At 44.8% G+C, this 72,089-nt stretch overlaps 1 long non-coding RNA gene across 1 annotated transcript; it reads right to left on the minus strand.

Moving 5' to 3' along the window:
- Positions 1 to 7,350: 7,350 nt before the first annotated feature.
- On the minus strand, positions 7,351 to 38,755 carry LOC126519203 (uncharacterized). Its single transcript, XR_011890556.1, has 3 exons — positions 38,649 to 38,755; positions 33,799 to 33,867; positions 7,351 to 7,386 (listed from the first exon to the last, which is right to left on the minus strand). It is a non-coding gene; the product is annotated as an uncharacterized lncRNA (long non-coding RNA).
- Between the last annotated feature and the right edge of the window lie 33,334 nt (positions 38,756 to 72,089).

Here is a 72,089-nt window from a genome sequence, read left to right on the forward strand (position 1 = left end):
CTTGGATCTAGCCAACGATAGGTGTAGGTAAAATTACGATGGTCTTAAACGGTCTTTCAACACGAAAGTCTTTTATGCCCGGCACCACCAAAATTTTTCTCGTGTACGTATTTCACGGAAATGACGTGACAAAAAGAGCACGCTTCTTCTTGTATGCCCGGGCAAGAGATGACGCCGCTTAGCCATTCTCTGAGTTTGTTTTCAACGGGCCTCCGTTAGCGGTGCAGTTTCACCGCATGGACTGTCTTCAGCGTCGGATTATCACACGGCGCCGGTTGCCTTGGGAGTGCATATTAATCGCGCAGCAGCACTGCTTGCACGGCGTCTGCTGCTTCGCTCGCAATGCTTAACCATGCTGGTGCGTTAAGTGCCGCAGAGAGGCAGCGATCTCTACTGGGGAATCTCATGAAGCTGAGCACGTTTGATCAGCCAGAGACTCGCTAGCGGGGAAGCACAAGAAATTCACGCTTTCCGGGCGCGAATTACGTACTGTTTCTCTCGCACTCAAGTAGCAGCGCTTCGCAGTTACCGTGCTGCCTAAGACACCTCAGAGCCGGACCGAAATTCTCCTACCTTCTGTGAAGCCACTCTGCGATAGAAGGCCGCGCGCCAAGCGAAGGCACAGAAAGCTGCAGACCCGGGAATCCGCAGCCTGGCGATCCGCTGCCTCGCGATCGTGAAACCATCGCGAGTTCGTGAAATGATTGACGGACAACCCCTTCAGCTTCGCAGTAGGGTTTGCGAATGCCTGTGGTTTCTGGCGGGTTTGCACTGTGCTCCACTATGTGCAATGGAGTGTCTCCAGGGAAAATTTCCCGGTCGCGAGTCGTTCCAGAACTTGAGCTTGTCTGCCAATTACTGCGTATCCCTGTGCCCTAGTACGGTGCGTGTGATGTCTACTTGCAACGTCTTCCATGCCCCGAACATCCAATTCATCTCCCGTCTCTCTATTGTGTCGCTTAACGTACATGAAAGATGCAACTACTTGTATGAAGAAACTTCCGTGTTATGACCTATGAAAGAGGGATACAACAATGTTGACAGCGAAGCTGTTAGCCTCTAGTTGGTCGGGATTTTTCGTGTCCGCGTGCGAGCGTTTGGTCAGAAATAAAAAGGCGGCTGGGAGAATTTGTGTATGAGTTTTAGTGTAACAGAAATATGCTTTCTCATTTATTCGGATCCCCGTCCGATGGTATCACGTCTGCAGGTTGTGTCTAAATTGTACTTGGGAAATGTCGTAACGCATTTTACTTTGATAAAATGCATTAGTACAATAGACAGTTTTAGTATAGCGTAAAGCAGCAAACGCAAAGAGTTAGCGTTAGCGTTAGCGTTGCGTGCACCACACTGCGCATGCGCTATACGTAAACGCTGCTGGAGCTCTTACGTACGTGCGCTATTTTCAGGATTTAGCGTTGAACGCTAACGCACGCAAGGGGATCCTTACGTACGGCAAGATGGCAACGCCAGTCGAAGTGAGAGCAGCCCGCTTCGGATCTATCGAGTCGTCTGCCTGCACTGCTAGGCTCTATCCTTCCCCACTAATGCTCGTGTTCGCCTTAGATTTGTGTGATGATGCTTCGGCAGCGGCGCACAGGTGACAAATGGGCGTTGTTTGCGATATACGTCCTCGATTAGCCGGACAGTAGGCTTAACTAGAGGGTTTGCTAATGTTTGCTCATGTTTGCTGTATCCGCCTCGAGATGGCGACCAAGTGTATTTCGCTCGTTCGCTTCGTGCAAAGCCGCATGTGAAGCCGATGCATGTCATGTTTTCCGCGGCAAAACACAGTAGTGTGGTCGGTGCTGTGGTCACAATGCGTGTGCGTTTTACCAACGACGACCATATGAACCTCGTGAAGGAGGTTTTCGCCTTGAACCCATTCGTATGGACGTCAAGGTGGGCGTCCGTTGCAAAAAATTGGAAAGAAGTGGGAAATCCGCTTTCTGGAAGTGAAATTGCCGGCGAAACGTCCCCTCCGGTATACCTTCGACGTTGAGTGGATCTTGAGGACACGTATAACCTGCGCGGTCGCTCTCATTCCCGAAGCATGAAGGCGTCTATGTCATCCCAACTTAAAAAGGACACGTAATATGCGTCCCACAGAACACTTGATCGCGGCATGCCAAGATGAATCGGTGTGTTTCGCGACTCTCGACAAAACAACGGTCAAACCAAACACCTACATGCGTAATTAACGCAGCGATTGTGGCTTTCGATAAGCTTGACTTAGGGACACACTTGCGGATTCGGCATTGGATAAGCTCGACATTTCGTGTGGATTTGGCTTTCCAGTACTTTGTGTTTTTACGTCTAGATGACGCTGTATTTGTTTGCGTTAACGTTAACGCTTTTCTCCGTTCCGCTATTCTAAAACACTACCTTGTGCCGCGCAGTGCAGTCTTTCTTTGCGTTAGCGTTGCGTCGCACGCTAATGCTAACGCAAGGATTTTACGCTATACTAAAACTCTCTATCACCCACTTGCACCAGACGGAGGACCTGGTAGGATGAACATGTATGCTGCAGTTACGCACACCTGCTTGCGCCCGTGTGCACACGATGCATCTGTCCTTCATTCGTGAGCACTCTGCTCGTTGCGTCTGCATAGCGCAGCGTCTGCTGCGCTATGCCCTTGTGAAACTGTTCAAAAACTTACTGTGATGTTTCACCTAAGGAGCGCGACCTACGCGCAAGCGTATGGACACCGCGAACATGCACAGCAGCGTCCAAGCACAAACGTAAAGGGTGCGAACGCGGTCATGGGCACTACAATAATCTCGATGGTGCGATGCCTCGTGGGTCTTAGGGAAAGCGCATAGTAACATGATAGCGTTTAAGGCCCCGGGTCGCAGAAAATCCGGCGTCGGCGTGTGGCGTGTACCGCTGTTTCGGCAATAAATATTCCCAACCACGCATAGCCAACCACTCACAGCAAACCACGCAGGCACTCCGTGTAGCGCAAGGAAGTTACTGAAATAATCGAATTTCTCAAAGTAACATGCCTTGCAAGAATTGTGTAGTGCGACTTACACACAACCTACATATATGACAGCGTCGTATAGTAATTTGAATATATGAGAGAACATAATTCTGTTACGCGGATACTGAAACACACACCCCTTTTAACGCTCTAGTTTTTTCCAGCTGCCGCTTGAGGTCTCTCTTAGTAGGAGCGGCACGGCCCCCTGGATTCCTTGGATACCATCAAAAAAAAAAAAAAAAGAACCACAACCTTTATGCATAGCATCCGGCGCTAGCGTTTTCCCGTAAACATTACGGTTACATAATCTGCAGTTTCCACGAAGCATGAGAAGTACTGAGGAATCTTTGAATTATATCGCGTTACACTTTTAAAGCGAAGCTTTCTTTGCATCTTCGTCCAACTTTCCTCCTACTGACCCTGCTGCTATGGCTGCTACTGTTCGGCATACTCTGTCGGGGGGTGGTTCAAGGCGCGTGTATACATGAAAGGAGCGCGGAAGAGAGGAAAGGCGACGCGAGGAACTCGTTTGAAGCGTAACGCCTCCAATGTGCACAATACCCTTAGGAGCTCCCTGGGAACCGTCACATAAGCCTATTGACCGCTCTAATTATCCGGGACCACCCTCAAAAACATTGCCGAATCTGCAGCCCTTGCCTTTCTACAACGTGCGAGTCCACAGGGGACGTAGATAGAACTGTAGAGAGGGGGGACAAGTGGCAGTTCCCATACAAGGGGATGGGGGAGGTGACGTGAGAAAGCATGGAATCTTTATAATTCTACGAGAGAGGTTGCGGGGAAACTGGATACGCTTAAGTTCAAAGTAGGGCACAGTACGCTGCTGCCATTTCTGAAAAATGAACACCATGCAAATATGTCAAGCGGACAAATTACGCAGGGCTGCAGATGCAAAGCCGCATTAAAGAAAACGAACCGCAGAGTCCAGGGAACACCAGGGAAGCGGTCGGCCGTGAAATCAACACTTCTGTATAGTTATCTTGTCCTGGCCGGGTGCCGTTCCTCGTTTTATTTTAGCCAGGGCCGCCTTCAGGTTCTGCAGCTGGAACGGCTGAACCAGTTCCGCGTTTTTTGAATCTACATACGAGTATGCGGGCCCTCGTGGGACCTGTTGAGTGCAAGGATACTGTTCGCATAGTTTTCACGTTAATTTTGAGGTATCCCCATTGGAGCTATGAATAGCTCGTTCGACATGCTTTTGTGTCTCAGCGCGTGCATGAGTCGGGTCAATTACGGCGCGGAGGAGGCGCCACGTGCTCCGACTAGACATTTGTCTGGTCGCTGTGTTACAGCGGTCCGCCCAATTCGAGTCGGCGAGTTGGACCGCGAACTCTGCCGCTCACTGGATTAGCTCGCCGATATGAATTTGGAGTTTTTTCTTATGTTTTTGGCACCACCATCTGTAGACGAGGCTGCTCCGGGCCTCTCAGATGTGCAGAAAGTGGGTGTCCCTCTCCGGCGTTGCCTACGAGTGCTAAATTTGGGTTTCCGTCGAACTAAGGTGACAAACCAATTCTCGTGGCCACGCGTGGTACCCTTGTTCGTGGATAGAGGCCGAGTTGATGTAGCTTTGCCGGAACTTATTCGAGTAGGGAAACAGAACTTGTGCGTGGGGTCTTCCCAATATTTTAGTACTTACGGTGTATTGATAAGACAGTGGTTACTACCAAGGGTTTCCTCAGTGTGGGCCTACTCTGCCTGTCCAATGTTATTGGTAAATTTGAGATCCGGACACGTATCCCGGGTCACGAAATTACCCACCCGCGTTGGTTATGCACGGTCGCTGTGAAGAGTCAGGCCCAGCGTCTAACCACTGCTTTTAATGACCACAGTTCATTACAAATGACTTAAAATGGTTACTAGTGAGCAGCAATGACTAAACGAAAGAAGAGAAAGAGAAGAGGCAAAGTGAAAAAGGCGAATGATAAGAAGGAACAGTAGGCTTTCGCCGTTCCTCTTTTAAGACAGATCTTAAGAGACCCTGTAGATTTTTCACTAGAGTTTACCCGTTCCTGCATTGCAACATATTAAAGTAGCTCGCTGTTAACAGCAGGGTTTGAATAGAGAACGCGAGGGATGGAGCGCAATTTCTCTGATGAGTCGTATTTGCAGCTCATTTTGCGTTCGGTCGAAAGACAATTTTATCCTGAATTAATTTGAGAGCTGTTAGCCAGCTGGACTTCCAGGGGGAGCAGAAAGACATTTTTTGGCTTTAAATTATTCTTTTGATTCAATTCACGGCGATATTGTATAAGGATGAGCCTGCTCACCTATGTTAATATAGCATAGTAAGTACACTTACCAAGCTTTAACTTTCTTGTTTAATCTGTTCAGCAGCGAAAAAGTCAGTTGCTCCATTTCGCAATGTTGAAATAACATAAGCCCGGGTAGCTCATTAGTTCTTGTGCAATAAAGTACAGCTACAGTTTATTTCACACTAAGGTGTATGTTTAGAAGGCATGCAAGTAATTTCTGGTATCGATACCTACACTAACACCTGGCAGGTCTGCAATACCTGGGTCAGCCTCATTCATGTAGATGCACGTTCTGAGAAATATCACTGGCAGCACAACCGCCTTCAGGCGCAATTCTATAGCGGCAGCACATTTTTCAATAATGCCTCTTCATCTCTTCTCTTTAGTATTTCCTAAAGGTGTTGTCCTATATCTGTGAAGTAAGGTGAATTAATATACGCATCTTCTACAGTTCTGCCGCTTTATTCTCTACTTGCTAACTTGATACTAACTTGTTCGCGCGTGTTCGAAAACGCCAAGAGTGGCTCCCTGTTTTCAAATATTAAGAAATCGAAAATCACGTCCACACATTATTATTTTTTATAGCTCTCAGGAACATCAACATGATAAAGTCAATGTTTCGATATAACAAACAATGCTGACAAAAGCTGGTCTTTAGTATAAGACTCTTACATTTTTATATACAAGGTATTTCGGACTTGTGTACATAGCTGCTCTGAAAACGTAACAAATATATTCTCGAACGGTTCTGACAAAGCAAGAATAGCATTATTGGAGCAAATACGTAAGTTCGTGCACAATGGCAGCAGACGAGATACAGTGTTCTTCATGTTGGCCTATCAGACAAAAATTTGCATTTCTTCCTGAAAGAGGTAGCTTGATCTATTCAGGCTTATATTGACCTGCGGAAAAAATTCCGAGTGAGTATGCGTCTACAAGGAATTACTTACAGGACTGTTTACGCCACAATGCGCATAACCTAATCGAACCTAGATAATAGCATTTGTGTATCGAAAAATGAAACTTCACTTGCCAAAGCAAACTATACCTAATTTTTCTTTATTTATTTATAAAGGCTATTGTCAAGAGCTTCTTTTAGAGACATATATTCTATACCAGGCACGTATGACACAACATCATGCCTGAATTTACTTGTCATAGGAGGCCTTGCGCTGTCCTTGCCGGGGTTGGTATCAGTTATGCTTGTGCCGCTGTCCAATCACGCAAAAAATAAAAAAAAAACTCAGAAGGAGAACCAGAGATGTACACTAAACTCTCGAAGGTGACAGCCATCATTTACCGACACCATGATATAGGGCATGTTGCATTTAGGCGCGTATTATCCGCGCCTTGCCAGAGTGATGTGCGGAGCGATGAACATGATCAGGTGCCAGCAACTACCTCAGTCATTTCAGTCGCCATATTACAGGAAGAGCTTTCATATTTTTGCTGGAAATCACACACATTTATCATACATTTCGTTATCACTTGAATGTAAGTAGGGGCTAGAGTGAAACTGAAAGAAAAGTAGTGCTCCGTAGGTTTTCTTACAGTAGTTTAGGACAGCACAGCTGTATTAAAAGGGGGTGTCTGTTTATGATAATTTAGTTTCTCCTTTCAGAGAACAGTACCTCCTTTGCACGCAGATTTGGTGTGACGTACCTTATAAATACATTTATATGTTTATTTCCCCCAAATATATTAGATATCTAACGAATGCATATGTAAAAAGCACATACTGCTTTAAATATGCTTCACCCTGGAAACGTTCACTTTCACTGACGCTCTTTTAGTAGTACTCTTTAACAAGAGCTCCTTCGAAAATCTCATTCAATTCAGTTCTTTTTCGCACTTTGTATGACATTGCCTTGCACTCGTCGAAAAATATAGCACAGTCTGCAATGATACAAAATATCTTACTATCACGGCAGCATTGGCGCTCTTTGGCCAAACCTGGCCCTTGCGCCATTAAACACCACATATCATCATATCACAGCAGCATCTTCTTATGGTTGTCTCTTTGCAATGTCAAGACAAAGAAGGTTCATTCTGATATTTCAAGCAACAGCGTAACAAAAAACAAAGGTTTAACTTACCTCGTTACGCACTCCGGAAAGAAAACATTGCACTAACTGAAAAGAATATATATTAAGGAAAATGATTATAATTATTTTTTTCGTGTAGTACTACTTCTAAAAACATTTTAGCAAGGTCGAAATAGTACTCGCCCTATAACCGGGCCCACGTCCTCGTGACAAATTTATGGTATTCATTCTGCAGACACAACGATCGCGCATTTATCTACACCATTCACAGGCGTCTACTGATCCTACTTTTATATGAGATAAATGTCAATTAGATTTTTGTACACAATGGCGGACAGGGCGCCATTGCAATATGAACCTGGCAAAGTTTAAGGCTAGAACGTTATCTAGTGAGGCGAGTCTAGTAGTGCTATTGGAGGAATTAGAGGGAAGTAAATGGGATATAATAGGACTCACTGAAGTTAGGAGGCCAAAAGAAGCATATACAGTGCTAAAAAGCGGGCAAGTCCTGTGCTACCGGGGCTTAGCAGAGAGACGAGAACTAGGAGTCGGATTCCTGATTAATAAGAACATAGCTGGTAACATACAGGAATTCTATAGCATTAACGAGAGGGTGGCATGTCTTGTTGTGAAACTTAATAAGAGGTACAAAATGAAGGTTGTACAGGTCTACGCCCCTACATCTAGTCATGATGACCAGGAAGTCGAAAGCTTCTATGAAGCCCTGGAATCGGCGATGGGTAAAGCCAAAACAAAATACAGTATACTGATGGGTAATTTCAATGCCAGCGTAGGCAAGAAGCAGGCCGGAGACAAGTCAGTGGGGGAATATGGCATAGGCTCTAGGAATAGCAGAGGAGAGTTATTAGTAGAGTTTGCAGAACAGAATAATATGCGGATAATGAATACCTTTTTCCGCAAGCGGGTTGGCCGAAAGTGGACGTGGAGGAGCCCGAATGGTGAGACTAGAACTGAAATCGACTTCATACTCTGCGCGAACCCTGGCATCATACAAGATGTAGACGTGCTCGGCAAGGTGCGTTGCAGTGACCATAGGATGGTAAGAACTCGAATTAGACTTGAATGGAGGAGGGAACGGAAGAAACTGGTAAATAAGAAGCCAATCAATGAGTTAGCGGTAAGAGAGAAACTAGAGGAATTCCGGATCAAGCTACACAACAGGTATTCGGCTTTAACCCAGGAAGAGGACCATAGTGTTGAAGCAATGAACGACAATCTTATGGGCATCATTAAGCAGTGCGCAATAGAAGTCGGTGGTAACGCCGTTAAACAGGAAACCAGTAAGCTATCGCAGGAGACGAAAGATCTGATCAAGAAACGCCAATGTATGAAAGCCTCTAACCCTACAGCTAGAATAGAGCTGGCAGAACTTTCTAAGTTAATTAACAAGCGTAAGACAGCGGACATAAGGAACTATAATATGGATAGAATTGAACAGGCTCTCAGGAACGGAGGAAGCCTAAAAGCAGTGAAGAAGAAACTATGGATAGGCAAGAATCAGATGTATGCGTTAAGAGACAAAGCCGGCAATATCGTTACTAATATGGATGAGATAGTTCAAGTGGCTGAAGAGTTTTATAGAGATTTATACAGTACCAGTAACACCCACGACGATAAGGTGAGAGAGAATAGGCTAGAGGAACTTGAAATCCCACAAGTAACACCGGAAGAGGTAAAGAACGCCTAGGGAGCTATGCAAAGGGGGAAGGCAGCTGGGGAGGATCAGGTAACAGCAGATTTGTTGAAGGATGGTGGGAACACTGTCCTAGAAAGATTGGCCGCCCTATATACACAATGCCTCATGACCTCGAACGTACCGGAATCTTGGAAGAACGCTAACATAATCCTAATCCATAAGAAAGGGGACGCCAAAAACTTGAAAAATTGTAGACCGTTCAGCTTACTGTCCGTTGCCTACAAAGTATTTAGTAAGGTAATCACAAATTTGATCAGGAATACCTTAGATTTCTGTCAACCAAAGGACCAGGCAGGATTCCGTAAAGGCTACTCAACAATAGACCATATTCACACTATCATGCAGGTGATAGAGAAATGTGCGGAATATAACCAACCCTGATATATAGCCTTCATTGATTACGAAAAAGCATTTGATTCAGTCGAAACCTCAGCAGTCATGAAGGCACTACGGAATCAGGGTGTAGATGAGCCATATGTAAAGATACTGGAAGATATCTATAGCGGTTCCACAGCCACCGTAATCCTCCACAAAGAAAGCAACAAAATCCCATTAAAGAAAGGCGTCAGACAGGGAGATACGATATCTCCAATGCTATTCACAGCATGTTTACAGGAGGTATTCAGAGACCTGGAGTGGGAAGAATTGCAGATAAAAGTTGATGGAGAATACCTTAGCAATTGCGATTCGCTGATGATATTGCCTCACTTAGTGACTCAGGAGACCAATTGCAATGCATGCTTACTGACCTGGAGAGGCAACGCAGAAGGGTGGGTAGGAAAATTAATATACAGAAAACTAAAGTAATGTTTAACAGTCTCGGAAGAGAACAGCAGTTTACGATAGGTAGCGAGGCACTGGAAGTGGTAAGGGAATACATCTACTTGGGGCAGGTAGTGACCACGGATGAGACTGAAATAACCAGAAGAATAAGAATGGGCTGGGGTGCTTTTGGCAGGCATTCTCAAATCATGAACAGCAGGTTGCCACTATCCCTCAAGAGGAAAGTGTATAACAGCTGTGTCTTACCAGTACTCACCTGCGGGGCAGAAACCTGGAGGCTTACGAAAAGGGTTCTGCTGAAATTGAGGACGACGCAACGAGCTATGGAAAGAAGAATGATAGGTGTAACATTAAGGGATAAGAAAAGAGCAGATTGGGCTAGGGAACAAACGCGGGTAAATGACATCTTAGTTGAAATCAAGAAAAAGAAATGGGCATGGGCAGGACATGTAATGAGGAGGGAAGATAACCGATGGTCATTAAGGGTTACGGACTGGATTCCAAGGGAAGGGAAGCGTAGTAGGGGGCGGCTGAAAGTTAGGTGGGCGGATGACATTAAGACGTTTGCAGGGACAACATGGCCACAATTAGTACATGACCGGGGTAGTTGGAGAAGTATGGGAGAGGCCTTTGCCCTGCAGTGGGCGTAACTAGGCTGATTATGATGATGAAGGAGACCCACGCACACAAAGACAAACTACCTTTATAAGTTTTATATATATAACAGCTGCAGGCAAGCAACGTGCAAGCAAGCAATGAACTCGTAGAGAAAATAAATTATTTGTATTCTTGGAAGTCGTACAGGCTTCCTCTGCACTACATTAGTATGATGCAAGAAGCAACATTCATAAGCAATAAAACAGTAGTTCGGGCACGTTCCAAGTAGATTCGGCGTTACATCAACTGAGTGCATCCCTGGAACTTCTGTCCTGTGATTGCACGTCCGTTCTTAAGCGCATGATCTGCAACCCGGGTCGCGGCGGTTGGCACTATCTCTGATGGCTCTTTGCTCTGTGTACTCTAGCAGCTAATTGTGCAAGACAGCACTAAGCAGACATCCAGGATGACAGTGGTATAACGACAACAGCGCGATAATGACGGTGTGACGACTACCGCATGACGACACTCGTACGACGACGATGTCATGGCAATAATGAGATGATGACGCTTGAATGTCGACTACAAGTTGACGAAGACGGCGTCTCACTGAAAGTGTGATGACCACGCATGCGCAGCCTCACAAGGGCCTTCCTCGTCCTCAGCTGGTTACGCCGGTGAGGTAAGCGAGGGCGGAATTTGTGCGGTGAGGGTGAATGAGGGTGCGGTGACGCTGTGGGGTTGAATAATGGAAAAAAATTCGATTTATAATGAAGTACAGTAAGGTCACTCAGATCGTGTGTGGTGGGTGTAAAGTCTGAAGCTTTCAAGTGCATGGGTAGGAAGTCTCGCTATGCACGTCGAAGCCCATTTATAAACGACTAAACTCACAAATGGCTATACCGATCGGATCGGAAAACATTTATTGGGCTCTAGAAATGAGATCTTCGCGGCTTCAGACGGCCTCTTCCATCTTCTGATGGATTCTTCTGTCTGCAATCACAGGGTTGGTGCCCTAGTCCAAGGCTCCACTGAGTATGGCCAACCCGCGAGCTCGCTCTACTAGGCGCTTCTGGCCGTTCAAGCTTACGCCGGAAAGCATACTCTCCCACTATTGCGCACTCGGGTTTTTAATTTTATAGATAGTTGGGGACTCAATATTTTGACAGGCCCATGATATGTGGTATAGATCTGGTTTCTCTCCGCACCATGGGCACTTAGCCTCATACTGTGTAGGGAAAATTTCACTCAGAAGGTTTAGATTCGGGAAAGTACCCGTCTGCAAATGTCGCCATGCAACAGCATCCTCTATGCTTGGATCCTTATCTGGGGGTGGGTACTTCAGTCTGACCCCTTTATAATTTAGGATATCTGAGTAGCCCATGGGTACTGACTCGGGTTCCTCAAGGCTGGATGTGTCGGACGCCCGGTTGGTATGCCCTCGAGCTATCCTATCCGCCTCTTGGTTCCCTGTTATGCCAGTGTGCTCTGGTACCCAGCTTATGGTATGCAGAACTTTGTTTCCCGGGTCGCATGAGCGGAGTATGTGGCGTGCTCTGCGCCCAATTCTGCCGTTTGTGTAATTACGGCATGCTGCTTGAGAGTCTGTTATTATTGTTAGGGACCTGCCAGATCGATAGCCTTCCAGTTCTGCCAGAGCCACAGCTGCCTCTTCGGCCTCGACTACCGTGCAGTCCTGTAGTGATGCGCTGGTGATCTCCTTGAAGTCCGAATTAACCACCGACGCCACTGCTCTGCTGTTTTGTCTTCCGTCTTTGACGAACGTTGCCGCGTCCGTATGCTTTGTGTTGTCCTTGTTCGCCAAGGTTCTCTGCACGTACTCCGCTCTTGCTTCTCTACGCGCCTTATGCAGGTTCCGGTCCATATTCTTGGGTATCGGTGCGACTCGCAGTGTACTGCGATACTTGTCCGGAATGACCTCGGTACGTTCGATCTCTTGGATCACGTTGCCGCCACCGTATCTTCGCAGGAGCACCCTTCCCGTGGGGGCCTGCATCAACCTACGTGCCTGAGAGCATAGTACTGCTTCTCTTAGTTCACTGAAGGTATTGTGCAGTCCCAGGGCCAGCAGTTTCTCGGTCGATGTGCACTGCGGCAGGTGAGGCGCAGTTTTGTACGCCTTTCGCACTATGGCGTCCGCTTGTTCTTTTTGCTTGATGCATTTGTGGTAGGGAAGGCTATACACCACTCCGCTAACCACGAGGCTCCTGACTAGCCTGAGTGTGTCGCTCTCCTTCATACCGTGTCTCTTGCTAGATACTCTGTTGATCATACGGGCTACCTGCATGGTGGTAGTCTTCAGCAGTGTCAGAGTATGATTCCACCGTTGATTGGACTGAAGCCACATCCACAGGATCCGAATGGTGGTCTTCTCCGGAATGCGTTGTCCCGCGAGGTATACGTTGAGGCTGAGCTCATCGCTTGTAGGGACCGTTCAATTTTGTTTGCCTCGCCACACCCTTAATAGCTCGGACTTCTCCGTCGAGCAGGCGAGGCCCCTGGCCCTAACGTAGGTTTCTACGCAGGTGGCCGCTTTTCGCAGGCACTCTTCTTTTTCGCTGAGCGATGCCCGGTTCACCCATACCGTGATGTCGTCAGCGTACATGGCGTGCCGTATGCCTTCAAGTTGTTCGAGTTGTCTTGCTAGCCCAATCATTGCGAACAGGCACGTACCCAGGATGTTTTTTCGGGGGGGGGGGGGCCCACCACCTCCATCATCATCATCATCAGCATCATCATCAGCAGCAGCAGCAGCCTGTTTTATGTCCACTGCAGGACGAAGGCCTCTCCCTGCGATCTCCAATTACCCCTGTCCTGCGCCAATCGATTCCAACTAGCGCCCGCGAATTTCCTAATTTCATCGCTCTACTTAGTCTTCTGTCGTCCTCGACTGCGTTTCCCCGACCCATTCTGTAACCCTAATGGTCCAACGGTTATCTAACCGGCGCATTACATGACCTGCCCAGCTACATTTTTTCCTCTTGATGTCAACTACAATATCGTCTATACCCGTTCGCTCTCTGATCCAAACCGCTCTCTTTTTATGCCTAGCAATCTTCGTTCGATCGCTCTTTGCGCGGTCCTTAACTTGCTCTCAAGTCTCTGCCCCATATGTCAGCACTGGCAAAATTCACTGATTGCACACCTTACTTTTCAATAATAATGGTAAGCTTCCAGTCAGGAGCTGGCAATGTCTGCCGTATGCGATCCAACCTATTTTTATTCTTCTGTGAATTTCCTTCTCATGATCAGGGTTCCCTGTGATTAATTGACCTAGGTAAACGTACTCCTTCACAGTCCCTAGTGGCCAACTGGCGATCCTGATCTCTTGTTCCTTTGTCCGGCTATTTATCATTATCTTCATCTTCTGCATATTAATATTCAACCCCACTCTTACACTCTCTCTGTTAAGGTCTCCAATAATTTGTTTTAATTCGTCTGCATTGTTGTTGAATAGAACAATGTCATCCGCAAACTGAAGGTTGCTGAGATATTTGCCATCGATCTTTGCTCCTAAGCCTTCCTAGTTTAATAGCTTGAATTCTTCTAAGCACGCAGTGAATAGCTTTGGAGAAATTGTGTCTCCCTGTCTGACCCCTTTCTCTATAGGTATCTCCCTGCTTTTCTTGTGTAGAATTAAGGTAGCTGTAGAACCTCTGTAGATATTCTTACGCGAAGGACGAGTCAGTAAGACGAGAAACTATTTACAGATTATATTTACAACAACGGTTGCAGCGCTGACCGGTTAGATTCACAGCGCGAGCCCAGTTCGTTCTTCCTCCTCTTTTCTGGAGTGATGGCGCCCACGCGCCTCATTCAAACAAACAAATACCACACGCATGTAGCAATATTTTCCAAGCTTTTTACGTAAGCGTTCTGTACTCCTTGATTACTTAGTGCCTCTATGACTGCTGGTATCTCTACTGAATCAAATGCATTTTCGTAATCTATGTAAGCCACATGGAGATGCTTATTGTACTCTGCAGATTTCGCGATAACCTGATTGATGACATGGATGTGATCCATTGTAATGTATCTCTTCCTGAAGCCAGCCTGTTCCCTTGGTTGACAAAATCCAGTGTTGCCCTTATTCTATTGGAGATTATTTTGGTAAATATGTTATATAATACTGGGAGCAAGCTAATGGTCCTATAATTTTTCTATTATTTAACGTCTCCTTTTTTGTGGATTAGTATAATGTCTGCATTCTTCCAGTTTTCTGGGGCCCTTGCAGTCGATAGACACTTCGTATAAAGAGCCGCCACTTTTCCAAGCATTATGTCTCCTCCATCTTTGATTAAATCGACTGTTATTCCACCTTCTCCTCCCGCTCTTCATCGTTTCATGTCTTGCAGGGCCCTTCTGACCTCATCGCTAGTTATAGGAGAGTTTCTGTATCCTTTTCATTACTGTTTCTAAGTGAGGTATCGTGACTCCTCTGGGTACTGTATACAGGTCAGCTTAGAATTTTTCCGCTGCTTTTACTATATCTTCGGGATTGCTGATGATATTATCCTTCTTATCCTTTAGTGCATACATCACGGTTTGTCCTATGCCAGGTTTCCTTTTTACTGATTTCAGGCTGCGGTAATTTTTTACGGCTTCTTCAGTCTTTCTCATGTTATAGTTTCGAATATCAGTTATTTTCGCCTTGTTGATCAATTCTGACAGTTCCGCGAATTGCGTAACGCTGTGCGGCCGCCAGTCCCATACAACCGCGCAGAGCGCAGGACTCTGCGATTCTAGAAGTACTGCGCTCACCGCGAAAGGTTAGAAAAACACCCACATAAGCACAGCAGAGAAGCGGCTACGTGAGGTGGTTCGACCGATAACTGTAGAAGCGTCATTCAAAACAAGTAATTGTTCTCCACTTCCGGCGGCGGCGTTTTCTCTACTTCCTTTTTAAATAAAAAGATGTTGATCCATAAATATTCTCATAAACAACGGTTAACTTTTTTATTATTCGCTTTTGCTTGCAGTTTGGTTGTTGCCATGGCTCTCTCCCTTCGTAGATCGCTTAATTTCTCAACTCCTTGCGATTTTTGTTTCCGGTTGCCAATTTTGCACGAAAAGTGCTATACAATTAGGGAAAAACAGACGAGGTAACGGGCGACAGTCATCTTGCTTATGGGTTTAAGGGTCATTGCAGGGTTTCATGATGGACGCTCTTTCACATTATTTTATTTCCCGACCTTATATAACCCATATCACGTGTATATGGTTCCGGGCATCTGCCAGCGTCGCGGCGAGCCGTAACTCAAGGAAATAATGAAGCAAAGGGAGAAGTTAAACGCAATTAGCGTTTTCTCCGGCAGCAACTCGTTCCATGAGAGTACAGACCAGCTGAGTAACAGCCGCATCCTTCTCCAGGTCCCAGGATCAGCCTAAACAAAGAAGGTTGAACTAACAAAATCAACAGCTATGCGCGTGACGGTTGAATAGATGGTGACAACTGAACGCATCTCGAGTTAATCGCGCGGGTGCGGAATCTATGAGAAAACTGTCCTGCACATTACAAGAGATGCCGATAACTACCGCCATCTAAAAGGAGTGAAGGCTGCATAATGCTGACCGATGAACAGCTGCCAAGTCTCAACATTGATCTGGCGGCGCTTTAGAAATGTGTGAGCCGTGGTGGCGTGGGTGGGGAGGGGGGGGGGGGGGGGGTATGCCACGTGATTTCGGGGGGGGGGGCCCCCGGGCCCCCCCCTGGGTACGTGCCTGATTGCGACATTGAAGAGGATGGGGGAGATGACCGACCCTTGAGGAGTTCCCTTGTTTGGGGTGCGAAACTTCTCTGATCTGACTGCTCCCAGGCCGATTGTTGCTGTCCGGTTAGAGAGGAAGGCCTTGACGTAGCCATGAATCCTTCTGCCACAGTTCAGGCTATCCATTCCTGTGAGGATGGCTTCGTGACTGACATTGTCGAAGGCTCCTTTAATGTCCAGTGCCATGATGACATGTTCGCTGTTCCGTGGGACGTTGCTGAGCACCTCCTCCTTGAGCTGGAGGAGCACGTCTTGCGGCGATAATTTAGCGCGGAATCCAAACATGCTGGGGGGGTACAGCTCGTTGTCCTCCATATAAATTTGTAGCCTCATTGTAACCACCCGCTCGTACAGCTTGCCTAAGCATGACGTGAGAGAGATTGGTCTAAGATTTTCTACTTGCAGTTTTTTGCCAGGTTTTGGAATCATCACTACCTCCGAATGCTTCCACTCCTCGGGTATTGTCTCTTCCGCCCAGTGCTTGTTGAGATAGTCAGTAAGTTCGACTAATAGCTCATCACTGAGGTTGCGAATCAGAGCGTTCTTTATCTTGTCTGCGCCTGCAGCAAAATAGAAACCCTAAATAGAAACCAAAATAGAAACCCTAAACACACATTTACAAACATAGCTAAATTCGTGGCGGCGACGGCGGTATAATATAGGGTACAATAATCAATTACAAAAGATCAAGCACGGGATTACGCCGCAACTCCAATTTCCCTCTCTCATTCATGAACGCGCACTTCCACTTTTTCGCGCGTCTTTCGCGGAGCACCGGTGGCGAAAGTTGTCGCCGCTGCATCCGGAATACCGGCGCCACCCTTCCGCCTTAATCAGAGTGAGCCTGCCTGAGTACAGTTGTGATGAGTCTGAGTCCTAATCACCTGCACGCAATAGAAATATATATATATATATGTATAATTTGTGAGTGAGCCTGTGTGAGCTCCCATTATTTTGTCGATCTATCGTCAAGCGCCTAAAAGCAAAACCGTGTGGCTCACATTGACATTATTGATGACACAATGTAATCAGTGCTGGAGATTAATCTCACTGGTCAAGAAAATAGTTTATTTTCAGTTGTAGAAAAAGGAAGGTAAGAGAAGGATGATAGCCTTTTCAGCGTGAGGGTGAGGTATAACGGTTAATTTTCAACATGAAATGCTTTTACCTCCCGATGTCGGCGACCTTTAAATGAATTTCAGCCAAAAGATAGAGCCGTTATCCGACCACTAAAACGAGAACATTCGGGCAAGTTGCGAGAACAAAACGAGATCATTTGAGCAACCAGTCAAAACTTCAGAAAATCTGGTCTCTGGCGCCCAACTTTTTGTGTAGAACCGCACTACATAGGGTAGTTACTGCCCAAAGAATTTGCAAAAAATTATTCCGAGTTCTTCCTAATGTTTGTTCGCAATGTCACTCAAGCTGTAAACTTATAGTACACCGAAGCTTTATTTTTATTTTTTTGATAACATACTGCAGACTACACATCGGTACTAGCAGGAAGGACACTCAATCATACAAAGCAAATAAGAAACACGGATTTAATAGAAGGAAGAAACGCAAATATAGCAATATAAATACTATACAATATATATATATATATATATATATATCTATATATATATATATATATTTCATTTCATTTCATTTATTGATAATGTGAATCCCATCAGGGATTGTAACAGGAAGGGCTGTATGTGATACATAGCAACATGGTATAAGGTGTTACTAAATCTTATACAGTAGAAAACATGGGCATATAACCATTTGATTACGTGATTATACAAGAGAATATTTAGAATGGAGAGATTATGACAACAATAATTGCAGTTACAGGGTCAGTATTAAGGTAATAACAGTCACGCAACAATCAAGGTTACAATAATTCCAACAAGAAAAGAAATGTATTGCATCATTGCCGTAATTATAGTCAAGCACAAACACCGTTAAAATAACAAGGCAACAAGGAACTACGTATGTAATGTGAAGAATTATTGCTGCAATGCGTATAGTTGATCCGCAATCAGGGTACCAAACGTATCTAAGGATGAGCTGTCAGTGTTACTTGTGTTAAGTTTATTCCATTCGCGTGTCGTCCTTGGAAAAAATGAGTATTTGAAAATATCAGTGCGGAATGAAAATTCGCTTAATGTGTGTGTGTGTGTTTATAACGAGTTAATCTATTTGAGGACGTTGATATGTATTTCATAACAGGCAGTTTAAGTTGATTGTGTATTAACAGATACATGATTTTTAGTCTAGCAAGCTTGGCTCTGTTATGCATGCTTAGAAGTTCTGCCCGTTTCAGTAATGCTGTTGGTGAGTCTGTGATGGAGTGTTTATTATATATGTATCTCAGCGCTTTTCGCTGTACCCCTTCAAGTTTTTTAATCAGCTTGTTAGCAAACGGGAACCAAACGGTGTGGGCGTACTCTAGAACCGGTCTTATAAGTGTTTTATATGCGAGTAACTTTGTTTCAGATGGTGCTAGTTTTAGACGTCTGTTAATGAAGAATAGCTGTCTTATTGCGGTTGATGTGATATTGTTAACATGAGAATCCCACCTGAAGTCAGATGTTAGTGTCACACCAAGGTACTTATGCTCATGAACAGATGCAAGAGGAATGTTGTTAACGGTGTACTGGAAGGCTGATTGTATGTTTTTTTCTGGTTATAGATAATAGAACAGACTTTTTTAGATTTATGTCTATCTGCCAGTCCTTGCACCACTGGGAAACTGCTGTTATGGCGTTATTTAAGGTTCTATGGTCATCTAGGCAGTTAATTTCCTGGAAAAGAACGCAGTCATCTGCAAAACGTCTGATATTCTGTGAAGCATATGCTGGTAAGTCATTAATAAAGATTAAGAATAATACTGGGGCTAAGACACTTCCCTGGGGTACTCCTGATGTAACGTTAGTTGTCGCTGACCTCTCGTTGTTATATTTCAACAAATTGTCTGCGATTACTAAGATAGTTTTTAATCCAATCAAGGATAGGGCCGCTTCCCAAAGTTAGTTCTAGTTTTGCAAGAAGTTTAGTGTTTGACACGCGGTCAAACGCCTTCGAGAAGCCTAGAAATATGAGGTCTATTTGTTTCTGGTTATCAATGCTCTTGGATATGTCATGTGTTAATTCAATTAATTGCGTAATAGTAGAAAGGCCTTTACGAAAGCCGTACTGAAACGGGGTTAAGATATCATTTACTTCTAGATAAGCATTTACGTGTTTTAAATTAATATGTTCTAATAACTTGCATACTGTACTGGTTAATGATATGGGTCTGTAGTTTGAAGGATCAGATTTATTTCCTGATTTGTGTATTGGTGTTATTTTGGCAGTTTTCCATTCCGTAGGAAGGGTGTAGGTGGATAATGATTTGTTAAAAAGGAGGATTAGGAATTTGTGTAACAGGGAACATATTAGTAACGCACTTCACTAGGACTGTTTTAGTACATCGCGGGTCGGCAGTTCCAATCAGACACTGTTCTTGGGAAGAGAGAAACTTTGTACGTATCTGTTCTGACAAATATTGACAACCATTTGTTATTTCAAATAGCGATGTTCAAAAGGCAGATACAAGGTACCATATACTTCATTGTTATCTTTTGGTGTTGAGAAATGGTTGCCTGTGGTAATGGCGGTGGGGCTGCAGCAGGCGGGGTTAGCCTGAGCCTACTATATGAGTGCCACTATTCTGTCGAAGGTTCCCTGTGCTCCGTTGAATGCCAGCGGTCCGTGAGTTCCGAGGCTCGGGTTCTGCGTCACCTCGATAGATGGCACCACGCGGCGTGGTGCCTCATTCAGGCCATTTTCTTCTTCTAACTGGACCGCATGCTCTGTATTCCTGGCGCCTTTCACTGGCTAGCGTGCCGCTTCCAGCCGGCTTCCTTATTCTAGCTGGGCTGCGTCCATATCGACGAGTGCACAGAATGGCGCGGTGCGGTTTGCCGTCGCAAAAATGCCCTACATCCACTTTAAGATTGTGGCTTGTGTCATCTTCAACAATACGTTTTACCGGTTGCCATTTCAACCTTACATCTACTCTCGATTGCGCGAAAGCGAGTAATCTTTTTCAAAAAGTTAGAACGATGGTGAGGGAGGGTGTTCAATTTGTTCAAACTGCCGGTGAGTGTGAGGTGAGGCCACTACTTGCATTATGAGAACGCAGGAGGAAAACAAGGAATGAGCGCATTTTCCCACCTCTGGTGACGACACCGCAATCGTTACAATCGGATAACGACCATGGAGAGACCACGACGGCGTGAGAACGACTCGATGACAACGACAAAATGAAGACAATGGCATGAGCACGAAAAAATTAAGACGGCACCTCGACGGTGGCAGCCTCATGACGACAATACGACAACGCAGCCACGACGATTGTGTGAAGACGGAGAAAGGCTGACGTCGACATGCCAACAAAGGAATGACGACAATGGCATTAAGGCCATAAATGACGACGATGGCATATCGATGATGGTGTATTAATGCTGGAGCTCGCGTCCGTGTTTACATACGTCACTGCCGCCTTGGGCACCCTCAGTTTGCACAATTTCCGATGCTTGTTTCCACGAGGTCCGGCAAGAGCCAACCGTGAAGGAGAGCCGCCAACAGAGAGCAAGCATCCAAAACCGAAATTATTAAGCGTACCTTCAAGAATGATTAGGTACAAAAACATATAGAAAACAACGTCGATAATCTTTCACGTATATTAAACTGGTGAAGTCTGCAGACGGTATTTGCGCGCACCCAGGTAAATTTATACATTACCGGCCTAAAGAGAAAGCGTAAGTTCGAAGTCTCCGGTCTAAATATATGGGAAGGGAGAAAAAATTGATCTCGGCAAAACGCGACGCCGAATTTGATGAGCTTCTTGCATTTCAATACAAAAGTTAAATTCTAGTCTCTGGAATACGCAGAGGTATAGTTTGCGTTGTATTTTTTTTTCTATAAACACAAGGTGTTTGCGAACCTCAGGCGCTTTGAGTATATATCTCTATCTGGCCTCGAATGCCGCGAAGTTTGCTGTCTCTACCCACTTGAGCCGCACGGGTTTATGCTCATGTTTGCGCTGCCGGGGTGGTCGTGGCGCAGTCGTCATTTGAGTTCCGTCATCCTACCCTTCCCCCTGATTGTCGCGTATTATCTGCGCCGAGCCAAGTATTAAAAATATCCGGAACGGTCGGCTGCCGGACACAGGGTGGTTATTGGATCCGTACGAAGAGCGGTTCAAAACCAATCCAAACTAATCGACTCCTGACGTTCACAACGAAGTCCTTGGGAGTCCGCAGCTTTGCCAAGAAGTGCGTTAACTAGGGCATTGCTTTCGTGACGGTTTTCCTCGGCAGCTTGATAATGGCGTACTCCTGAGGTACTACTGGTGGCAGAGGAAGAGGGAACATGTTCGAACTGATCGAGCAGCTAGGCTAGTTCACGTTCTTTCTGGACCTCACCACGTGCGAACTCCGCAATTAGCGCCTTATCTAAGTCACTGAGAGCGCGAACCAGCCGGTCGAGGCGCAGGGTCGATGCCATTGCCGGCTACCTGGAACATGCTTCGCATAACTTCGTTTCAAAGAGTGCGTGGATTCGGCATATATGTTTATAATTATTTAATACTGTGAACTTTAAAAAAGTGTCACGTTTACGATCCTGTAACTCAGCAAAGACATATATTAACAGAATTCTATAAACGGTACCTTAACAGGTGTTTAGGCGGAAGAAATTTGTATATTACACACTTCTCTCGAAAGTACGATTATTATGTAAGACGGGCTTCAGCAAAATCGTTGAAGATATTGTAACAAATAAAGTAAACTGTAAAAGATATATGAGAATTTGTTCCCGCTGTAGATGCCCGATAGGCTGCCTTTTAAAAAACTGCGATACCTGGTTTAGGTGCCGAGTTGCAGATTTCTTTTCATAGAGAAAGGATTACAGAACTTACCAATTCAGGCCACATTTTCGAATAATTTACATGCCCCAAATCAAAATTCCGTTTGCTGCAATCACTGACATTTACCTTTATTAAGATAGGTCAAGATAGATATTAAGATAGGTCAAGAGGATATCCAACAAAAGCATTTGTGCGTTTTACCTGTATTTTAATAGGCACCATCGGTAGTGCGCTCCAGCTAATGCTTCCTCTTAAAAATTCCGGCGTTATGTTTTAAACATTTTACGGCACCTGAAGCAAAGATTAGCTTGGGTAGCACGCTCAGAAGTGAGTACTGTTTAGGGCATCAATATTAGCTGCAGTCTGCATCATCTCTGTCAGGAAGTAGCTGTTAAAGAACTTTGCGAAAAAAGCATAGAAAGTTACTACGTCTCTTTGCCGTGCTGCGCGCTGCTCGACGGAACACGGACAAAAGGCAAACGCGTCTTGGTCAAGTTTTCTGCCCTGCTAAAATTCGTAATAGTACACGCGCAGCACGCATCTAGACTATTGCAACGTTCGTGGTTCATAGACTCAATATTTGGTTTTTCGCACTATACCAATTTATTTCAATTTTCTTTTTTGCGTCCCACTTCCTTTGCACAGCCTAAACTAAATATACAGTCAATAATGACAGTTTAGTCCTACGAAATGTCTAATCGCAAATAATTTCTCGAAGTGTGCTATCCACCAAAACACAGTGTGCCTTCTTAACCAGTCGTTCGTCTAGTGATTGTACATGTCAATTTTGTTTTTAAGAAGCCGGCTAAAGATATTGCCATCGAAATAATTGTTGAGTTGAATATTCTCAATCAGCGATAGCTTTTGTTGCAGTTCTGCTGAATTATCCTGCATATGTTATTGAGGTACACACCTTTACTGCAAATTAACCGACATAGTTAATGCATTCGGTCGGCACCAACCAGCATCTCATTTATGAAGTGACTTCGGCAGTATATTTCAGTGCAATGACCTTATAAACGATGCAGCCAACTCCAAAACCTCAATTGCAAACATGTTGTCAATATGCAAGGCGTAATGCCGTACATGTGTGCTCCGAAACGCGGCAGTATTAAGATATTTTAAACACTACCTGCGTCATTTGCTGTGCACTCTGCGCGCCTGTTGTCGGTGACGCCACGAGGACAAATTTTTTTGAAACGCGATAAGGCGCATATAGTCCACACGCATTGTCCCCGTTCTTACCCTACAGTGAAACTCTCAGCCCTCTCTGCCTTTGCATCTGTTCTTGCTCCTGTGAAACCTTCATCACTTCCCAGTCCTTTAAAGTTGTCTGTAAAAATGAGAGGCACAAAAAGATCGCCAAATGCAAGGACCATGCAAGACTGCTGCTGTAGTTACGAGGAATGAATGCTGACATTGCAGCACTGGTTAATCAATCTGACATCAATTTGAGTCGTCAATTTGAGTACCGACAAACAGTGGGGCCCACCATATTAAGCGAAATCGTGGAGTAAACATAGCAGCACCCGGAAGTCGACCTGTGTGAGTACGGAAACCGCAAGTACCTATTTGCGTACTATATTTCTCTTGCTGAAACTGCCCGGAAGTTCAGTGTCTGTCTCAGACAACACCTGCAGCTGCAGTGGCCAGACTTTCGATCATATTCGCCTACCATGATATTGCTCTGGGTGTGTGCATGGATGAGCGCCCCTAGTTCGTATCTCCTTGTTTGAAGGTATCCACAGATAAGCGTGATTTTATTCGTGCCATTCTGAGACCACGGTGTTTCTCATCCAGTGGCTTGGATGCAAAAGGCGTTCATGTGGTTAAACGCATGTTGAAGAAGAGTGAGCACGCTAGTAAAGACTTGTGGTTGGGACAACTGAACTACCTAACAGTCACACTGAAAGATGGACGTGCACTAATAGAGCTGCTCAAAGAAAATTGGCTTCTCAGTATACTGCTGGACCTTCCCGCCAGCATGAGAGGCTTTGTGCGGAAGCACCCACAGAACTATAGGCATGGCCTACTTCTTATTTTATTTATTTATTTATTTATTTATTTATTTATTTATTTATTTATTCATTCATTTAATCTCAGGGCCTTTGGAGCGTTACAGAGGGGGTGGGTACATGGTTGAAGAGAATCTAAAGTTGCGTATGAAATCGAGAAAAAAATAACAGAAAAACAAAGCACACACAAACAGAAAGCACATTGTGCAGGACTTTAAAAATTCGCTGTGGCTTAGCTCCAGTTAAACCTTGTTGAATTGCAAAAGCAATTCAACACCGCTTGTAGTTCTGCCTGCAGTGAAACTTGATGTTGGATTGGACTTGATTTAACTCGGACTTGCTTTGTTTAATTCGGTCACCTTCTAAAGCGGCTCGCTTAGCTGCTTCGGCTTCTCGTCGTTTTCGCAATAGTTCTTCTCGTTGTTCCTCTTTTTCCTAGGCACGTTGCAACCTCTTTCTCTCATTCTTCCTAGCTTGCTTTGCTTGTGCCTTACAATTTAAATGTTCCGAAGCAGTAGAGCAACTAGATTCAGATATAGACTCTTCGTCGGTAACTTCCATGGCGAGACTGATCAACCAACGCGTAGCGCACCGCTATATATCCCAGTGAAGCCGCCACGGAGCGAGTGCAAGGCGAGGAGGTCGTCATATCAACGGAGAGACCGCGGCGCCGGCTCGGGGGCCACAGCACACGCGACGAGCGGCTCCCTTCTAGCTGCGGCATGGAGCAAGGTGATGTCACGCGTCGTCATAGCAACGGAGAGAGCTGACGTAACACCACCTGCTAAGCGCAGCTCCGGATTTGGGGGGGGGGGGGCACAGCATACGCGACCAGCGGTTAGACCTGGCGTAGTATTGCTTTCGCAATAAAAAAAGCATTCAATGTAAAGGTAAGCTGACGTGTTTAAGCTACCAACGCAGCAAAGTTTTCATCGCGCCTTTGAATGCCACATGCTAATGCTACATGAACAAGGTGCGTGAAGATACAGCAAGTAGGTTGGTGGGGACCTAGGGCTGAAGTATACAGCTCCCTGATCCCATGTGCATACAGGGTTCGCACGGAAGGAGGTCATCACTATCGAAGAAACCCACAACACAGTTAAAAACAAATGACCGCTTTGAGCATGTATTGATCGATAAATTTTATCTCATGTCCACTTCAAGCCTACCAATCGTTCCGTTAAACCTAGCAGCAGCCGTGCTTCACCTACGTCTGCACCGTCAGGGACACCCTATGTGAAAACTAAGGAAGAGTCAAACCACATCTCTACTGCGCCACCAAACTCCTAACATGCGACCCCGGCCATTCGATGCTCTGCAAGCGTACGAAGACATGCAATGAACCTGCGGGACTATAAGAGCTCTGCCTTGAACAGTCCTCTCAGGGACGGAAGATGTACCGGCGGGGACCCGGAAATCGTGTAGGCACCTGGCAAGACTGCACATGGAGTTATTAAACAGACCACTCCCAATAAAGTGTGAATTATTTTTTCATGTTTGCTACACCGTCTGCGTGTGGACATTGTTTCCAAGTGAAATAGTGAAAGAAGCTGTCAATTTCTTTGGTCCGTGGCGAGAAGCGCTGATATTGATAATGTGGCAATTGGGTTGCGATAGAATGCCTATTATTAAAAAAAAGATTATGAGGTTTTACATGTCAAAACCACATTCTGAATAAGAGGCACGCCGTAGAAATTCCAGAAATTTCGACCATCTGGCGTTATTTAACGTGCAGCTAAACCTAAGTAAACGAGAGTTTTCGCATTTGACTCCCATCGAAATGCGGCCGCCGTGGCCGGCAATCGATCGCGCGACCTCGTGCTCAGTAGTCCAAAGCCATAGGCACTGATCAACCATGGCGGTTAATAACTATCATTGAAGGAAACCAAAATAAACATTCGACAAGAGTACTTACGCTATGCAAGAAGACCATTAAAATGGCTTGAGCACTCAGGGATAATAACATGCTTCCAATATATATAGCGGAAACGGCGCGGTCCCTCAGTCCACGCCAGGAGACCCCAGACCTGGCCAGCCGCGCCCAACAGCGCCCAACCGAGCCTCGAACCACCGCTCGTGCTCACGAGTCACATTGTCCTCCACTTTTCCGAGAGCTGGCAACGATTCCCGTGTTCCCACAATATATGTATATAGAACGTTTATCCGTTGCGCTAGCCCTTAAAACTCCCAAGTTGATAGTACACCAGTGTGACAAGAGCTGACATATTGTTGCTTACATATCAGTGCTCCATACCTTCCTTAGGCATTTTGCTACACCATTACATATATCAACGTAATAACGTTAAGAATCCCTTGTCGCAGAAAATTTGTTGTCGGCGTCGTACGTCGCTTCCGCACAAATATATTTAAACCACGCGTACCCAGGCCCCCCAGGTGACGCAAGAAATTTATTAAACTAATCGAATTTCTGAAGCTAAAACACGCGGATAAATCGTAAACTACGACTTACACACAACCTGCAGACGTGATTGCTCTCGGATTATAATTTGACTATAAGAGAAAACATAAATCTATTACGCGAAAACTCAAAAGTCAAACAAACCACTTTTGCAGTGTTTGTACAATACAAAGACCACCGCTAGCATCCCCCATTTACGCAGCGCCGGCGCATGAATATCCCGGAGTCCACGTAGCCGCGCGCCCGCTTTCTTGAAACACTTCCAGATGGCGCTCGCCTCCGCCGCATCCCGGCCCACGCAATTGGCCGCGTTTCTACCAGAAAGCCCGCCTTCGTGCATAGCGTTCGCTGTGAGCGTTTCCCGGTACGCAGTACGGTTACATGCGCTGTAGTTCCCGGCAAGCGCCAGAAGCAGTCAGGGATCTGTCAATGCTATCTCGTTCAGCTCTTCAAGGCGAAGCTTAAGCTTCCTCCAAATATTTTGTATCAGTTTTGTATCAAAAACAGTCTCCTAGCCCAGAAACAAATACCATGAAACAAACCACCGACAGCGCATGCCTTTAAGGTTATATCTTCTGAGACTGAAATATGAAAAGTGCGAAACAATAATAGGGGATCGGCGGACGCAAGAGGCCGCGTTTCTGTCAGAAAGCCCACCATCGTGCATACATTTCGCTGGCAGCGTTTCCCGGTAAACATTAAGGTTACATACGCTGCCTTTGCCAGTAATCGTGAAAAGCTGTCCGGGATCTTTGAATGCTATCGCGTTACACACTTAAAGGCTAAGCTTAAGTGCCCTCCAATTTTTTTTTCCACACGGCAATGTTTCCGTCGTTTTGCTCAAAGCGAAGCTTTTTGTGGCCTCCTACTTTCGCGCTGCTGCTGGCTAGCTGTTTTCTTGCTATATAATCACGATTGGAGACACGGCACTCTGATTGTGAAAGCTCTGCATGTGATTAATCCGGCGTTATCATGCCGTCAAGGTCGTTCTATGGTCCTCGCTCTCTCTTAGTAACACCGCTATTATAAAATTGTCAGCCGCCGCGGTGGCTTAGCTGCTATGGTGTTCCGCTGCTAACCACGAGGTCGCAGTATCAAATCACGGCCGCGGCGGCCGAATTTCGATGGGGGCGAAGTGCAAGAAAGCCCGTCCTTTGTGCCCTGGGGGCACGGTAAAGATCCCCTCCTTAGGTGTGCCTCCAAACGACATCGTGGTATTCGCAGGCAAAAACCAAGAATTCTTTTAATAGTCGTCATGGCAATGGGTTGCACTTCGAGAAGTCATAAATCCGTCATTTTCACACCACCGTCGTTATTCTAGAGTCTTTATTATATGATCATCATGCCGTTTAACATCAGCGTCATTATGGTACTGCCTTCATTGTAGCGTCGTAATGCCTCTGAGTGCATTCCACCGGTTTTATTCCTCCGTCGTAATATTATCGCCATCATTCCGGTGTAGGCATCACGTTATCTTCACGTCACTGCTGCGACGCTGCCATCGTATCGGCGTCGCCATCGTAGCATTGTCGTCACTCCAGCGTCGTCAAACCATGATTATTCTCTCCATCAAAGATTAATAAAAACTGCGCTCAGACCAATTCTGTATTGTACGTGGCAACCCCAAATACTTTATAGAGCCCTACCATGTCCCCAGAATGCTACGGTAGTTGACTGGCTAACACGGCAACCGATCCACAAAAAAGCTACTGTGCACGCTTAATGCATATAACCACGACAAAAACGAAACTACGCTTATATTATGACAATGCGAGAGAAGGCAAAATAGCTGCTAACCGATCCTTCAGGTATTAATGCGTTAGCATTGTTAGGGTACTTGCCACATATTCCGGGGGCTAAATATCCCTCTGACTATGCATGGTTGTGTGTAAATCTGTCTGTTTCACCGCCTACCGGAGCAACAGGGTAGTCAATGGTCGAATGCGTAGCGCACCGGGCTCCTGTGCTGAGATAAAAGTGTTCGGAACAAAACGACCGAGGAACTTGGGTCAGTGCGTATGCATCAATGTGCACATCTGCGCCACTCTATACAGGGCCCTCGCCAGGTCTGCCATTTTGAGTTGACAAGCGCCGTCCAGACAATGCGCCCTAACGATCGTGTCTGCTATGTATTACATCGCTACGCGCCGCGGAAAGAGCTGAAGTTTAAAACCGAACGCCGCTTGCCTTTCTCGTCGCAGGCGCCGCGCCTCCAGCCGGAGAGTCCACGTATATCGCACAGCTGCGCCTACGTAGATCGCACTGCTGTGACGTCGCTCGTAGTGACACGAGACTTCAAGAATTATTCAAGGCAACATCTGTTACTTGCGTAACCTATTGCTTCAATAAACGAATTAAAGTTTAAAGAAATAACATGACACACAAACCGAAAATCTGCGTGTTCTTGTTTTACTTTGCAGTGCAGCAAGAGACATGCGCTCCCATTGTGTGTGCTTGTTCCCACGTCGCGGAGTCGCGCGCAGTGACAACGAAAGTATGTGATTTTCTACCGTGTTCCAGCGCGCGATCATCGTCTATGAACCGCTTGTGTTTGCCTAAGTATATCAATGACTTCTACCGCTAGTCAGGTGTTCTCGTGCACAGCGAGCAAAATGCTGCGCTGCGCGAAATGAGACAACACGCAACAGCTCGCTCGTGGAGCCATCAGCGAGGGGAAAAAAAATGAAGCGAGGAAAAAAACGACAGTGAAAAAAAATTAAGAAGGGGCCCGTGAAGTATGCGTCGCGCGATCATCGAGCTCCGGTATGGGAGAACGCGGGGAACGAATTTTGCTTGCGGAGCCTAGGCGGGGCAAGTGGAGCGAGCGTCTCTCTTGGCAGTGGCCCTCGCCTCCTGATATCATGCGTTCGCGGCACTGCAATATTTCTATATCGGTTATTATTCAACTAATTTGAAAAATTCTTGCTGAAAAACGCTCCCTAGAGGGCAAGTAACAACTTCCAGTGCATAACCGAAATTTACTATGTGGCCTGGTGAGGCGCCCTTTAACGAACCTATTTCAATCAGTGAAAAGTCACTGCAAATGCGAGACGGGGTTGGTACCATTCAGAAATCAAACACTTTGACGCGGACTTGGAGCATTGAGTATTTGCCACTTGGTCTGCACTGGTCTTCAATGAACCGCTGTGATGCCAATTTGGGTAGCAAGGTATGTGCCACTGGGAATGAGTCGCTCTACCATGAGAAAAAAGATCCTTTAAATTCACCGATGCTTGGTGCAATGGAAACGACGTTCCAGGCGTTTCTAAAGGGCAGCAACTCGATGCCATAAGTGCTTGGGATATGTGTAGCCTTTCAATGAACGTATTTCATGCCATTAGTTTAGCCAGCTGCGCCATGAATTCACTGCGTATGCGCCGACCTTTACAGAACCTCTTGACAACTTGAGTCACTCATTAGCTGCAGCTAGGCGTGTGGAAAGCAAGGGAACAATTCTCGGCATTCGTTGCAGGAGGAGTTAGAGGAGTTTGAGGACTTCGAGAAGCACACGAGGAGTTCCAGGCAGCGCCACTAGATGGTGCAGCCCGTGCACAAAGAAGCACAATAGAGGAGCCTGTTTGCCGCATGACTCGTTTCTCAGCGTTCGCACGCAATGGCGCGCCATGTATTTCAGAGAGCATGGCCAGGCATCACGGCGGGGTCCTGAAGGTGTCGCTAACAGGAATCGAGTATTCTTAAGGAAGCGCGAAAGACGTGTCCTTCTGCAGCCCACTCCTCACACGTAACTTCTTTCGACGTTGTGAATACGTTGTGACCCAATGTTAGAGTTAGTTGAGCATTCTTTATAAATAGAAAACCTGGTTTACTTATAGTTATTCAGTAAAAAAAAATAAAGAGTACGGTCGTTTCGCTTTCCCGATGGCGTCAAGCTGTAAGTCGGAATGTTTACTCAGACGTTGGAACCCTTCTGCTAAATTCAGAATTGTTGAGAAGCGTACTGGGCATGGTTCGCGAAGGATGCTCCAGTTTAACAGTGTTCAGCCACGGAATCGCTTGGCTGGTTGTAGACTTACTGTGCATTGATAAGGGTGGATTTGTGGCAGCGAAGGCGAGAACAGGATGAAGATTGGCGGAATCGGACTGTTAGTGCGACGTTTTTCGATTTCACTGTACGTCAGTCATCCCCCATCCCCTACATCTCGGGACCTTTTATGTATGCTACAGGTTTAAAAAAAGCTATCAACAAGTTCAAATATCGCACTGTCGCTGTTTCTGTTCAGGATCATGAGAGATTCTATTCACACTCGCAGCATTCTTTATTGTACCATAAAAATTGTTTCTACTCATCAATAAAATCAGGTGATCGCAGCAATTTACGTTTAATTTTAGAAGGTACTATGTGGTTCTTCTTTTACATTCAAGAAAAGAAACAAATTTAGTTTTTGTATCGGAATAAAAATATCGCCTAGAGAGACAACAGCTACACATTACCAAAATTTGTATGAATATTAAAAAAAACTCGTTTTACGATGGTGACCTACCTCTATTATTTTGATTTCCTGCACTGCTTAATGTGCACATGAGCTTGAATTTCAATAACTGATACCTTATCGGAGCCTTACACATAAATACAATCTGTTAGAAAGGCTGCGATAGGGGGCTAGTTGGTCAAACATCACTGACTAGACGCTCTGCTTAATGTTTAGCGAAGCGCTGATTTGGAACAACAAGAGGAACGAGGTGAAGCTCGAACTCACAGCTGGTTTATTTTCATGTGAAACACATTTCTCCAAGTGCAACAACTTTACTCCAGGCGGGTAGGCATGCGGTCAGGTGTGGTATCTCACCACTTTGGGGTGTCAGATCCTTGTGGTACTTCAGAATATCTCACCGCTTTCGTGAGTCATTTCTGTTGATGGCGTTGTCAAGATGCCACAGAGGTGGCCGTGTATGTGAAACTGGGTATATGCACTGGTGCCACAGGATGATTATATTCTCAAAGCTTTTTAATCATTTTCTAGGCATATCCACACTATCTATGAGTAAATGATCAAGAAGGTGATCTTTCCACATAAGTCAGGTAACAAACCCACGCCCACTTACAGTCGCACTTTCATGGCTGGTACACGGTTCCTTGAGTATAATTTATTCCTCACCTCAGCAGAGCATAAATATCCCAAAAGTGTTGCATGTGATGCGTAATTACAGCTTCTTTCGCCCATAAGTTACATCGAGTTTCAGATTGTTCTTCGTTTGTCTAATGTATTTTTTTCGCCAGACGTTTGACACAGTTTGTCATAAACATTGTTGTAAAAACAAGCAACCTAAATATCGATCCTAAAAGGCTACACTTGATTTAGCTTTTTTGCAAATCGCACTCATCGTGTTATAGCTAATGGCTACAGTTTTCCTTTCAGTGATCTTCATTCTGGCCTAACGAAAGGTTCGGTTCTGGGCCCTCTGATTTTTCTCATGTATATTAACGATTAGCGACCTGCCGACTACTCCGTCCTCTAAGATGCGCTTTGCGTTTGTATTCTATTTCTTGCCAAAAAAAAAACTGAAGAAGTCAACGCAATGAACAAATACTTGATCTTGGCTGGATACCTAATGGCTCAACTCTTCGTTACTGTAAGTAAATATTAACAAGTGTAAAATAGACATCTGTCCCGGCTGAATCGCCACCAATATGGCTACCACCTGAACAACATTGTTCTAGGAAGAATTGTACAAATACCTTTGTGTGCACATAACCGCAAACATGTGCCCTCCTTATCGGAGGGCACATGTGAATGATACGAGCGTATCGTCCTACGCTTGTCGCCATTCAGTGCCATTCATACCGCTGTCTTCACGCAGCTGTCGCTATACCATCTTCAACATTTCAGAATCGCCATCTCATTACGTCGGGCTGTCCTCATCATAACCCCGTCGTCTTTCAATTGAGATTAGTCCTTCTTCTTCACCCCATAGTCGTTATTGCGTCTTTGTCATACAGTCGTCCTTATGCCGTTATGATCATGGGCAAGCTTGGTAATCCAGTCCCATAGCAAAGTGATCCGCTACCGCAGACACTGTATATCGCTTACAGACGAAGCAACGTTGATCTTATAATGATGGCTACATTTTTTTTTTATTTACGTGACTTTGCCAAAACAGCGTGTTCCCACATTGCATGAGGACAATGGAATGGCGACGAGTGTACTCTATTGATAGATTGACGATGAAGGCACGACGAGAGGTAAAGAACGATGCCGAAATGACAAGTTCGGAAAGACCACGACGGTTTCAGGACGACGATAGGGAATGAATACAAGACCTCCATGACGCGACGACTACGCTATCACGCTAGTCGGACGAGAAAGCTGAAATGACGTCGATGCAAAAGGGCACACACCTATGGCCTAGGCTATTAAACAGCCTGCACGCGCCACTGAGTCTGCGCAGACGGCAGACGACGACGGTTTGACCAGCGTCAGGAGACTTAGCTGAAATAATGACAATGAACCGACCACCATGGAATCATGACTACGACCTTGTGGTCAAAGCTAGCTAAAAATTTCGGTTACCCAGTAGGCGCAAGAAGATAGATAGATAGATAGATAGATAGATAGATAGATAGATAGATAGATAGATAGATAGATAGATAGATAGATAGATAGATAGATAGATAGATAGATAGATAGATAGATAGATAGATAGATAGATAGATAGATAGATAGATAGATAGATAGATAGATAGATAGATACAGACCGACCAAAAAGTTTACTGTATCCTGTTTCTTCTGTTATACGTAGTTTTTTTGCTCTGTAAATAAGTCGCAGGCTGTTACAGAAAATCACCAGTTGCAAACTCGCGCTTCCCCTTGTCTGTTTTCACGATGCTAACGAGTGCTTGTTACGCCTTAAGCAGTGTCTGTCGTTATGATACTGCATTGTTATTTTTAAGTTCATTATAATCTGATATTTTCTCTTCTTACCATACTGCTAACTAACATCTTGCATACCCATATTTGTATGGAATAATATCTATGTTATAATGTTACCTATCTTCGAGCCCTCCCTGTTATGATGTCCGATGGCAGGGAGAGTATATACAATAATGACAAATAAATGAATTAGGTAGTAAAAAAATGACGTAGAATAAATCTTACTTATATGAAACCTGAATAAAACTAGGGAGAACAGGGGGAAGGCTGGAAATGGAAATTCAAGACAATGAGCAAATGAGCACAAGTTGAAAGCGGGAGCCCGCTTTGTCCAAATAATACAAGAAATAAGATAATTATTGTTTACGTCAAAGAAAAAAGACATACCTGTTCTGGTTCTTTTTCTGGTATAGTGTCTTTGCACGTGTTGTAGAGCCTGCATGCGAAAAACAGGAGCTGCGAAGAGAGTGGTTAAAAATCTCAAGTTTTCCTTTATGACACTCACACATCGACAGCACACTTTTTTTACTTTTGACCCCTTTCGCAGCCATCATTTGTTCGTAGTATAAAAGTAGCGGAATATTGCACCAATGTTGGCTGTAATCCATGAATGTAACAGGAAAGTGCGCTTTAATTTGTAGTTCAAAGAATATAGGGTACTCATGACTTGACGGACAAGCACTTCCCCGATCGACCTATGATATCAAGCTATAGAAACGTCACCGTTGATCAATGTGGTGATGTTGGCTGATTAGCATTGACTTCCATAAGGTTCACCTTGGGCTATGATACCTACCGGCACCAACCTATGTTTTATTTCCTCGCAGCCAAATTGAAGCGAACTACGGGATTTTGTGCATTTCACCTCTGCTGGAGTGCGGCTGCCTGAACTTGCAAAACCGGCACTTGGCTTGGTGAGATCATCATCGTGTTTAGTAAGCTGAGTAGACGCCAAAGAGAAACGGTGAACGCAGATGCGGCCTTAACGTGGGATAGGCCACGAAATTTGCATGTACGAATCTTCCGTAGCGAAGTTTTCAATTATGAATTCGGCTGTGTTGGAGGCCACCGTTTCTTTCAGCATTTATTTTTCGTGGCGGCCTTCATACCTTTCGGTGCCCTCAATACAGTTTCTTACAATAATTACTAGCGGGATGTCTGACGTTTTGATCGTTTAGCTGCCATGGGAACAATGGATAGCACTTCGATTTGTCTCACCTTCGTGGCTGCAGCTTCAGATGTTCCTGTGGCTCTGTTAATTATACGCTTTATATGCATTCCTTGGCAGAAATTTAGAAGCAAGGTATACATTTCTAAACGCAGGGGTCCCCCCTCTATAAGTATTCAAATGGAAACGCGCCAATCATCTCGGCGCATTAGCTTACCCTCAGTAAACTCTTAACGCTGTCCTATGCCGCTTGTCGACACATGCGTCATTGGCAAAATTGCTTCTGTGTACAGGCTCTGTTTTAAGAGTCCTGTATTTGAATCCATCCGAGGGAGAATTTAGGAATGTTTACTTATATTGTTCTAATGCAGTATTCACTTGAAAATTATCCGTTTGCAAAGTCACGAAGCCATTGGAAGCCAGGACGAAGTATAGGCAAATCCATGTACTAACCATCACTCGAATGCAGGCTGAACCACCCTGCTTGCAGCTCCAGCACACAGTAAGGCCAAATTTTCCTCTAGTGTTTATTACATGAAACTCTACAGTGCCCCCGACAGGAATTCTGTACAAAGGTACCGCAATGATTTCTCGTCAGTATGGTGCTCCACGAAATTGTCGACTAGCACATCACACGGTATACCGGTTGCCGAGGCAACAGGTAGCGAGCCTACGCCTGACATTCCAACCGCATCTGTAACCGTCTGCAGCGGGGCCACATACCATCCCGATGGACGAGCGGCTTATGCTGGCCTTGCCGTGACGCCATTTCGTCTTTTTTTTTTCATTTCTCTGATTAGTATGCAAAATAGAAAAATTTGGCCACTTAATAATATTAACATTGCCATTCCTTTGAAGGTGCAGTGAAGGGCCTAGTGCAGTTGTGCTTGTCGGCTATGTAGGAGACTCCCGAATAGGACAGCTTTCGAAGTAGAGTGTGCCATGATTGGTCGTCAGGACATAGCCTCAACTACAGACACAAGATGTGTAATCATGCTAACAGTTGATCACACTTCTTGCTTTCATTGTAGTTTATTCCAAGCCTTGCTTCCTTTTCACTCTCATACGACGCCGTGAGCTAGGTTCGCTGCTACCTCGGTTGCACCCTTACCTAATTGTAAGATCATATTGAGTGAGAAGTCGCGCACGGCCGGCACAGCTGAGTGAATTCCACCCCTGGTCTATATTGTCTTGCCTCAATGGCTGGCGTCCTTGTGAGAATGTAAATTCGTATTGGTGGCGCCTGCTTACCTTTCCTGCTCTCAAGGTTTCACGCGCGAACGAAAACACACTCGCACACTGGACGGTGCACTATGTAAACGCTATCATAACAGGCCCACCGCAACTTCAGGAAGAAATCCACCGTACTGTGTTTTTGCGAATATATTACTGGCACAAAAGAAAGGTGCCCTTTAGCTTATATTATCTACGGCTTGTGCTGTAGTGCTCGCTATCTCTCTGTTATATAACCAAATAAGTAGGGCCCATAGTCTCCCGTCAACGGGAGATTAGCCGCTCTTAGGGCCACAGCCAGAATAACGTGCACACACACACACACACACACACACACACACACACACACACACACACACACACACACACACACACACACACACACTCATATATATATATATATATATATATATATATATATATAGAAACAAAACGTCGAATCACTGGATGCTGCAGTGAATCACGAAAAGGAATAGAAGGACGTATGATAATTTGGCAACTTGAGACACTACAACACTATATTTTCTGGTTTCACACATAGTTGCCTACAAAAGTGCACAAAATGCATGCATCTTTGGGATAACACATGCAGAATTACGAAATAAAGATAAACTGGTAACACAAAAAGAAACTAAGATAAGTCTTCAATGTATCGCGAATAGGTAGCTTCACGCTCAGCTGGCTCATAAAACAGTTTGCTATGGCAATCTAGGGAAAATACGTGGAAGACGAGAGATGGAAATTCAAGGCAGTGAGCAAAAGGAGAAGACGGTAAAAGGAGAGCTAATGTTTCGATAAATGGACATTTTTTTTTTCCAGGCGACATATGAGTTCCTCGGCCCAGTATATATGCGCAGGGTTCTTCTAAAAGGAAGGTGGGGATAAGGCGGGTGTATAAGGCAACGACTGAAAGTGTGTTAGTGGCGAGTGTGTAGAAATTGAAATAAAGGTGCGCTATTCAACGTCGGTGGAGGAATGTGAGGAAGCGCCGTGTGAGCCGACCGCGTGTTTTTTTCCTTGAAGGGGGCGCGACAATTGGGGGAGGGGGTTTATCTGCTCCGCTGGAGGTCAGTGAGCTATCGTGTCTTTGAAAGCGAGGAAAAATGAAGCGCAGAAAATGGTGTTCGTGGAAGAAAAATTACTCAAATAGAATAAAGATATATATATAAATAGAGAAAGGTAGGAAAGAAAACAAAACAAGACACTAAGCAAGTAAATGATAACTAAGTGCGGTGGCCTATAGCTTGAAATTTAGCATAGTGAAAAGATTCTAAAGCTTCTTTTGGAACGCCTATGTCTATTGTTTGCAATGTCTCGAACTCATGGATGTGGTATGGCTCTCTGATTCTCTGTCTCGCGCAGAACGAAAATTTAACTGTAGGATGAAGAGTTTAAGTTTGTCAAAGTTGTGATATGGTTGGTTGATGTGCTCGGCGACAGCTTTTGGAAGGTTTTTAGCAGTGCCCATGTGATGTTCGTTTGATATAACGTTCATTTATTGTCCCTTTTTACCGATACATCGCTTCTTACAGAAGGGACAATCAAGCATAAAAATCACATCAGAACTAGTGCAAGTAAACTCAAGTTTTCACTTGATGTGTAGAACTACTTGCGGTGCTTTTATTTTCATGTTACTTTGTAGGTGCCTGCAGGTTTTGCACACGGGGCGACAACATGCCTTTATTACGGGGAATGCCGATGACTGACTTTGGCGTGCGCTAACATGGCCTTAATGTTTCTATTGTGGCGATAGGTCATCCTTGGCAGCGCTGGGAACGCTCTTCTCAGACGCTCGTTACTTCTTAATATTGGGCGTTATTTTTGTAGGACGTTGTTTACGTTTGAGAGGGCATTCGAATATCTTGTAATACAGGCTGGTGGTCTCTCAGATTCTGGTGTAGGCTGTTTCTCAGCTGATTCCGACTGCTTCTACAATCTTGACGCGTCGTTGTGAGCTATGTCGAGATGAATTGTGGAGAGTTCCTTTCCGATAGTGTTGCTTTATGGTCATTTTGGTGATGCATATAATCGTTGTCATCGGTGCAGATTCTTCTTATTCGTTTTGCTTGTACGACAAAAAGTCATTACTTGCAGTGTCGCGGATGATGAATGTTGTAGTACAGATATTGCTGGCTATGCGTAGGAATCCAGTAAATGTCGTCCTCAGTTTTCCATTTTCTATCTAGACCATCATGTCGGCGAAGCTGACTTGTCTAGGAGAGTGGTGAGCAATGAATTTATTACTTGGTTGAAAGCAGTTGACACGGCTAATTAGGTCGGTTAAAGCGCTTGTGTTGTGCTCCGATATATTAAATATGTTGTCAATGTAACGCAGATAGGTGTGCGGTTTTAAAGGATGTGAGTTTATCAGGTTTCCTTCAAGCTGTCCGTTGAAAATGTTGGCATACGTGGGAGCGAATGATCTTCCAATGATAGTGCCGAAAGTTTGCAGGTAATGAGTAGAATCAAATTCGAAGTACAATTGTGAAACCGTTGGCTCCCACTTTTACCTTGCTCTCGTTTTGCTCATTCTACTGTGGCAAGAATTTTAACCGTAGAAGGGTGGCGACCATCATATGCAGTGCTTCGGGAAAATGCATGCCGCAGTACGACAATATTTGATTTTCTCTTTTTGATCATGCCACATCAAGCAATAATTTGCAACTAAATTTTAAATCGAAAATTGGACAGTTTTAATTGCCCCAGAGAAGACACTACTGGAAATAAAGTGAACTCCAACACTTGTCAAATGGTGCCGCACTGCTAAGTTTACCTGCCGAAAGGGGGGAGGTGGCTTACCCCTCCCTGGCTTTAAGTTGTGAAGGGTTCCACTTACCTTACCAAGTTTCTCAGAGGGAATCATTTTGGCAGCTGCCAATATTTCTTTTGAGCATGCTCGCATTGCTTGGCCAAAGAGAGCCTTTGCTCGAAAGAGACGGGGTCCAAATGCTGATCAGGAATAAGGATAATGGGAGTCATCGGCAATGCAGCATAAATGTAAAGAAATGCATACTGCGTACAAAAAACAGCATTCATGGTATTTGTTCTTTTCTTCTAGTACACACAGTCGAGACGTTTAGTAAACAACATTACAAAAATTTTAAAAGTTCTCAGTTTTCTGCTTCAGTTAATTATCAAAGGTGCCTTAGAGAAAATTTCTTATCGCCATTCCACGCAGTGAATACAAAATAAAATTTAATGCTTTATGTTTCGTTGGCGATTTTATGAAATATGAGTTATGATTGTGAAGTATACGAATAATGCGTCACTTGTCTCTTCTGGCTGAATGTTTTTCGTTAACAATATTTTTAAACGTGAAGACCTGCTGCACTTGCATCCAAAGCATATGAAGTAAGATTCTTCTTTGACAGAAAGTGAAAGCTGGGACATGGTGACTGGACATTAGCAATTCGTAGTTTTGAGGCTAAAGCATCAAATGGCCCGTTGAGCGATAAAGCCCCAGCCTGCAGCAACGAAACGGCATCTAAATTTTCATTGGTTGCCGCGCCATGGCACGACGGAGCCTCGACTGAGCAGAGTGGGGCGAACGAGAACACCTATTGACGGAATGGCGCGCCATTCGTTACGTGAGGGATTCGCCGCGATGCCACATCAGCCTCACTCTTGGAGGCATGTGTTATTCGCGCCTACTTGGTACGCTCAAGCTCTCGCCTGGGTAATCACTAACTTCACCTGGGTAATCGCAATAAAAAATTAATGCATAAAATCAATAAATTCCAAAGGAAACGAGTGGGCAGCAGAAAGTTTTGAACCTACGACGCCACGCTAAGAATCCGGGTGCCTTACCCACTAGGCTAAACTAGCGCCCCCTAGATCGCAAGCCTGGGCCCTCTGCTTTGTGACATGACGCTTTTTGGATCGAAATTTCCATTGCCGAGCAGCGCATGACAAACGCGGTGACGCCAAAATAACTCCGGCTTACTAGCGACCGTGCCCATTAGATTCTATGGCATTCGGGCAAGGTAGCATGGCGTCACGTATCGAAGTGCACCGAGCTTAAGAGGTGTTGGCTAAGAGTCTCAGCGCGCTCGCTTGCCCGCGAGGGATTGATCACTAGGAGGACCGCTCGCGGGCATTGTATGGGATATTAATGCTTTAACATTCACCACACCTAAGTGCTCAGGCCTCACAGGATTTTTTGGTTCTTGAGCAAGTCAAGAAATTGCCAAATCAAGGTTCTAGTAGCGCCCTGCATGCGCTAAAAACGCAGGGTTAGTAACGAGAACACAATTTCTCGCTTTGAGCGGAGGCAGTACGAGCCGGACTACTGTGTCAAGAGGTATATTAACGATAGTATCGGAATGCCCCGAAGCGTTTCACCGGACTGGCATGAGTCAACGTATGCTGCTCGCAACTGTGAGCTATCGTTATAACTTCATATTTCGAGTGTAAAACAGTTGTTACGAATAACCCTCGGATGTAAACAATAACAGTGTTGGCAAGGCTTCCTTGACGTCTTGCAACATACATTTTGTTTCAAACATAGCAACAGTGGACATAATAATAACGGAATACACCAGATTCACTCTATGCACTGCTCAAAATAATAAAAATTCAACTTTGCGTCTAGGGGTATTTTGCAATGCTTTTGCAATGCTAAATGCTTTTGCAATGCTTTTGCAGATGCTTTTGCACTGCCAAAACTGTGCAAATAGATATTTAACTCAGATATAGAAAAAACAAGCAGTCATTCGCTGAACAAGGGACACAAACTTTTGTTGTTAGAGGTCGCACCAATGGAGCTCACACCAGTCATTTATTCTTTCAGTTCCTTGATTAGCTTAGCAGGCGGTCAGCCTCGCTAATTGGTTGTAAATAAATGAGCAGCTTTCATATTTTTCCATCTGGAGTAAGCACAGATCATTTCTTTTCCCTTATTTTTTAAATTTCCTTTAGTTATTGCGGATTACGTGCCTTCGTGAAAATATATGCACAATAGTAGTAGCAGTAGCAGTGAAATTGTCTTGAATCGGTGTACACGCAGATTTATTTACAACAGATTAACATGACTATTTTTCTTGACATATCACTCATGTACGGTTGAATCAATGTGCTTTATGCCTCGACCCCACACAGTTATCGACCCCGCACAAGATGTAATCAGCGATATCACCATTAAGCATGTTCCAAGAAAAATTTATTGACAACGTTATGTTACTTTGTTGTTGTGTAGTTATTGATTGTATGATCGGTATTTTCCCAGAAGAAAAAGGAAAAGTACCTATCAAGATAAGGGTCAGACAAGGAAGTACATTTTCTTCATTGCCATTCCCTGCATGTTTCGAAGTATTCAAGCTGTTAGAAGACGACGGATTCGGATTGAGGATCAACAATGAATCTGTCAACAACCTGGGGTTTGCGGACTACATTTTTCGGTTAAGGAATTCTAGGGAGACATTGTGACAAATGATTGAGGACCCTAACTAAAAAAGGGGAAGGTCATGGTTGAAGAATCGTATTCAGAAGACGAATGTGATGTTCATTGGCGTTGTAAGAGAACAAGAGATCGAAGCCGGCATTAAGCATCCAGAGTCTGTGCAGCAATAGGTTTATGGAGGTTTATTGCACAGAAGACATCCTGATCACGCGAAGAAAATTCACAAAGAATTGAAGTGGCTAGGAGCACATAGGACAGGCTCTACCAAATCATGGCCAGGAGCTGACCACTAATATTCAAAAGAAAAATGTACCCTCATTGCATGCTACTGGTGCTAACATATCCGATAGAAAGTTGGAGCTTAGCCAGAAGCTTGAGAACCAGTTAAGGAACGTCGGATTCTGAATAAGGATTTCACTCTGTCTCTCTCTCTCTCTCTTATGATTTCGAACGTATACTATGCGCACCCCGTCCTCCATGTTTTAAAATGAATCTACGAACTTCCTGTTGCACCTTCCTTTGTGCAGACAAAAACTAACACGCTAAGGAATAAATTTACGAGCCTTGAATTTTCCGTAAATCCTCATGGAAGGCTCAAAGAAGGTTAGCCACTAAGTTTGACATAACTAACTGGCCCGAGCATTAGTAGAAATTTCGCACAGACATCGAACATAGTTCGAATCAATCCATGCTGCTCGTGCTATTTAGCGGCAGTCAACGTATACACAGCTGTTTCAAATGCGCGCACCTTTCCTTTTGGTACTGGCTCTTATTTTAAATGTCCAAGGGTGCCATAATTCATTGAGAAGATGGACGCAACTCTTAGAAAACTGCTATACTGCACAGGCTTCAACTACCTATCAATGTGTAAGTACGTTTGTGTGGAGCTGTTGGTTAGGCGACGTGCGTTTATAAGCCTATAAGCAGAACTGCGCGGGCATTATCGCTATGGTGGTGGTTTTACTGCAGGACCAGCTTTGAACTATATTTTCTGCCACTCTGTAGGGATGAACGCAGTCAGATTGCTGTGTGATTACATTGCTCTCGCTTTGCTGAAACAGTGCGGTACACGTCTGTTTTGCCTTTGAAGGTGTGTTCATCATTTCCGCTTTGCATTCTATTCGAACACAATTATACTTTTTTGCTTAACGTGCCTTTTTCTTTCTTAACCTACGGGTTGGCCATATTATGTGGGTTGCATGAGAGCTGGTGACTGAATGATCTAATCATTACAGCGACAGATAATTGGTAAGTGGCACACTGCATAGTACTAACTGTAACCGAAGCATTGCCAACAAAATGACTCCCACCCCTTGCCGCTAGAACTGCGGGCTCTCCCAAAATCGGCAAGCGTGCATAGATGACGCCGCGCCGCCCGCTCTTCTAATAATTCGGAATATTTTCTCAGGATGCGAGTAAAGTTAAGTTTTGCGACGAGCAGTTCCGTATTTTTCCATTTCCCAGGTCTACGATGTATCATTCTCTTGTTTCTCTTCCTGCTGACTGATGCTCAGGTATCGCCGCGTTCTAGAAGGTTACCACGGCCAGATGGGCGGGCTTTCCTCTTCTTTCTGATTGATCTTTCCATGACATGATAAACGTCGAGACGGGAAAGTGCGTGCTTCATCGCAGCCTACGTGCGGCCCCTGTCGCGAAACCGTCCTATCGAATTGTCGGTTTGTAACGGCCGTATAGTTGTCTAGGTATTTTTTGAACGCCACTAATATTCATTTCTCCAATTTTTTTTTTCCCCAGGAACAACTCGCCTAGGCATTCATAAACAAGCTGAGTGCCAGCTATTTCGTGGTTCTTTTCTCTACCGACATTGTCGTTCTTTCAATATTTCGTAGCAATAAAGTGATATTATGAAGTAATCTGCGTATTTCTTTTAGTCAAGTGAAAGAAGGCATGAAAGACAAACCAAGAAGATTTTTCTCCCCTCAGAATACCTCCACTCAAGCTTCAATAGAGCCTTCAAGCAATATACAGAGCAGTTTGCGCCCTTTTGGGCTTTATTTGCCTTGTATACCCGCTGACCTTATGGTTTCCCTTCTGTTTACTTACTAGTAAAATTGTTGTTATGGGGTGCGATCGGAGATCTTTGTTTGGTACGCGTTCTGTTAGGTTGGTGCAACGTCACAAAGTGGCAGTATGCAAAATTTCTGACAACGGGGCGGAGAGAGCAGCCAATTGGCAAGCGGTGAACTCCCCGGAAATTTTCTTGCCTCGTTTGTCGTCTACTTGCAGACAGTGTACTTACAGAAGGAAATGTTTCTCGTCTTCCAATGAATGAAACCTTTATCTAAAAAAAAATTACGTTTTTCTTCTCAAGCTTAAACGCGGTGTTAAATAGGAGTACGTGTGACTACTACAATTTATAACTATTAGTTTCTCTGCGTCGGCCCTAGGTGGTATCGCGCACAGCGACAAGAAAGAAATGACGGGAACAGTGGCGCACTTTTCAAGAGGCAGCAACAGCATTCCAGTGGCTCGCTGGCACCGATGATGGGGTCGATTTCGCTGTACAACTAACGCACTATTTGTTTCGATAAACGAATGCGACACCGGGATGCGCTTTGTGCCATTTCTTCAAACGCGTTTCGCACGGACACCCGCTCTCCTTCCTCCTTGAGTAACGCCAGCGCAACAAACTAAGTTCCCAATGAAGGCGCCATTTCCTCGGATTAAACTATGGATTGGATCCGAACGTTCCATTTCGCAGTCGCAGCCGCCGGTTGGATGCATCCAATCCGCCAGACGCGCCATGCAACGCCGGTCTCGTAACGAGCGTATGATCGCTCCAAACTTCTCAACTACCGTCAGGTTCGGCGCCTAGCAGACGACAGTGCTCGGTTGCACGATGACTGACAGGAGCGTGTCACCATTTTGACGTCACCAAAAACGTGGCCGTGCCGCGCGGCTGGCGACGTCGGCGCGTAGTAGGCCAATCGGGCTCGCCGATAACCGAATGAACGCGCCGAACAACGATATGATCCCACCCATGTTTAGCAGAAACAAGCATCCGGGTTTGTTGGCCCCGCAATGTTGCTAGCTAGAACAGTTTTTAAGCGTTGTGCCCATGATTTTATCGGTACTCTTCATGCTTTTAGTCAGCATCATAGCATGGAAGGGTGAAATATAAATGCATCTTTAGCGGAAAATCAACAAAAGTTTAGTAGTGCTATGAACGCTCGTCTATATTTAGCTGGCTTATTTTGAACAAATAGCAATGCTATCGTAACAAAAACATAACGTGGTGTCAATGCTGTTTCAATGGCGCCTCGAGAGGCATTCAGCAGGTGCGGCACAAACGACTCGGAATAACATTTTATTAGCCAATAATCAAGAGGTCTCACTACTTTCTGCTGGGACCTCTGGAAACTCACCATCAGTGGCAAATACCTTATTAAACATTAAGCAATGCCATTTCACCAATGTGTCCACAATGTGTTGTACATGTATTTAAGAAATAAAAAAGGCAAAAAGAAAATATCAAGATAATACAAACAAGCTGATGAGATGAATTTCGATAAGGCATACCAAACAAGAAGCTGTCGTTTACTGATGAACTTAAGCGATACGTATTTACGCACACAGAATGCAGTGCGCTCGAGGAACTTTAGTATTTATATGGCTGTAGATAAAAAAAAAAACGAACAACGCAGACCATGACAAAACCAAGGGGAATGTAAAACCTTTTTCTACGAACATACCAACGCGTCTAACAGCAAAATCACTTTCGTATTCTTTTTCTACATGCTCCACTTTTGTCGATGACAACGCTAAAAGTTTCTTAAGTTGTTCCTTCAGTAGGGTCCACTGTTAACTCCCGCGGAATGCAGGAAGTTTTCAAAACAACTTTCCGCCCAACCTAGACTCTTCTCAACGCCTTTGCATTCCAGCTGGACTCTGCTGTCGCGAAGCTACCCTGCTCTGTCGAATGTGGCTAGGGGTGGCGTTCACCAAGTCTTTTGCTTTCCAAATCCGATGGGCCGACGACACCTCGTGTGATAACTGTGGTAACGAGGAGACTCTTCAGCACCTTCTCTGTGACTGTCCTCGCTATAATTTACAGAGACGATCGCTCGCAAACGCGATAGGGCGCTTTGACCGAAGACCTCTAACAGAGGAAGTTATAATAAAATGCCGCCATCACAAGCCATCGCAGGAGAGGGCGACGAGGGCACTGTTACAGTATTTAAGGGCTACAGAATTCGACAAACGGCTGTAGCATGAACAGATGTTCAAAGTGCTGCATATGCTACTGTGCTGTCACTGTGTTTTTGACAGGGTGACAGTGTGCGGCGACAGTGACCAACTGTGATTGTATGTCTGTGCTCCTTTCTTTATCTCTACTTTGTTATCACTTTACCTCCCCCTCCCCTCTTTCCACAGCGTAGGGTAGCAAACCGGATCTTCCCCTCTGGTTAACCTCCCTGCCTTTCCCCTTTCCTCTCTCTCTCTCTCTCTCCCGCAGAACAAACTTGCAGGCAGATGACGCTAGGCGCCGTCTGTATAAGCCAGACAGACCCACGACCAAATTCCACGCACAGAGGGTAAACCAGAGTGTAAGCGATAACAGGAGTGAGAGATAGAATCACACAGTCAGTTCACTATAATGTTTGATCATTTTGTTGCCAGAATGCTGCTGCTATTTGTAAAACAAGTGCTAGGGAGTACTGTAATATAACTGCGTAAACACGCAGTGAAGGGGCACTTCCGCAATTTAACGGACTTCCGAAGATTCCCGCCAACATGATCCGTGCTGACGGTAACCTTATTTAAAGAATAGTGTGCTTTTTTAACATGCTCTGAGCCTTTTCTTTAAAATGCCAACTGCATACTAAAAATGATATTCATAAATTGCACTCAGGCTATTCCGAAGAGCTAATCTCACGAAATACAGCAGGTCTAGTTTACTTACATTAAAGATTTGTGTATGAATAGGACCGTCCAAGAATGAGAACACTGAAGATCACAGTGGCATAGAAGCATATTCAATTACATCTTTCCTCCTGATTTTAACATCAAAAAATCATTTTGATGTTACGAAAAGATTTGATGAGATACGTGTGACATCACTCAACCCTCTTTGCAATCGCGGGGACCACATGGCATAGCCATACTATAGGATAATATAAACAACTATATATTCGTTCCATTTAATACGAAATCCACAAGAGAGCGAGATGGATATAAGGAAGGCAGGCAAAAGTCTGGTTGGCTACCCTACCCTGGGGGAAAGGAGAAGGGGAAGAGAAAAGGGAGAGAGAGAGAGAGAGAGAGAGAGCGTATAGAGTCGCGCACAGACAGTCATTGAGCCAAAGACGTTCGTGCAAACCAGACTTCTCAGAAAGCACAAAAGTGCATTCACTGCCATCTGAGACGATGATCTAGTACTGCCTCTTCACTCAGAGCACCGAGGAAGGCCATACTTCCCTACGTTATAGCTACCTCGGCGTCCCCCAGGGCGGCGTACTTAGCCTTGTGTTATTCGATATAAGCCTAATTGCTCTCCTTCAGCACGTGCCAACCACAGTCAGGCTATCAATGTACGCGGATGACATCTGCATATGGACGTCTGCAGTAACACGCCTACAGTTGCGATCGAGAATTCAGAGAGCCGCCACCCAAACTACTATCTACCTCAGTAATCAGGGCCGGGAAATTTTCTCTGAAAAATGCGTGCTAGTGCCATATACGCGCCAATCCATGACAAACTACCGGGTAATAATAAATGGCCAAATAATACCACGTGCTCAATCGTACAACTTTCCAGGTGTCATAATCGACAGGGACTTGTCATGGAGCCCTGACGTGTTATACGTGAAACAAATGGTTGACACACATCTGCCACCTGTTCATGTTTTCAGTGGTAAGACCTGGGGAATGTCGACAAGTGCCATATTAAAACTGTACAGGGTGCTTTTTCTTGGCTTTCCCCGATACAGTTTGCCAGCAATAGCCAACGCAAGTAAAACGAATCTACGCACAATAGAGTCTTCAGGCCCATGCCCTCCTGCTCTGTCTACGCCTGCCTGAGAGTACTTCAACAGTGGCTACGATAGTAATCGTTAGAGACCACCTTGTCCAGACCCACACTGAAATTGAAGTGTTCAGGACCCATGTAAGGCTTCTTGTCAGGACTCCTTGTCACCACTTAGCCTGTCTACCAGCGGAAAGACCCCGCACTTCTTTCAGCCATATGATAACCGCATATGATGAACCATTGTCAGCTTCTTTCACTCCGGCTACGAGACCTTCGATTCCTCGGTGGTGCCTCGCTCAGCCAAAAATCAACCTCACAATACCTGGCATCTCGAAAAAAGCTGATCTATCATCACCAACCCTTAAACAGTTCACGCTACTATATTTGTACGAGAACTACCGTGACTATAAGCATATTTACACTGATGGATCTGTCCTTCCAAACAGCTCCGCGGCGGCAGTCGTGATACCAGCGAAAGTTACAAAAATCAAATTTGAAACGACTCACGCAACAACATCAGTAAACAGCTCACAGCGCTCTTTACTGCCCTTCAATAAATTGGTCATGAACCGCCACCCAAGTGGACGGTATTCTGAGATTCGAAGGCGGCACTGCAGTCTCTATTGTCACCTTTACGACGCGGACCACACAAACAGCTAATATTTCACATTACAGAGACGTTACACCATATTAGTGATGCAGGCCATGAAGTAATCTTACAGTGGCGTCCAAGTCACTGCGGGATTATCGGCAATGAACGGGCAGATCAAGCTACCCGCTCAGACCATATTGAGGAGCACCAAGTAACAAGTCCACTTTCTAGAATTGACGCAGCACGGAAGCACCGCCTGCTTGCTCGGCAGTGCGCCACGTCGCAATGGAATGAGCCACATTTAAGAAATACTCGACTGTACTCCCTTGATCCGACATCAGTCTTCGAGCGCAATCACAGCTTCGCCGTGGAGACGTCACGCTTCTGTATCAACTGTGGTTGGGCGTTGCCATTGCCATACCTATGCATACCGCATAGGGATGACCGACAACGCAATATGTGAGCACTGACGCCATGAAGAATCGATTGATCATATTATTTGTGCACCTGCCCGCAGCACAGCACACAGAGGGAATGCCCTCGCCAGGAACTTGACCAGCTAGACTACCAACGGCTATTGTAAAAAAGAATTTTACACCATCGAAAGGACCTAACGTCACAGAAGAAGGCCGTGCAAGCACTATTGCGCTTTCTGCGATCTACGGGCCTTCGTGAACGTCTTTAACTGGAATTCCTTCTCTGCCTGTGCATCTCCGTGTGTGCGTGTTTTTTTAACACTTTCCTATCTGTCCTCTTTCTAACCCCTATCTCCCATCCCCGTTGTAGGGTAGCAAACCGGAGACTGATATCTGGTTAACCTCCCTGCCTTTCCTCTTCATCTATCTGTGTCTCTCTCCTATTGCGGTGAATTTCTCACTCAGGGCATGATCATCTAATGTTCTCAATGTGTTAGACAAAGACTGTCCTTGTGCTTGAAATTGAGGAGAGTGGCACAACAAGTGGTCAGTGTTCTCGTCGCATGCACAAACATCACACGCAGGGCTATCAGCCATGAAAATCACAAAAACGAAAACTCAAAATTACAATGTTAACAAACCCACAAAGATGCAAAAAGAGCAATGAAAATGTTTTCCTCACGGGGCAATTGTCTGTTGCAGCTCATTGTTTGTTGAAAAAGGAGGCACGGCATGACGCATAATATGCCGATAAAACTTGCTGTCCACGTCGGCCATCGAATCATATTGGGTTGCATGAATCCAAGTTATTCGTTTATGTCCTGCGTAGTGAATAAAAGCGGACATAATATTGTTTGGATGCTGAACATATTTCCACAGGCCCTAAAACTGAACGAGAGTGCCGGGTCTTAGTTCTATAACTAGAATGGATGAAAATTAGACGACTAATTCAATAATATCGCTCGCAACATTTCTTAATTAATGTAGTGTGAGAAAGAAAGAAGGCATGTGCGCGCACCACATCGCCAGCGGCCAAGCGCGCTGGCTCATTAATGATTTTGACACAAAAGAAATTGTGGAACATCTGGGAATGGTCTCATGTCCCCCATTTCCTTATAGAGAGTCCAACTTCAGGAGTCAATACTGTAAACATTAGTTATCCGCTGCTTACCTTGTAGTTTCTCAAAGGAACTCGATCAGCAGAGTAAGTGCGCACGGACAAAATATTTCTGGTCAAATCACTGCAAGACTTCTCTCTGAAAAACTCATGCAACACTTCACAAGCTCACGGAGAAAGTATGACAGCCACTAACACGCGCAACAAATAAATTCCAGTCTAAAGCAAGCAGAGTGTCGTCTGAACTACGGGAGATGTAAAAAAAACTCCTTTACTATATTACCTGTACTAGGCGCAAGCGACTGGGTAAATATGCCATCTCACCGAAACCGACGCTCATCGCGCATCATTTCTCATACATGAGCTATAAACCTTCATGTGGTTCTATGTAGCCGGCCACTGGCTTTACAACAAATGAGCATTGCGAAGGAGTTCTCCGTACTTTCCTTATAGACTCCAGGGTAAGAAATGGAATCTACTTGCTGAATAAACAATGGTATGCTATATTTTTTATGCTTAATGGTCCATTCTGTAGGACAAGCGCTGAACGCAGACGTACTCATATTGACTCTTCATACCAAGTTCCGAGGTTATAAGACGAAGTATGCACAATGAAAAAGGTCCATTGACGCTGATTTTATTCGAGAGACCGGTATTGTAGCTAGTACATATTATTGCGAATAGCATTCATTGGCTATTTAAATAATTTGTCTATCTATCTATCTATCTATCTATCTATCTATCTATCTATCTATCTATCTATCTATCTATCTATCTATCTATCTATCTATCTATCTATCTATCTATCTGTCTATCTATCTATCTATCTGTCTATCTATCTGTCTGTCTGTCTGTCTGTCTATCTATCTGTCTGTCTATCTATCTGTCTGTCTGTCTGTCTGTCTGTCTGTCTGTCTGTCTGTCTGTCTGTCTGTCTGTCTGTCTGTCTGTCTGTCTGTCTGTCTGTCTGTCTCTCTGTCTGTCTGTCTGTCTATCTATCTATCTATCTATCTATCTATCTATCTATCTATCTATCTATCTATCTATCTATCTATCTATCTATCTATCTATCTATCTATCTATCTATCTATCTATCTATCTATCTATCTATCTCCTTACGCCTTTCCAGTATCGCAAATTGTCTACCTGGTTGAAACGCTAGGTATGAGCCCCTGCTTGTGATGCCGTCGTGGTCGTTCTATTCTCGTCATTCCAGCTGCATAAATTTACTGTCGTCATGCGGTCGTCGGGACACTTTCTACTCTTACCCAGTCGACGAAGTTGTCTAATAGCTCAGGTAATTAAGAGCGGCCTCGTGGTCGTGATGCCATCGAAGTCGTTGCATCGCCATTATTGCAGTTTTGCCATCCAACACTCGTCAGGCCGACATCGTCGCGCCATCGTATGCATACATTCGTCACGTACTCGTTGTCACACCGCCATAGTGACGCTGGTGTCCCTGCATCGTCGTCATCTGACTCGTCATGCTGTTGTCGTTTTGCCTTCGTCTTCACCCTGTCCTTCTATCATTCTCATTACTTCAGTAACGTCATACCACTGTCATCATGCCATCGTCCTCATACTGCCTTCGTCGTTCCATCGACGACAATATTTCTTTGTCATTGTATTGTGATCACAATGCCGTCATTCAAAAGTGATTATGAGGCCCGTCTAATGCCGTGATCGGCAGCCGCTATCAGGCATCCATTGTCGCACCGTCGTCGTGTTGCCATCGTGGTCGTGCCGTAATCGTCACTCACGATCCGTCATCCCGCTGGCTTCGTGCCATGGTCATGATACAGGTTTCGTGAAACAGTCATCGTCACACCATTGTCATCATACACTCGCCATCATCCCACGGTGCTTATGTCCCTGTCTTGCCATCGTCAATACGCATTTGTCACCATACTGTTGTCATGTCACCGTCGTCACTCTGTTGTTTCACCACCGTCATCACTTTAGTACCGTCAACCATGTCTCCATGCCGTCATTGAAATTCCACTTTGGTCGAGGCATCGACGTCATTCCTTGTTCGGCATGCTATTGTAACCATGCTGTTGTCATTCAATGGTGATTATGTCATCGTTGTGCTGCCACCGTCGTTATTGCGTCATCGTCACAGACATGCCATCCGACATACGCTGTGATGCCAGCGTCATCATGGGGCCTCGGTCATGCGATCGCAGGCATTATCGCTTCTTCATCCCGTTGTCGCCATGTAGTCGCCGTCACACCATCGTCACCATGTCATTGTGGTCATCATCGTCACGTTGTCGTCGTCATACCACTGTCATAACTCAAGAATCGTCCTGCTAGTAACAGCGCAAAATGTAGACAAAAGACGAGACAAGAAGACACCACAAGAAGACAAGGAGACACCATACGTGCACAACTTATCTCACCGCTTGAAAAAGATTGGTTGCAAAGCTGGAGTTAATGTAGTGCTTACTGCCCCAAAAAAGCTAAAAAGCCTCTGCCGACGCGTCAATACTGAAGAGCCGATAAACCACGAAGGGTGCACGATAAATCACCAGAATCGTTTTGTGGAGTGCACAGAAGCCGTGGTGTATTCAATACCTCTGAAATGTGGAAAAAGGTATATAGGGCAAACTTCGAGGTGCACAAATGAAAGACTAAATGAACACAAACTTAGCGTCGAGCAGGCTAAAAGGAATCTAGGCACCCATATCAAAGATTGCCCCCTCAAAAGATTGCGCCGCACAATTCAGACGCTGTAAAGTGCTGAAGAAACACAATGACCAGCTGGTCGGGGAGATAATTGAGGGAGCCGAGATTACCAGACTTCGTGACCAATGCGTTAGCACGCCGTCCTTGTTACTGACAAAAAAAGAACTTGAGCTTTTGCATGTGCAACCACTATCTTGAGGGCAAAAAAGAAAAAGTGCATGTTTCACATGATGTGCGATCACGTGACTGCGACACGTGTGGGCAATGGTTATAAGAAGCCGTGTTTCTTTCGGAATAAACGTTGTTGAAAGTGCAGCGCTTCTGCTTCTTCTTGTCTCGTCTCTTGTCTACATTTTGCGCTGTTACTAGCAGGATGGAAAACCAACAAGCCCAAGCTGCTATTCTAGCGAAATACATTTCAAGAATCGAATTGTCATTATTATTCTGCTGTAGTCGTTACGCGCCTTTGTCCGTCCATCGACATCATACCTTCTCCCTCCAGTCGTCATTGCAGAAGTGTCATACAGCCGTCGTCATTGCTCCATGCTCATGAGCGAACTTGGCAAGCGTGTGTCATAGCGAAGTGCGGCGATAACGGAGAGCGTAGGATTTAAACGAATCAACAAAAGACTGATAATTAGCACTGCACGTGTTGAATATTCTTCTTGAATATTCTTCTTCTTGAATATTCTCTGTCACAACATTGATGAAGTGTTATTCGCGCTAACCTCGAAATTCATCGAGAGATACGATCAGCCCTATTTTTTCTTCAAGGCTTAATGCATGCTTCTGTTTCTTTTGGAGCATGTATCATCCTCCGTATTTATTACTACATTTGTCACAAACATTCAAAGACTAAGCTTATACCAAAACAATACTGCAGCGCCTAAACAAATGAGTACCTCTGTTGTCAAAGTAGTATCATCGGTTATATACACATAGCTGCCAGCGCTCCTACAGGCAATGGAAGTAAGCATTTATTCAAGATGCTCATTGTCAATCACCATAGGTTTAATTGCCGCGGTAACATCATGACGGCATCGTTGCGGTGGAAATTTCACACGGGTAAACAAAAATATTCGACGACAGATTCAATAAATTCGGGGATGCGGTTGGGCAGCTTGCTCGTGGACTGATACAGCAGGCCAGAGCTTCGCATTGTTACAAAAGAAGAACACACCCACCGCGTTAGCTCAGCGACTATGTTGTTTGGCTACTAAGCACGAGGTGACACGATCAAATCACGGCCTCGGTGGCCGCATTTCAAGGGAACCGAAGTCCATAAACCACTTCGCTCCTTGCGTTGGGGGGACGTTGAAGATAACCTGGTGGACAAACAAAATTCCGCAGTGCCCCAATAGTGGGCGCCGCGTACTTAAATCGAACTTTTGGCTCGTAGAACGCCAGAATTCATTTCAATTAAAAAAAAAAAAAATTATGGGGTTTTACGTGCCAAGGCCACTTTTTAAAGAGGAGGCACGCCATAGTGGAGGACTCCAAAAATTTCGACCACCTGGGGTTCTTTAACGTGCACGGGTATGTTCGCATTTCGCCCGCATCGAAATGTGGCCACCTTCGATCCCGCGGCCTAGTGTTCAGCAGCCCACCACCATAGCCACTGAGCAACCACGGCAGGTCATTTCAAAGCAAAAGAGGAATGACTGGCCAGATGGCAAAAAACCAGGACGGCGCCACGGAAATGATTCGCGCAAATGTTTGAAAACATCAATGTAGAATATTTGCTTTATTATTTGTTCTTAAGCAGGCATGCAAGGTTCGCCAGCCACCTTTGCATGCTCTGCGGAACAGGAAGTGGACCTGGAAAAGCTCTAACGATGAAACAAGCAATAAAATAGATTTCATACTCTCTGCCGATCCAAGATTCCTGCAGGTTGTAGGAGTGTTAGGTAAAGTTAAGTGTAGTGATCATAGGCTAGTGAGACCTAGGGTTTTCCTCAATACGAAGACTGAAAGAGCAAAATTGGTCAAGGAGAAACAGGTCAACCTAGAGGCAGTAAGGATAAAAGCAGACACTGTCAGGCTGGCGCTCGCAAACAAATATGCCGCTTCAGAACAGAGACATGAAGGCGACATAGAGGTAATGAATAAAGTCGTAAATACGCTGGCTTCAGAAGCAGCAGTTGAAGTAGGATATAAGGCACCAAATCAAACAGTAGGTAAGCTCTCCCAATTAACGAAGTACCTAATAAAGAAACGACAAAGAATAAAAGTGTTCAGCTCAAGAAATAAGACAGAATAAGTGGGACAGTCCAAAGTGATCAAGAAGGAGGGAGGAAGGGATATCCGAAATTGTTATATGAGGAAGACTGAGGAAGCAGTAAAATTGGATGCAGTATTAAATCAGTGTGAACGAACCTTGGCATAGGACTAGTCAAGATGTACTGAAAAATAAGCTGGGTAATATGATTAGCAATTTCGAAGATATTAGTAAAACTGCCGAAGAATTCTATACTGACTGTTACAGTACCCAGAGCAGCGTCGCTACCGCCATTCGAAGTAGTAATGAACAGGATGCAGAGGCTACCTCAGTAACTAGCGACGAAGTTAGAAAGGCCTTGCAACACTTGACCCGGGAAAAAGCGGTAGGAGAAGATAGAATAACAGTGGACTTTATCAAAGATGGAGGAGATATCATGCTTCAAATACTTGCTTCCCTTTCTACGAAATGTCTTACAACTTCAAGGGTTCTAGAGAAGTGAAAGAATGCCAATATTATACTAATTCACAAAAAGGGAGACGTTAAAGATTATAAAAATTATAGGCCCGTTAGCTCATTTTCTGTATTATATAAAATATTCACCAAGATAATTTCCAATAGAATATGGGAAACACTTCTGTCAACCCAGAAAACAAGCTGGCATTAGGATCACAATGGATCAAATCCATGTCATCAATCAGGTAATCGAAAAATTAGCAGAGTACAATCAACCTGTCTATATGGCTTGCATAGATTATGAAAAGGCATTTGTATCAGTAGAGATAGCAGCAGTCATAGAGGCCTTTGGTAATCAATGAGTACAGGAGGCACACGTAAATATCTCAGAAAATATCTACCGAGGTTCTACAGCTAGTTTATTCGTCCGCAAAAAAGTAGAAAGATACCTAAAAAGAAAGGGCTCAGGCAAGGAGAGGCAATCTCCCCAATGCTCTTAATTTATGCTTGGATGATGTATTCAAGCTATTAAACTAGAAACGCTAAGGAGTGAGGATCAACGGCGTAGTTGTCAGCAACCTTTGGTTTGCAGATGACATTGTCCTGTCGGGCAACACTGGGGACGAATTACAACAAATTATTGAGTACCTTAGCATAGAAAGTGTGAAGCTGCGTTTGAGGATTAACATGCACAAGACAAAGATAATGTCCAATAGACTGGGAAGGGTAAAAGAGTTCAAGATCGCCAGTAAGCCTCTTTAGTCCGTGAAGGAGTTCGTTTATCTAGGTCAATTGCTCACATGGGACACTTATCACGAGAAGGGAGCTTACAGATGAAAAAGATGACTTGCAGTGCGTACCGCAGGCATTACCAGGTCCTAACTGGGAGCTCTTGTGCCATACTGCGTGCCAACATCGAGGCAACGGGCGCTCTCCCTCCACCCTAGTTCTTCTGAAGTGGTTGCCGTTGTGACACCTTGCAAATTTTCTTGAAATTATCCAACCTATTGGTGGGTAGAACTGGGGAGTCCGGTGACAAAGAGCATTACGACGAATCACACTTACAACCTTCAGAAGTACACAGAACTGCGGCCCCCTCGCCGTCTAGACAGCTGGCGCGGAGCTCGGATTTCCCCTGCTACGAATGAGAAAGACCACGTGGCTGAAGTCAGCATAGGTTCTGTCTCGTTCCTGCCATAGATATTGACATGTGTACGTGTTTATCTTTATCGAGTGACCATGTTTCACCGCCTAACAAATGCTCTCGCACTGCGCAGAACGCGCCTGCATTTATCGGAAGTTTCTCAAAAGTTATTCATGGTCCTATCCTCTGTCTGTTGTCACCGAACCTTGTGTTTTCTGATGCATGCATGCGCGACGAGAATGATGTAGAACTTTGTGGAAGACACGCTGGTCCCAGCAATTACTCTGGAGCGTTCGACGACTGATGTATAAAAGGCGACGCGCTTGACCTGCTTACCATATTTCCGACGATCGCCGACTCTGTTCGCCGCTACCGTTGTGCTTTAAGTGCAACTTGCGTTTCAGAGCACAAGTTCGCTCAGTAAAGTTTAGTTTCACGATTTACAGTTTCGCTACTGTGTTCGTCACAGTCCCCTACCACTTGACATCTGGTGTAGGTGCTAGTACGTTCATGTACCGAACGCCTCCGCAAAGCCCCGATCCAAGCGCAAAACCCGACGACAACACCACCGTCACCAAGGACCAGCGAGCTGGCCGTTGGCAGCAAGGACTGCTACATGAATACGGGCCTACACGAATAAAATCAGAGCGATGAAGTCCACGTCAGCAACCCCAATGGCTGCCCCTGCGTCCCCCATTCTGCTGCAACAACCTCTGCACCCACCAACCTTCCATGGATCATTATCTAAAGACCAAAAAAGCTGGCTGGGGACGTGTGAGCGAATAGCAAATTTCTACAATTTGGGCTCCGACGACAAGCTGCGGCATGTATACTTCGCCTTCGAAGACGCCGCCAAAACGTTGTTTGATACCGGGAGCCGACCCTGACAACTTGGGACTAGTTCCGTAGCGGCTTCCTGCGGACCATTACGAGGAAATGGCCGAAGGTGTGCTAGAAGCACGTAGTACAACTACCCAATGAAAACACAGCGATCTTCACCAAGGAGATGACGCGCCTGTTCCGCCATGCCGACCCCGAAATGCCAGAGGAGAAAAAGCTTCGCCTACTCTTGCGTGGCGCCAAGTATTAACGTTTCGCCGCAATGGTACGAAATCCAACGAAGACATGCGCAGATAATTGTCTTCTAACGTTATGACATTATTTCATATTAGCAATGCATCTTTCCCACAATATTCGGCGCTAACCACGATGTGTGGCTGTAGATTTCGATGCAAGCAAGTGCACCCCGTTGATAAATCCGACGCCGAAGGCTGCGCTCGAATACTTCTTCAATATGCGAATTGTCTAAGTAATGCGCACAAAGAATACAAAAGGGAGCTCCAAGTGGAGGAATCACTGACAACAAACTGTGAGGCAGCCGTGTCGGCAAACAGAATCCGGCTGCCTTCATCGGCCGCGCTGTTTGAACAACAGCGCACTCAGGCCTGCTCACCCCGTAGTCCGAGTCTGCTACATGGCTTCCAGGAACGACGCGCTCCTCCGACATAGCTATTATTAATGATTCGCTCGCCACTGAACGCACAACTGACGCTCACTAAAGGTGGGTGCAGATACACAAATGAACTGGCGAAAGCCCCGCCACCCTTCCACAACATTTTAAGCGGCGTGCAGCAAAGAAAACACAGGAGAATGAAAAAGGTGCATTGCGAAGCGATCTGTAAGCAAAGTGTTGTGTTTAGTAAACACCTTTTCTTTCCTTAGCATTGCGGAATTCCTATCAGGTTCTCACATAATGTGTAGTAGAGTGTAACGTAAGTAAAATGAAGCCTTATGAAACACAAGTGTTAGGCGCTAGTATCAGCTTTCAGCACACCATTCAAAATGAGTTTTCTAAAGCTAGAGCAGAAAATATAATTCTCATAACTGCTTTGTTTGATGATTTTCTACGAAGTGTAGGAATGGTGCGCATTCATTAGTCATAACATTATTATATTTTAAAACTAGCTGCTTTATAAAGCTTCATATTAGGCAACCACGTGGAAGCGGGGCACCTGGCTAAATCTAGCATGATAAATACGCATTTGTTTATCGAACATTACTTAACTATTTCCCATGGAAATTCTGTTTTTTGCCAAGGAGAAGATGCAGTAATAACCAGTTTCCGATCTTGTCGGTAAAGTTTAATTGTAGGGGATATAAACATGATAATTTATTCGTAATTTGACACACCATGGCATTAAATAAATAAATAAATATCACCAATTTACAAACAGCTTTGGCATTTATTCTGAAATTTTGCAAGCAAACTCACAATTTGGTGGCATTAACTGAAACTTTTTGGTTTAATGTTAATGTAAGAGATGTAATAAATCAGCTCATATTTTCTGCTCTGAGTTGTAGACACAGTTGTCATGCAACTGCTTTCTTTGTAATAACTCCTTCCTTTGAAATATTAAGCTCGCCACTGTCTGTTCCTTTAGCCACATTTAATCACTGAAGTTTTTCCATGCTGTGTACGTCTCCCGATTTCGTTTACTCAGCAGCTTTATCGTAAGTCTTACCTACATTATTATTACTTACAGCACGCACTAAAACACGGACGAAAAAGAGAGACGGAACACGAGCATTACAGGATGGATAGATGGATGGATGTTATGAGCGTCCCCTTTGGAATGGGGTGGTTGTTTCTGCCACAGAGCTCTTGTTATAATACCGCCTAATGTCCTACCGCGGTTTAAAAAAAGAAAAACAAACACGATTAGTTCCCACAACCAAATTTCCTCACCCCTTATTGTGAACTTTGCTTTTGTACGTCTCCGTTTTTTGTCGTTTCTCTACTTTTCTTCCACCAATCTTCCAATCGCTTCTTACTAATCTCTATTGCGGACATGTTTACTTTTCCCCTGCTCTCACTGAAACCAAGGGCTTCAAGGAGTCCAGTGGTGCCTAAATCGACCGTTGGGTAGTGTTCACATTCAAATAAAACATGCTCCATCGTTTCACTAGCTTTACCGCAGCAAGCACATGTTTTTGCTTGCTTCTTCTATCTCACTTTATAGCTGCGTGTTCTAAGGCATCCTGATCTCGCTTCTAAAAGTAATGAGCTTTGCTTTGAGTTATTATAAATTGTATCTTTTCTTATTTCGTTATTTTTCCTCTTAAGTAGTTTCTCATGGCAGGTTTCTTTTCCATTGCCTCCACCCATGAGAATATTTCAGCCTCTCCGACTTTCCACTTCACGTTCTTTTTTGCTGCGCTGCTCACCCTAAAGGCCACATACTTGCTGGTAAGCTTTCTAGTTCTTTTCCTCCACTGCAAATCAATGTTTTTTATGTAGAGACACCTCAACACTCTCCTAGCCCTTTACTTTCTTCCGTATTCCTCAGTCGTTCTTCACAATGAATTTTATGTGAGCTTCCCTGTTTTCAAAACTAGTCCAGCCCATATCACCCTGCACATCCTCATTTGTAGTATTCCCGTGAGAGTCCAGTGCAAGGCGTCCCACTCACTTTTGGTTCCCATCGAGTGTTGCTTGTACCCTTGATTTCAAGCAAACAACCGCATTTCCAAAAGTAAGCCCTTCAGCCATTACATCTTTCCATTAACCATTAATCATTACACTGCTGTGCGCGCACAGCAGTTTCGTCCGGTGTGCACATCAGATGGCACCATATCATTCTGGTGTGCGCACCAGGTAGCACCAGACTGTGCTACTATTTACACTAGAAAACCCTGGAAAATGGTCTCCTGTATTTTTCAACTGGGTGCATCTTGAAAGTACAGACAGATGTAGAAGCCCAGACAGGGCATTGAAAGTAAACATTCTAACCCAATTTAGGCAATTTTTGCTTATCCTCTACAACCTGCAGATTGATTGTGCAACAGCGCATATTATTATAGTGGCTACCTCAAAAGACATTGTACTTCAGTTATTTTAGAAATTTAGTTGGGCGTTTTGTGTTATCACGCTGGAAACATTTTCAATGTCGTATTCTCTCTTTATGTACCACGTGTATTACTATCATTTGTATCCATTACACACAACAAATTAGAAAAAAATCACTTTGCCATGAGGATTTCCTGCTTGCTATTGATCTTCAAACATCCATTGAGAGAAAGCCTGTTATGCTTCCCACATGCTCACCGGCATGCAGTTTACCTGAGCCACAGCAATACATACATATGTATTGCTGTGCATACCGATGTATGCACAGCAGTACATATGTAGTAGCACATACATATTTAGCATGCTTCACAATCACCATCAGTGTTTCCAAGTAGAATTAAACTCAATATTAATTTTCATGTGTGCACACGACAAATTGTTGGAGCAAAAGTAGCACTGAAGCACCTTGACCAGCTCCCGCTGGCTGCAAATGGTAGCGAAGCAGTGACATCTCATTGTGAACAATTGCATTGCCTATGTTATTCTTGCACAGTGGAGCTAACATCTCTGTCACTGAATTTCCCATTATAGTCCCCGAACGAAATAGGTGACGAGCAACATTGAACCTTGTTATTGTCGACGATGGTGGGGCAGATGATGTTGCAGCAGGGGCGTTAGCCTGACATACATAGCCGGCAGTTGTTTCGCCTGGTCGGGCTTTGTATGAGTTCAGATCGGGGGGGTGTCACCAGCTGTCGATGAGCCCCGTGACTCCCAGGAAGGCAATCAGCAGTCGTTGCACTTTCCTCGTCATTTTCGTCCTTGGAAAACTACGTCTTCAAAGGTGCTGTGTGTAAGACCACTCGTTTGCAGGCTGTCGACCATAGCTTTTCTTTCTGTATCGGACTGCGGTCATAGCCAAATTAAATGTTTGATGTCGCCGACATTACCACAGAAGGCCAAGAACAGGGAAGCACAACATCCGGTCCTGAATAACCAAGCCGGGGTACACACGGAAAGGCTTCTGATGTGGTACACCAGCGTCACTTCCTCACGTGGCCCAATGCTGAAACATGAGATATATCTGAAGTGTCCTCCTGTGTAAATACAGAGCCGAAGAAGTAATCAAAAGCTGATGAAAATTTGCTGCCTCGAATGGGTATATTACTTTACTTTTGTAATGACAACTCGTCGACTTTGTTGTTAGGATTTATTTTTTTCCAAACATTGCTGGATTGTTTTTAAGTAGCTCAGGAAGATCATAAAAGAATAGTTATCCAGAGTTTTACCTACAAAACATATGATTGACCTACATGCGTAGTTACACTGCAAAATTTAATTAGAAATACACACACTCAAAAAACAGAGACATTTATATATATATATATATATATATATATATATATATATATATATATATATATATATATATATATATATATATATATATATATATGCGTGTGTGTGTGTGTCCGTACGTATGTGTGTTTGTGTGTGTGCGTTGCTAAGCACATTTTGCAGTGCCGTAAGGTTTATCATAGGTTTCATAGAAGTTTTTGATATATATACGTATATATATGTGAAGGGAGTAGCTCTTTCGGTCCGCTGTTTATTAAATTGAAAGAAGTGTAGGCGCACGTAGCAGCAGAAAAACAAAAACAAACCGTTGATTTGGACGTTTCGACCGGGTTTAGGCCTTCAGAAACGGTGCGATTGGAAGCACCCAGAGCTAAATTTAAACATTTTCTCTGTGACGACGAAGCCTATGTGAAAAAAAAATTTAAAACTCGAATACCAAGCTGCGCAAGTTCACTCGAGTCCAAAAGCAAAAAAGTGGCTGGGCTTTAACGTGGCTTGAACCTAGTTATACAAGCGAACGCTCTGTTAAGCATGGCTCGGCACGGCTCCTCAGAGCTCCTTACCGGCGAGCTATATTGGCGGGCTGCCGAGACTCAGCCTGGCGTCTGCAGCGAAGAATTGACCTGCGCGCAGCCGCGCGTGCTTTATCCATGGTGTGACTGAGGCAGGCCCCGCACACACTGAAGTTCCAGCAATCGCCACAGAGGGCGAAAATCAACCGCGGCGCTTCCAGCATGAGGCGCTGAAATGGAGCTTCTTTAATTTGGGGGTATACTTTAATTCGCAACTTTTCTGCTAGGGACGCTCAATGCGCCTAAATATTTGGTCTATTAATGCACACAAGGTGCAGCTGTGGCTAAGAGGTAGAGCATCCGCCTCACATGCAAGAGGACCGTGGTTCGAAACTCGCTGCAGCGCAATTTTCCAGCCGATTAAAAAAAATCCGCGTTTTTTATAAAATTGCATAAAGAGGCCTGGAGTGCGGCCTGATCCCGGTGACCACAACCGGTAAGCCACTCCCTCACCAGAGCAGGATTGGCCACCCTGGTGCAGTACTTGGCCACAACCTCCTATATGAATACAACAATCAAACACCGGCCCTCAGTCCCCAGCAGCTGCGAAGCAACAGCCCACGGCGGCGGTCACACCTGTGACGCAGCAGAGGGTGCTAAGAATCTCTGGGTCCGAACCTAAACCTGGCCATGTGTAACGCTAGGACGGTATCTAGTGAGGCGAGTCTAGCAGTCCTATTGGAGGAATTAGCGGCTAGTAAATGGGATATAATAGGGCTCAGTGAGGTTAGGAGGACAAAAGAAGCATATACAGTGCTAAAAAGCTGGCACGTCGTATGCTACCGGGGCTTAGCGGAGACACGAGACCTAGGAGGCGGATTCCTGATTAAAATGGATATAGCTATTGACATACAGGAATTCGACAGGATTAATGAGAGGGTGGCAGGTCTCGTTGTGAAACTTAATAAAAGGTGCAAATTGAAGGTCGTACAAGTCTACGCCCCTAATCCAGTCATAATGACAAGGAAGTCGAGAGCTTCTATGAAGACGTGGAATCGGCGATGGGTAAAGTCAAAACAAAATACACTATCCTGATGGGCGACTTCAATGCCAAGGTAGGCAAGAAGCAGGCTGGAGACAAGTCAGTGGGGGAATATAGCATAGGCACTAGGAATAGCAGGAGAGAGCTATTAGTAGACTTTGCTGAGCAGAATAATATGCGGATAACGAATACCTTCTTCCGCAAGCGGGATAGCCGAAAGCGCACGTACAGGAGCCCAAATGGCGAGACTAGAAATGAAATAGACCTCATACTCTGCGCTAACCCTGGCATCATACAAGATGTGGACGTGCTCGGCAAGGTGCGCTGCAGTGACCATAGGTTGGTAAGAACTCGAATTAGCCTACACTTGAATAGGGAACGGAAAAAACTGGTACATAAGAAGCCGACCAATGAGTTAGCGGTAAGAGGGAAAATATAGGAATTCCGGATCAAACTACAGAACAGATATTCTGCTTTAACTCAGGGAGAGGACTTTGGTGTTGAAGCAATGAACGACAACCTTGCAGGCATCATTAAGGAGTGCGCAATAGAAGTCGGTCGTAACTTCGTTAGACAGGATACTAGTAAGCTATCGCAGGACACGAAAGATCTGATTAAGAAGTGCCAATGTATGTCACCCCATACATTGCACCCAGACTCCTCGTCGCCATCTTAACTATTTCAATATTACTCGACGTATTACTGCTATGCTACTCAAGTCACTTTCAACTCATGTTTTTTTTTTCTTTGCGTGTGTGTCTTTTTTTTTTGTCTTTTGTGTTACTCGCGCACTGACCGCTTGAACGGCCGTTCTAATGCCTCAAAAACATGCCGCCAATGACTCCCCCGGAATACCTCCTAACCTTTCGCATCCCCTACACGCTCCCAAGCCTCCCCGTATTTCTTAAAAATTTCATTTTTTTTGCTTTCTTTTTCTTTCACTCTCACCCCCCCCCCTTCTTTTTTGTCTGTCTTGGTGCCGCCCTGGCTTCCCCCCCCCCTTTCTTTTTTTTTTCTTTTTTTTCTGCTTCTATTTCTTTTCTTTTCTCCCCGCGTGCCCACTGCCACGCTGTTGACCCCTCGTCTTGGGAATGAAGCTCACAGACGTCGGACGAGAGCGCTTGTTTCCTCTGGTAATCTCTCTCTTTAAAACCAGCCGCCAGCGACAACACCCGCACGTGACGTCACTGCACTAACCCTTTAAAACTAACACGCCGAGGATGACGAGGCCGCCTTTGACGAAGATAGGTCTTCCTATCGAAACGTTGGCCAGCCTTTCTGAGGCACCTTATCCCTGTTTACAAACTTTAGATCATGTGTTCTAGTATTTTAGATGAGGTTGTAGTTAAAGAAATAGGCCTATAGTTAGATAAAAGCTGTGTGTCACCAGATTTATATAAAGGTAGCACTTTAGCTTTTTTCCAGGAAGAAGGAACAACGCCACTATTAAGGGACTTCTGACGTATAATGAACAGATATTTATATGTCCATAGCGAGAAACGGACTAAAAGAGCTGGCAGAGGCTTAGCTTGGCTAAGCCTAGTGGATTGCGAAAGCAATCTTCTGTTCAGGTTGTAGAGTTCCATACTGCTCATCGAACGTGTAGATGCAATCTCGTCGCCATTTAAAGCATCCATAAAGCTTGCTGTCGAACGATCAGGTGTCGCCAAAGTCGCGTCAGCATTCAGAGCATGCATGATACTTACAGATGCACCCAGATCAAGAGATGTTGAACGCATTCGCCTGGCTGGATAATATGCACGCCGTTTAGCTAAACGTTGTTCCCGCTCTGCATCCATTTCTTCCACACGCCGCCGCTTCTTAGCTGCAGCACATCGTTGCAGCTTCACCTTATACACATCATCCAATATACCGTGGAAGATTCGCTGGGACGACGGCGACGAGTCGAGTTGGGGGGCCACTTTTCCACAGCTGGCATGACGTCACGTAGAGGGAGCGGCTCCCCCACGGCAGCGGCCCGTGGAGGATTCGCTGGGACGATCGCGACGAGCCGAGTTGGGGCCCCGCTTTTCCATAGCTGGTATGACGTCACACATAGGTCACGCTCAAGGTCAATGGTGGATTCTCCGGGACGACGGCCAAGAGTGGAAACCTCGAGCAGTATTGCTTTCGCAATAAAAGGAATTCGGAATTCCATCAGGGCCGGCTGGTTTTTTAGTATCTAAGTTTAGTATGAGATTCAAAACACCTTCTAGGCTAATGTTGATATCATCAATTACATATGAATCGGTAGTTGTAAATGTTGAACGACCGGAATCATACGAGGCGAATACTGACTAAAAATATGTATTAAACGCTTCTGAAATCTCTAATGGATCGTTAACAACACTGTTGTTGATTTTAAAAGATGTGAAAGAAGAAGAGCCAGGAGATATGAAAGACCAGAATTTACGGGGTTTAGACTTGAGTAGTTTCGGCAACTGAATATTATAGAAGAAATTTTTGGCCGAGGTGGTTTTTTTCTGCAGTTCATTTTTTACCTGAGCGTACAAAACGCATGCCTAAGGATTGTTCGAGCGTTTAGTGTGAAGTCTTCCAGCACGTCGCGATAAGTGCAGCAGTTCTCGGTTCATTCAGGGAAGGTTATGGTTTTTTCCTTAGTTTTCAAAGGAACGAATCGATATATACATAATTTTACGATGCTTTCAAAACACGCCAGGAGCGCATCAAAGTCACTAGGTAGTCCAAGTGCCAAAAATGCGTCGACATTATTGGATAATTCGTCTACGATACGGACGTCATCAGCTCTGGAAAAGTCTTGAGAAGTGCACAGCGTAAAACTTTGGTTATGGATCGGCCGGTTTACAGATAGAAAAACAGCGTTGTGATCCGAGATCCCATCAATTCATTCGTACGTGTAACCCATCTTGGCAAAATCAGTGCTGAGAAAAATCAAATCCAGTATTGCGTCACCACGGGGTGGACTGTGAACGACCTGCTTTAAGCCAAGAGATAAGGAGAATTCAACAAGTTTCCTGTCTAATGCATTACCATGATCAAAAAATGAGAGAGACATTTCGGAAGTCGATTTCGGGAGCATTAAAATGACCTAGTGAGACGAAATTTGAGGAAGCTAAATTCTCTTGCAGTAAAGTTATTCCAGGTTGTCAAGAGTTTCCCAAGAACTATTAGGGGGACGATAGAAAATGCATATGTTTAAGAATTGTTTACCGTAGTAAAGCCTACAGCAGACTGATTCAATGTCTAGTGGAGAGAAGAGGACTTTGAATTTGAAATACGGGCGAAAAAGCAATGCAACACCACCTCCTCTTTGATTATGACGATGATTTCGCTCGGTGACGTAACCTGGCGGTGTAAACTCCGAGTCATGAATACCCGCATGTAACCAAGTTTCGGTGATACCAATAATGTCAGGTGAATAAGACAAAACTAGGGCAAGAAAAAGGGGAAATTTATTAGCTATACTTCTAGCGTTGATGTTCATAATGGTAAGATCTCTTTGGGTTGTAGAAGGTCAGCCTGTTGCTGACTGTGATGCGGGACCTGCTGTCTTAGAAAAGTTGCGACGATTAGCATTTCTACAAGAGAGTTGGTGGAATCGCACCAGTTATACCGAATGTTGTCACTGAAGATATGGTCAAACCTAATCTTAATAGAAGACCCATTGTTGCGATGCTGACTGGACGCCTCCCATAGTTTCTTCCCAATACCACGAACTCTGGGAGAAAAGCCATCAGAAAGCCAAACTGCGGAATCCGTAAGGTTAAAACAATTCTTCAGCAAAGTAAGCTTGTCATTAAAATCAAGCATCTTCAAAATTACCGGGCGTGCATGGTTTTCACGAGCTGTTCAAAACGATGGAGGCGTTCGATGCGTGGACATTGAATGCCAAGACTGTTGAAATAATTCAGATATTTTGGAGAGAAGGGAACCGTGAGTTTCATCAACAGTTTCTAATAAGCCATGCAAAATAATGTTGTTCCGCCTAGACCGATTTTCTAGGTCCTCATTCTTTCCAGTCAACTCAGTGACTGTACGCTTCAGTGCACCTGTTTCGTTATGTAACTGACCATTTTCAGGCCGTGAAGCAGGGGTGGCCAATGCCTTTTCATCAGCAGAAATGCGCGATTCAAATTCCTCGAAGCGCATACCAACAGAACTTTTTTTCTTTGCAATGTCGCGACCCATGTCCTTATTGTTAGTCAATATTTCAGTCAAAAGTTGTATAAGCACAGGATTATGGGAGTTCGACAATGCTTCCTCAACCACCAGCTTCCAGTAGGATTAGAAGCCCTCGGCGAATTAGCAGAGCGGCTTGAATGGCCCAAAGAAGCGCCAGCTTTTTTAGTAGATTTAGTCGACCTGGTTCCCGTAGTGGGTCCAAGGTTAAGCTCGATATCACCACTCAAGAGAAGGCGGTTGAAGGCCATCAACATAACAGAGCATACATCACGAAAAAATTGCCTGTGGGCAGCACAGCAACTGCAAAAAACGATCGACGGACTTTAAACAATGAGCATTTTTGCGGTAACATACCTGCATAAGCAAGAAACAGCATTGAGGCGGCATTCCGTAGCTGTTGCCAAGCTGCCCACTTATGAGGGGAACCACACACAGGCTTTTAAGGCCCTGCCTGATGATGTTGCTGAGCTGCGAGGGTTGTTGATTGGTACGTCAGTAATGGCAGCGTTGCGGGCGGTGTCTAGCGGCAGAGATAAGCGGATTGATGGCCCGCACCCATGACACACGTGGGCGATAGTGCAGACCTGCGCAGCTTCTTCGATCTCAGCCACGTGCAATTGCACCGGTGATGGTGCGCTCAGCCGCGTGAAGGCAGCAGCAGGGATGACGGTTCCGAGAAAAAGACTGGTAAACTGCATAAGCAAGAAACAGCATTTAGGAGGCATTCCGTAGCTATTGGCAAGCTGCCCACTCAGATTGAATCAATATTAATCAGATTGTTCAAGTGGCTAAGGAGTTCTATAGATATTTATACAGTACTAGTGCCACGCCTGACGATAATGGAAGAGAGAATAGTCTAGAGGAATTCGACATCTCACAAGTAACGCCGCAAGAAGTAAAGGAAGCCTTGGGAGCTATGAAAAGGGGGAAGGCAGCTGGGGAGGATCAGGTAACAGAAGATTTGTGGAAAGCTGTTGAGCAGATTGTTCTAGAAAAACTGGCCACCCTGTACACGCAACGCCTCATGACCTCGAGCGCACGTGAATATTGGAAGAACGCCAACATAATCCTAATCCACAAAAAAGGGGACGCCAAAGACTTAAAAAATTATAGACCGATCAGCTTACTGTCCGTTACGTACAAAGCATTTAGTAAAGTAATTGAAAATAGAATCAGCGGCATTTTAGACTACTGTCAACCAAAGGACGAGGCAGGATTTCGTAAAGGCTACTCAACAATAGACCATATTCACACTATCCGTCAGGTGGGAGTAAAATGTGCGAATGTAAAAATACTGAAAGATATCTATAGCGGCTCCACAGCCACCGTAGTCCTCCATAAAGAAAGCAACAAAATCCCAATAAAGAAAGGCGTCAGGCAGGGAGATGCGATCTCTGCGATGCTATTCACAGCGTGTTTACAGGAGGTATTCAGAGACCTGGATAGAGAAGAATTGGGGATAAGAGTTAATGGAGAATACCTTAGTAACTTGCGATTCGCTGATGATATTGCCTTGCTTAGTAACTCAGGGGACCAACTGCAATGCATGCTCACTGACCTGGAGAGGCAAAGCCGAAGGGTGGGTCTAAAAATTAATCTGCAGAAAACTAAAGTAAGGTTTAGCAGTCTCGGAAGGGAACAGCAGTTTACAATAGGTAGTGAGGCACTGGACGCGGTAAGGGAATACATCTACTTAGGACAGGTAGTGACTCGGGATCCGGGTCATTAGACTGAATAATCAGAAGAATAAGCATGGGCTGGGGTGCGTTTGGCAAGCATTCTCAGATCATGAACACCCGGTTGCCATTATCCCTGAAGAGAAAAGTTTATAACAGCTGCGTCTTACAGTACTCACGTACGGGGCGGAAACCTGGAGGCTTACGAAAAGGGTTCTACATAAATTGAGGACGACGCAAAGAGCTAGGGAAAGAAAAATGATGGGTGTAACGTTAAGGGATAAGAAAAGAGCAGATTGGGTGAGGGAACAAACGCGAGTTAATGATATCTTAGTTGAAATCAAGAAAAAGAAATGGGCATGGGCAGGACACAAAATGAGGAGGGAAGATAACCGATGGTCATTAAGAGTTACGGAATGGATTCCAAGGGAAGGAAAGCGTAGCAGAGGGCGGCAGAAAGTTAGGTGGGCGAATGAGATCAAGAAGTTTGCAGGGACAACATGGCCACAATTAGTACATGACCGGGGTAGTTGGAGAAGTATGAGAGAAGCCTTTGCCCTGCAGTGGGCATAACTAGGCTGATGATGATGATGATGATGATGATGATGACTGTTTACTAGTGCAATATCACACAAAGTAACGGAGCACCGAATGACGAGGACACCGTTCACTTTGCGCTGAATTAGTTAAGAAACGACAAACAAACAAAATCTTAATCGCACCTTGCAAGGCTAGGGGGTCCGCAGACCATGCATGCCTGCCTTTAGGACAAATAATAAACCAAATTTTCTGCATTGACGTTTTAAAACGTCTGCGTCGAGGAATTCCGGGGCGCCGTCTTATTTTTTTTTTTGTCCTAATAATAACGGTTCTTGTTCAATGACGATGCGAGGCTCCACACTGCAGTATCAAACTACGGACATGTGGGTAACGACTCTGTTCTAGCAAATCCCCAAATTCGCTGGACCTTTCGCCGCGGGTTCAAGTTTATCCAATTGGAATTTGTGCTGAACTGGAAACCTTACGGTAGTATTGCAGCAATCAAAACTGCGGTGTTCGACACAGGATCCTGAAGAAAACATTATCTGCTTACTTGTATTTCTTGCACAGTCGCTGCCAGCTATGTGTAGCTGCCAGGTATGGGAGAAAAGCTGTAGTCATTAGTTTACACGCTGTATAAATATTTTTAAAAGCTTATATATGTACTGCTGCAAACTTTCTGTCAAATGTTATATGAAGTGCGTAGGCAGCTGTATGCTCCAAAATAACAATAACGATTTAACAACTTGGCCTGGAAAAAAAACCCCTTCCACTTGTTAGAATATTTTCGAAATTCAAACGACTTTCATTAGAGCTTTTCGATCGTTCATACGTTGTCCTATTAACTTGAATGCATGTGAAGAATGCATGACAGAACGTTTGCGCTCATTGGTTGTTCTCTAGATAGAACCAGTGGGCGTAAACATTTAGAGTGTCGCTCTCGTTATTCAGCAAGAACACATTCACTCCATTGTCCTGAAAAAATATGTCCAAGAAACGCGACCGCAATGCGCATTTTTTTATAAAGCGAACGATAACTACATTGACCTGCTTGAAGGTTCAGAGCTGATGAAAGAGAAATGATCGACGAAGAGCATGCGTTTCGGTGCATGTCCATATTTACCCAGTCCCATGCGCATCGGAGAGATAATATATAAGGGAGATACATTCTCACGTATCGGCGAATTGACACGAAACTTTCTGTGTTTATACAGTTGACAGTCTACGCGCTGCATGTTACTTATTGTCATACTTCCGCCCTGCGTTGCTGAAGCGGCACATGTGCATCCAAGTGACAACACTTGCAGTGGCTCTGCCAGAAAACTATCGTACTCGCCCGCTTATTCTGCCGATCCGCTTCTTCGGATACACTACAAGGTAACGAATGGACAATTCATGTTTACAGCATGGACTCCTCAAGTGGGACTGAATGTAAAAAAAATGATGGAGATCAGACCGTACTCAGGTGCTCATCGATTCCTCGATCTGAGAACACTGTAGTAAGCCAGTGGCTCGGCCAGACAAGTGTTGTACTCGCCCGCTTACTCTGCCGATCCGCTTCCTCGGAGAAACTGCAGCGTAACGAGCGGACAATTCATATTTACAGTATAGACTCCTCAAGTGGGACTCAATGTAGGAAAATGATAGAGATCAGACCGTACTCAGGCGCTTTATTGATTTCTCCATCTGAGAGCACAGCAGTAAGCCAGCGCCTTGTGCCGCTGCCGGGACGCCGCGCGCACTTGGCTTTCTTATTTCCAGCACTGAGCACATTAATTCGCCTGAACATAGCGTGCGCTATCATTGAATTTCTCGCCTAATTCTCCTCCATTACAATTTGAGAAGTTCATATGGGCAATTTGGCTCAGCTTTTGCGCGCCTTTGCAACATATTTATGCTTCGTAAAAATATTATGTCCGCTTTTATTGACTACGCAGGACATAAACAAGTAACTTGGACTCGTGCAACCGCATATGATGGGATGGCCGACGTGGACAGCTGGTTTTATCGGCATATTATGCGTCATGCCGTGCCTCCTTTTTCAACAAACAATGAGCTGCAACACGCAATTACCCCGTGAGGAAAACATTTTTATTTATGATTTAGCATTTTTGTAGATTTCGTCTAAAGTGAAATAAATGTATAGGTGTTTCTTTTCTTTATAGTAGGAAGTATGGGGCCCGCGATTGCAAAGAGTGAAGTGTGATGTCATTAGTATCTTCACAAAACATTTTCGTAACTATGAAATTAACTTTTTCTTTTATTATTTTGCAGGAAAAGCATAGTTAAATTTGCTTCTATGCCGCTGCGATCTACGGTGTTCTTATGCTCGGACGACCCCAATGTTATCATAATGTAACATAATGTAGACATCTGGAACGCAGTGTAATATTAGGGTACAACGCAGCGGCTAATTAGGGTACAAGCTGTGCGATTCGTAAGAAAGAATACTTTTAGCAAATAGCCGGCATTTTAAATGAAATGCTCAGAGCAGTTTCAGAGCGTACATTGTTGTTAACGTAACGTTACCCTCAGTAAGGTAAATGTTAGTGACACTCTCCAAAAATTCCTTAAATTGTGGAAGTGCCCCTTCATTGCCTGTTTACGCACTTGTGTTACACTAATCTCTACTGTTTATTTTAGAAATCACCCCACCATTTTGGTAGTAATACGACCAGGCAATGTAGTGAGGTGACTTTGCACCATTGCATCTCCCATGGTTGTTATTGCTTACACTCTGGCTTGCACTGCGTGCTGGGAATTTGGTGGCGGGCCTACCTGTCTCATACAGACGGTGCCTATTGGCGCCCTCCTTCAGGTTTTTTTCAGGGGGACTTAACTGTGGGCACTACAGAATAAATACCTTAAGAAATTTTGAACATTGCAAGCGACAAAACTGGAGCATGGAAGGCGCGCCCTATGGGACGAACTTTGCTGTGGCCCCATAGGGCGCGCCTCAGTGCGCAGCGGGCCGCTTCTACGTCGGGACAGAAAGGCTGAGCCTTTTCACGGCGTCGTGGCCCAGTTGGACAGCCCAAAACTCTTCTTCGAGGTTGAGGCTGCGTAGAACTGCATCCCAGGGTGAAGAAGTGTTGCTTCCATCGCCGCGTAACGCGGGA

Source organism: Dermacentor andersoni, chromosome 10, assembly GCF_023375885.2.
Source record: "Dermacentor andersoni chromosome 10, qqDerAnde1_hic_scaffold, whole genome shotgun sequence".
Classification (NCBI taxonomy): Eukaryota; Metazoa; Arthropoda; class Arachnida; order Ixodida; family Ixodidae; genus Dermacentor; species Dermacentor andersoni.